The sequence below is a fragment of the Dendrobates tinctorius genome, unplaced genomic scaffold (assembly GCF_039654945.1).
Source record: "Dendrobates tinctorius isolate UK_male_01 unplaced genomic scaffold, ASM3965494v1 ptg000159l, whole genome shotgun sequence".
Classification (NCBI taxonomy): Eukaryota; Metazoa; Chordata; class Amphibia; order Anura; family Dendrobatidae; genus Dendrobates; species Dendrobates tinctorius.
The window spans coordinates 11672549-11744637 of NW_027361826.1; the positions used below are offsets into that span (position 1 = coordinate 11672549).

The 72089-nt window shown below is 45.6% G+C and overlaps 1 long non-coding RNA gene across 1 annotated transcript; it reads right to left on the reverse strand.

The window, feature by feature from the left end:
- Positions 1–3826: 3826 nt before the first annotated feature.
- LOC141052245 (uncharacterized) lies at positions 3827–29954 on the reverse strand. The gene is made up of 2 exons (XR_012220764.1): positions 29725–29954; positions 3827–5403 (listed from the first exon to the last, which is right to left on the reverse strand). It is a non-coding gene; the product is annotated as an uncharacterized lncRNA (long non-coding RNA).
- Positions 29955–72089: the final 42135 nt, after the last annotated feature.

Sequence of the window (72089 nt, forward strand, 5' to 3'; positions counted from 1 at the left end):
CATGTAAAAGTCTGGGCACCCCTCATCAAAATTACTGTTATTGTGAACAGTTAAGTAAGTTGAAGATGAAATGATCTCTAAAAGGCCTAAAGTTAAAGCTGACACGTTTCCTTTGTATTTTAGGCCAAAAATATACAGGGTGTACAGGGGGGTCCATTTATATGGATACACCTAAATAAAATGGGAATGGTTGGTGATATCAACTTCCTGTTTGTGGCACATTAGTATATGGGAGGGGGGAAACTTTTCAAGATGGGTGATGTTCATGGTGGCCATTATGAAGTCGGCCATTTTGGATATCAGTGTGTCAAGAGTGGGAGAAGAGGGTTGCATTGACAATCCAATACAATGGGCAGTACTTTGAACACATTTTATAAGTGGTCATAAACTTGTAAATAACTCATGAAAGAATAAAGTTACAGTAAAACCAAGCACACCATTGTTTTTGTTGTGAAATTCTCAATAAGTTTGATGTGTCGCATGACCCTCTTCCCATTGAAAAAAATAAAGTTGGATCCAAATGGCCAACTTCAAAATGTTCACCATGGTCACCACCCATATTGAAAAGTTTCCCCCCTCCCATATACTAATTTTCCACAAACAGGAAGTTGATCTTACCAACCATTCCCATTTTATTTAGGTGTATCCAATATATATATATATATATATATATATATATATATATATATATATATATATATATATATACACACTGTATATATATATACAGTGCTCCTACTTGGAGCAGTGACCCCTAAGTTGGAAGAATGGCTATACAACAGATCCCAGAAGCAACATCTGAGCTCTCTGTCCAGAAAAGCCCAATACTGGGAACAATTAAGATCCTGCGCAGAACCCTCAAATTCCCAGGCCTCTGGTAGAGGACCTGAGAATGAGAAAGGACAACAAAGACCACCCCCATTGAGGGGTGAGAAGGAAGTTTTTTGTTTTGATTTTTTCTTTATATTGTCCTTTTATTTATTTTCAAAGTTGCAAAAAGGAAAATGATCCGATGCAACTGTTTGGGAACCCTTGGAGATTTGTGTGCTCCGATAACTTTGACCAAGGTTTCAGACCTTAACTAGCCTGTTAGGGTTATGGATTGTTCACCATCATTGTTAGGAAAGGCCAGGTGATGCAGATTTCCCAGTTTTATAAAAACTCAGTCTCTTCTAACCTTGTGCCAAAAAACAGCAGCCATGGGTTCTACTAAGCAGCTACTTAGCACTCTGAAAATGAAAATGGTGGAGCCCCAAAAAGTAGAAGGCTATCAGAACATAGCAAAGCGTTTTCGAGTTGCCCTTTCCTCAGTTTGAAATGTAATTAAGAAATGGCAGTTAACAGGAACAGTGGAGGTCAAGATAAGGTCTGGAAGATCAAGCAAAATTTCAGTGAGAGCTGCTCGTAAGATTGCTAGAGAGGCAAATCAGAACCCCCGCTTGATTGAAAAAGACCTTTAGAAAGATTTGGAAGATTCTAGAGTTGTGGTACATTGTTCTGTTGTTCAGGGACACCTGCACATATATGGCCTTCATGGAAGAGTCATCAGAAGAAAACCTCTCCTGAGTCCTTGACATATAATTCAGCATCAGAAGTATGCAGAAGAACATCTAATCAAGCCGGATGCATTTTGAAAACAATTACTCTGGGCCGATGAGGTTAAAATAGAACTTTTGGCCACAATGATCAAATGTATGTGTGGAGAAAAAGGGCACAAAATTTCAGGAAACGAACATCTCGCCATCTATGGGGGGGGTAGATCAATACTGCTGTGGGGTTGTGTTGGCACGGGGAGTTATAGCTCTCATATACTTCCTGGCCAGTCTGTGCATTGCAGTCTGTGCTCGAACCATGCTGCATAGACGTCTGCACGAGCCCTTACAATTACAAGTGGCCCTTTGTGAACCATAATGCTGGTGTGGCACTCGGTGAAAATGCTATACATGAAGTATACAGGAAAGATGAACTCTATTATCTATAGCCAAGCCATCAGATACAATCGTATATGTTCCAACCCCATGGATAGAGACAAACACCTTGGTCGCCTCAAAAAGACCTTTTTGAATCAGGGCTACCATCCAAGAACAATTGAAAACCAAATTACAAGAGCCAACAGAATGTCAAGGAATCACCTGGTACATTACAAAGCTAAAGAAGAAAATAACCGGGTGCCTCTAGTAGTCACCTACAACCCAAATCTGGAAGTGCTAAGGGGAGCTGCACGGAAATTACAACCTTTACTACAAAAAGATGACCGATTACAATCCATTTTTCCAGACCCCCCACTGCTGTGTTTTAGGCAGCCCCCAAATTTAAGAAGCATCATTGTCAGAAGCTCCCTGTCCTCTCCAACAGCTGCAGGAACCTTTCCTTGAAACCAGAAAAAATGTAAAACCTGTCCATCTATAATGACCATGGACAAGATAAAGATCCCCAATTCACATCAGGACTACAAGATCCCAGGTACTTTCAGTTGCATTACATCTAACGTGGTGTACCTAATTATTTGTACTAAATGTCCAACTTGGGGTCTGTATGTGGGGGAGACAGGGCAAAAGCTTAGAACAAGGATGAATGCTCATCGTCACACAATAAGAGAAAAAAGAATGGATCTACCTGTGGCAAAAAAAAAATTTTTGTATCCCTGATCACAGCAACATGGATATGAAATTACTGGTATTGAAAGTGGTTTTACATCAATTAAGGAATTTGCTCCTAAGACCTTGTGGGGGCTTCATAACACATTAGGAGACCCCAATCAGAGGACTATAAAACATCCGGACTCCTTATCTATGAACTGGTCCAATATCTATGTTTCTCCCTCTCCCATAATCATAATTCTGCTTCACGTCACTTGTCTCATCTATTGCATTTTTTCTGTGCTGTATTGTGCATAAATATGTGACTCTTCAGATTTTGTATTAGTCTATGCCTGATGAAGAGATCTGAGTAGTCTCGAAAGCTTGCAATGTGTTACCATATTTTCAGTTAGCCATTAAAAGGTATCAAGCACTGAGGACTCTCAAATCTGAATATTTTGGTATTGAAAGGTAACTTCAAGTCTCAGAGAGAGAGAAGAGTTTGGGAGTATACATTTATGACGACCTTTGACACTCTCAGTGCTGGAATGAATGTGTCGCATGGATTATGTATTTTTACATCAATTAAGGAATTTGCTCCTAAGACCTTGTGGAGGCATCACAACACATTAGGAGACCCCAATCAGAGGTCTATAAAACATCCGGACTCCTTATCTATGTACTGGTCCAATATTTATGTTTCTCCCTCTCCCATAATCATAATTCTGCTTCACGTCACTTGTCTTATCGATTGCATTTTTGCTGTGCTGTATTGTGCATACATATGTGACTCTTCAGATGTTGTATTAGTCTAGCCTGATGAAGAGACCTGAGTAGTCTCGAAAGCTTGCAATGTGTTACCATCTTTTCAGTTAGCCATTAAAAGGTATCAACCACTGAGGACTCTCAATTCTGAATATTTTTTTATACATGAAGTAATGATTCAGTACATCAAGCTGCTAGAAGCCTGCAATTACTTTACTATTTTGAATAAAAGGCTTGAAAGCCAACTGCACATTCAAGTAACTTTTTAGATTAAGCTGTCCTATAGAAGTACATAAGGAAAAACACTATTTAACTTGTATGCTACATTTTCACCAATTTTCCCCTCTGCAGGCTCTATAGGAGAAGACTAGCTACTATGATTTCTCCATATAAAACACACAAATATATAAATTGATGCTCTTCATGCCTTAGTGTGTAAGCAGGTTGTGGGGTGCAGTGACAGACAGAAGGCAGAGAAAGGGTTAACAAATTTAACAGTTTTAATTCAACAGGGGGTTAACTCCTCGCAAGGAGATAAATGGCTAAATGAGGGTTAAACCGTTCAATGGCAAGCAATAGGCAAAGTTAATGAGCAATAAACAAGAGAACTACAGTTCTTTAAATCACTTATTGTGTCAGAGGCTTCCCAGTCCACAACTGAAGCTTTGAAGGCAGTGGCACCAACAATGGCTGGTGCAGCGCTGTTCCAGTGGGGTCCTGCAAACAACGGTCCGTATTCTGGCGGCAGCGGTCGGTCTCCGCCATGCTCCGCTGAGCCCCAAACAGGGTCGCAGCACAGACAGAGTCCAACGTGGACTGGCAAGTGTCAACTCGTAAGGTAGGTCGCAAATGTCTGTCCAGTACTCGGCTTACTCTATGTGGCACCTGCGCTGTACTCACAGTCATGGAGTGCATGTGTCTCTCTCTGAGCAGCTGCCATCACCTAATTGGCTGCTCTGCACGGCTCTACTCGGTTTGCGCTGCTCTGCTTGTCCACCGATACCAGTAAATCTCTCACGCAGTAAGTCTCTCACACAGCTGTCCCAGATCTGTGCTCTGCTGCCGGGAGCTTTTCCCAACCAACTCTCGCTCAGAGTATTCTGACCAACACGGGTGCTGCTGCGCGTCTATTAGTCTTGGGGAAGACACCTCAGGATCCTGCACCCGGCCTCCGCTCGAGCGCCGCGCTCTGCACAGCCGGGCACACAGCGCTCTGCACACACACTTTCTCACCGGAGCGCCCGCTGAAGTTCTGCTGGAGCACGGCTTCGTGCTGCCTCTCTCGCTGTGGAGCGCACAGCACACCTGCCTCCACTCTCACTGCAGGCGGGAACTGACTCTTTCTTTGCATGCTTTCTCCTCACTGTCTGGCTTAGGCTACTTTCACACTTGCGTTTCTTTGCGCTGCGCACCGTGCGCAGTGCAAACGCACATAAAAAACGCATCATGCGTTTTTTTGTGGTTTTGTGCGCGTTTTTAAAAAACACATGCTTTTTTTGCGCTGACGTGCGCATTACCATGCGCACGTCAGCGCACCCATAGACTTTAATGGGTGGTTGGGTGGAAAAAAAAACGCATTGCATGCGCATGCGTTTTTTGGGGGCAAGTCGGACTCTCAAAAAATGCAACAGAGTGCATTTTGTGCGCCCGAGCGCACACTACAAAAAAACGCATGTGTATGCACACCCATGTAAAGAATAGGAAAAAAACGCATGCAGAAAAACAGCGCAAAAAAAGGCAAGTGTGAAACCAGCCTTAGCCACACCCCTCTTCCTAGATCATGTGGCCTGTCTTGTCCCCTATTGTTTCCCCAAGGCAACATGGGACGCAGCCTCAGCAATTCCGGACCCAGCATGATGCAGGCACCTGCAGCCTGGTCTTCCTCCTTACAAGTGCACAGAGTGAAACAGCTGCAGCATAGAGGAAATTATTCAGTAGTCCTCAGCTGTGTAGATGAGAATCCATCTCAGAAAGGAGTTAAAGGATTTTTAGGAAGTTCAGGCCGATCTTTCTGTGTCTCCCTGTGCCCATATCCTCACACTGCTTCTCACTTCTCCTCCTAGAAAAGAAGCAGAATTCTCTCATAAGATATTACAACATTTCTTATATTTGCATGTACTATTGATTTATACAACTTTTGTTGAAAGTACAATTACTTTTTAAGTTAATCATCTGCTATGATCATGAATCTTGAGCATCAGATGAGTGACATATGCCAAGTTAGAAATCTCACTCCAGTAAAAGACTAGAGTGAGGCTTCTGTTGTTGGAAACACCACAGCTCATCTTGAATTAGACGAGCAGTGGCGTAACACCCCTGCCGCACCCAGGTCCCCACCCAGTTCTATCCATTTTTGCGGAGCTGGGAGTATCTGGGATTAAAATGCCAAAAGTTGCAACCTTTTTGCACAACTCTGTCTGAGATGCGCCAAAATTTTCCTACTTTTGAAAGCTATGTCAGAATTCTGACGAAATTGCTTTGATGAATCGGGCCAAGGTACTGGTAGTTCAGGCAGCATGAATCAGATTACAGGGCATTGTAAAAAAAAAACAAAGCATTTTCTAGTTAGATCTCTTTAATATATATTTTATCAATAATAATATTATTCCCAATGATTTACTATGATATCCCACTAAAACATTTCTTTCTTTGGTGTGGTGTTACATAGTTTTTGGGATTTTGATTTATGAGTATAAACCGGATAGCCAGCCTAAAATTGGCATTAATTGTATTTTCCATGATTGTAATTTAGTTGTGGTCATTAATCTGAAATTGACCATCTGTTTTTTTATATAATTTTTTATTCTCACACTAAGCCTGCATTGTATACCATAAATCCAGTTTCTCTAATCTTGAGAGGTATTTGTTGACTCTAAGATAAGTTTATTTTATGGCAGCAAATTGTTGCATGTTCAAAATCTGGACCCAGGCAAGCAGCAATGTTTACTTCCTTTATAACGGAGATATACTAATTAAGATGCCAGATACTGAGAAAGAGCGTGTCAAAAATGATTGATTCACGTAACAGACAAGGTAGTGGCCAAAAGATGTGAGCGCACAATGTCTACCATACAGAGCAAGGAACCAAAAGACAGAAATAAATTAATATAGAAAGTAAATTTCATTTTAACCTTTTGTTTTAAGCTTTTTACAAGGGAATTCCTTAATTTGATGTTCGCTAATAGGAATTATTGTCATAAATCCATTTTTTGGCTGTAGGAGAGATTCCATTTAGGGCAATATTTCTGAAACCAGGGATTATTGGTATTCAGTCAGGGTTCCTTACCATAAAGATTCACTCTGTGGTGGGTTTTGGACAGTTCTTTGCCTAATGTTGATGCCCTAATCGAACACCCAGCAGATTTCACACTTACAACTACTGTATGCTCCATCATATTGACATTTTTAACAACCGGATCCCTTCTTGGACTACAAAGATATATGTGAGAGATCACAAGATAAATTCAGTACCACAAAGCAGGAGAAGACTATAAGGAGATAAAACACAAAAGAATTGAGCTTGGGTTTAAGTTGCTATACTTGCAGTACATAAACGCATGTTCACTAGTGTTGAGCTTTCCGATACCGCAAGTATCGGGTATCGGCCGATATTTGCCGTATCGGAATTCCGATACCGAGTACCGATACTTTTTTCGTATCGGATACCGGAATCGGAAGTCCAAAATGCAATGAGCCACTTTTGTGGCTCTGATTGGCTGCCGAAATGACGTCATCATGATGCGCTGTCTGTGCGCATCATGATGCGCCGTCAGTTCGGGCCTTCGGGGGGGCTGTGCCGACTGTCCGGGGGTCTGTGCCGGCCTGCCGGTGGTCTGTGCAGGCTCCGGGGGTCTGTGCCGGCCTGCCGGGGGGCTGTGCCGGCCTGCCGGTGGTCTGTGCAGGCTCCAGGGGTCTGTGCCGGCCTGCCGGGGGGGCTGTGCCAGCCTGCTGGTGGTCTGTGCAGGCTCCGGGGGGCTGTGCCGGCCTGCCGGGGGGCTGTGCCGGCCTGCCGGGGGGCTGTGCAGGCTCCGGTGGTCTGTGCCGGCCTGCCGGGGGGCTGTGCCAGGCTGCCGGTGGTCTATGCAGGCTCCGGGGGTCTGTGCCGGCCTGCCGGTGGTCTGTGCAGGCATCGTCCGATGGGACTACAAGTCCCATCGGGCGATGCCTGCTACCATGACAGTGATTGACACATTAGCCAATGATGGGACAGTAGTAGTCCCATCATCCGGCTAATGTGTTGAATGTAAAAAAAAAAAAAAAATTACATGCTACATACATGCTACATACATACAGTCATGGCCAAAAGTATTGACACCCCTGCAATTCTGTCAGATAATACTCAGTTTCTTCCTGAAAATGATTGCAAACACAAATTCTTTGGTATTATTATCTTCATTTAATTTGTCTTAAATGAAAAAACACAAAAAGAATTGTCCTAAAGCCAAATTGGATATAATTCCACACCAAACATAAAAAAGAGGGTGGACAAAAGTATTGGCACTGTGCGAAAAATCATGTGATGCTTCTCATAATTTGTGTAATTAACAGCACCTGTAACTTACCTGTGGCACCTAACAGGTGTTGGCCATAACTAAATCACACTTGCAGCCAGTTGACATGGATTAAAGTTGACTCAACCTCTGTCCTGTGTCCTTGTGTGTATCACATTGAGCATGGAGAAAAGAAAGAAGACCAAAGAACTGTCTGAGGACTTGAAAAACCAAATTGCGAGGAAGCATGAGCAATCTCAAGACTACAAGTCCATCTCCAAAGACCTGAATGTTCCTGTGTCTACCGTGCGCAGTGTCATCAAGAAGTTTAAAGCCCATGGCACTGTGGCTAACCTCCCTAGATGTGGCCGGAAAAGAAAAATTGACAAGAGATTTCAACGCAAGATTGTGCGGATGTTGGACAAAGAACCTCCACTAACATCCAAACAAGTTCAAGCTGCCCTGCAGTCCGAGGGTACAACGGTGTCAACCCATACTATCCGTCGGCATCTGAATGAAAAGGGACTGTATGGTAGGAGACCCAGGAAGACTCCACTTCTTACCCCGAGACATAAAAAAGCCAGGCTGGAGTTTGCCAAAACTTACCTGAAAAAGCCTAAAACATTTTGGAAGAATGTTCTTTGGTCAGATGAGACAAAAGTAGAGCTTTTAGGGCAAAAGCATCAACATAGAGTTTACAGGAGAAAAAAGAGGCATTCAAAGAAAAGTACACGGTCCCTACAGTCAAACATGGCGGAGGTTCCCTGATGTTTTGGGGTTGCTTTGCTGCCTCTGGCACTGGACTGCTTGACCGTGTGCATGGCATAATGAAGTCAGAAGACTACCAACAAATTTTGCAGCATAATTTAGGGCCCAGTGTGAGAAAGCTGGGTCTACCTCAGAGGTCATGGGTCTTCCAGCAGGACAATAACCCAAAACACACTTCAAAAAGCACTAGAAAATGGTTTGAGAGAAAGCACTGGAGACTTCTAAGGTGGCCAGCAATGAGTCCAGACCTGAATCCCATAGAACACCTGTGGAGAGATCTAAAAATGGCAGTTTGGAGAAGGCACCCTTCAAATATCAGGGACCTGGAGTAGTTTGCCAAAGAAGAATGGTCTAAAATTCCAGCAGAGCATTGTAAGAAACTCATTGATGGTTACCGGAAGCGGTTGGTCGCAGTTATTTTGGCTAAAGGTTGTGCAACCAAGTATTAGGCTGAGGGTGCCAATACTTTTGTCCGGCCCATTTTTGGAGTTTTGTGTGAAATAATCAATGTTTTGCTTTTTGCTTAATTCTCTTATGTGTTTTTTCATTTAAGACAAATTAAATGAAGATAATAATACCAAAGAATTTGTGTTTGCAATCATTTTCAGGAAGAAACTGAATATTATCTGACAGAATTGCAGGGGTGTCAATACTTTTGGCCATGACTGTACAACATGCATACTACATATATACTACATGTAACATACATACTACATGCAACATGCATACTACATACATGCTACATACTACATGCATGCTACATACATGCTACATACTACATGCATGCTACATACATGCTACATACATAATACACATATACTACATGCATGCAACATACATACTACATGCATGCAACATGCATACTACATATATACTATATATACTACATGTAACATACATACTACATATATACTACATGCTACATACATGCTACATACTACATACATATATACTACATGCATGCAACATACATACAACATATATACTACATGCATGCAACATGCATACTACATATATACTATATATACTACATGTAACATACATACTACATATATACTACATGCTACATACATGCTACATACACACTACATGCTACATACATGCAACATACATACTACATACATGCTACATACTACATACATGCTACGTACCAGGCAACTATAGGCCGGTGAGTCTGACTTCTATACCAGGAAAGATCTTTGAACAAATTATTAAACAACACGTATGTCAGTACCTGGATAAGAATGAAGTGATTAAACAGAGTCAGCATGGGTTTGTAACTAATAAGTCATGTCAGACTAACTTAATTTCCTTCTATGACGGAATCACTGATTGGGTGGATGAAGGAAATGCTGTAGATATAGTATATCTTGACTTCAGCAAAGCATTTGACAAAGTATCTCATACAATCCTTATTGAAAAAATGACTAAGTATGGAATGGACAAGGCAACTGTTAGATGGATTCATAACTGGCTTAGTGATCGGACCCAAAGAGTGGACGTAAATGTCTGCACATCCAGTTGGAAGAATGTCTCAAGTGGGGTACCACAGGGCTCTGTCCTGGGCCCTGTATTGTTCAACATCTTTATCAACGATTTAGATGAAGGAATTGAGGGTAAACTAATTAAATTTGCTGATGACACAAAGCTAGGAGGGATAGCTAATACTAGAGAAGAGAGAGAGAGGATTCAAAAAGATATAACTAAACTGGAGAAGTGGGCAGCAACTAATAGAATGGTTTTTAACAGGGAAAAATGCAAAGTACTACATCTGGGCAATAAAAATGAAAAAAGCATATACAGAATGGGAGGAATAGGCCTAAGCAACAGCACATGTGAAAAAGATTTGGGTATACTAATAGATCACAGACTGAATATGAGTCAACAGTGTGATGCAGCAGCAAAAAATTCAAATGCAATTCTAGGATGTATTAACAGAAGCATACAGTCTAGATCACGTGAAGTCATTATTTCCCTCTACTCCTCTTTGGTCAGACCTCATCTGGAATATTGTGTCCAGTTTTGGGCACCACATTTTAAAAAAGACATCAACAAACTGGAGCAAGTTCAGAAAAGAGCAACCAGAATGGTGACCGGTCTGCAAGCCCTGTCTTATGAGGAAAGGTTGCAGGATTTGGGATTGTTTAGTTTGCAAAAGCGAAGACTGAGAGGAGACTTAATAGCTGTCTACAAATATCTAAAAGGCTGTCACATTGTAGAAGGATCAACTTTATTCTCATTTGCACAAGGAAAGACTAGAAGCAATGGGATGAAACTGAATGGGAGGAGACACAGATTAGATGTTAGAAAAAACTTTTTGACAGTTAGAGTGATCAATGAGTGGAACAAGCTGCCACGAGAAGTGGTGAGTTCTCCTTCAATGGAAGTCTTCAAACAGAGGCTGGACAGACATCTGACTGGGATGATTTAGCGAATCCTGCTTTGAGCAGGGGGTTGGACCAGATGGCCCAGGAGGTCCCTTCCAACTCTACGATTCTATGATTCTCTGATTCTATGATTCTACATACTACATATATACCACATGCATGCAACATGCATACTACATATATACTGCATATATACTACATGCATGCAACATACATATATACTACATACAATACATACATATAGACATACAGTACATATAACATAGAGTACATACTCACCGTCACTTGTCACTTTGATCCCCGAAGCCATTGTCCCCTTGAGGAATAAATATCAAAATAAAAAAACACCAATATACTTACCCCGATCCGCAGAAGTCCACGAGGGTCCCACGTCCATCTTGCATGGAGAACAGCAGCATCAGCTGATGCTACCGTTCTCTACCAGCTCCAGCAATACAATGACGGAAGGTAGGTATCCTTCTGCACTGTATTCCTCCACCACTTTAAAAAAAAAAAAAAGTCCCTAGTCTCACTTTATGCCATTGCTGCGTGGGAAATTCCCACGCAGCAACGGCATAAAGTGAGACTAGGGACTTTTTTTTTTTAAAGTGGTGGAGGAATACAGTGCGGAAGGATACCTACCTTTCGTCATTGTATTCCTGGAGCTGGTAGAGAACGGTAGCATCAGCTGATGCTGCTGTTCTCCACGCAAGATGGACGTGGGACCCTTGTGGACTTCTGCGGATCGGGGTAAGTATATTGGTGTTTTTTTATTTTGATATTTTTTCCTCAAGGGGACAATGGCTTCGGAGATCAAAGTGACAAGTGACGGTGAGTATGTACTCTATGTTATATGTACTGTATGTCTATATGTATGTATTGTATGTAGTATATAAGTATGTTGCATGCATGTAGTATATATGCAGTATATATGTAGTATGCATGTTGCATGCATGTGGTATATATGTAGTATGTATGTAGCATGTATGTAGTATGTAGCATGTATGTAGTATGTATGTTGCATGTATGTAGCATGTAGTGTGTATGTTGCATGTATGTAGCATGTAGTATATATGTAGTATGTATGTTACATGTAGTATATATAGTATATATGTAGTATGCATGTTGCATGCATGTAGTATATATGTTGTATGTATGTTGCATGCATGTAGTATATATGTATGTAGTATGTAGCATGTATGTAGTATGTAGTATATATGTAGTATGTATGTTACATGTAGTATATATAGTATATATGTAGTATGCATGTTGCATGCATGTAGTATATATGTTGTATGTATGTTGTATGCATGTAGTATATATGTATTATGTATGTAGTATGTAGCATGTATGTAGTATGTAGCATGTATGTAGCATGTAGTATATATGTAGTATGTATGTTACATGTAGTATATATAGTATATATGTAGTATGCATGTTGCATGCATGTAGTATATATGTAGTATGTATGTTGCATGCATGTATTATGTATGTAGTATGTATGTAGTATGTAGCATGTATGTAGCATGCATGTAGTATGTAGCATGTATGTACCATGCATGTAGTATGTAGCATGTATGTAGTATGCATGTTGCATGTAGTATATATGTAGTATGTATGTTACATGTAGTATATATGTAGTATGCATGTTGTATGTATGTAGCATGTAAATTTTTTTATTTTTTTTTTTACATTCAACACATTAGCCGGATGATGGGACTACTACTGTCCCATCATTGGCTAATGCGTCAATCACTGTCATGGTAGCAGGCATCGCCCGATGGGACTTGTAGTCCGATCGGACAATGCCTGCACAGACCCCCGGAGCCTGCACAGCCCACCGGCAGGCCGGCACAGCCCCCCGGCAGGCCGGCACAGACCACCGGAGCCTGCACAGCTCCCCGGCAGTCCGGCACAGCTCCCCGGCAGGCCTGCACAGACCCCGGAGCCTGCACAAACCACCGGCAGGCCGGCACAGCCCCCCTGCAGGCCGGCACAGACCACCGGAGCCTGCACAGACCACCGGCAGGCCGGCACAGCTCCCCGGCAGGCCGGCACAGACCACCGGAGCCTGCACAGACCCCCCGGCAGGCCGGCACAGCCCCCCGAAAGCCCGTACAGACCCCAGAGAGGCTGTACAAGGCAAAAATAGGGTTTTTCTTATTCCGATACCGGAAGTCCCATAGACTTGAATGGGACTTCCGGTATCGGAATCGGCGATACCCGATATTTTTTTTAGATCGGCCGATACCATCCGATCCGATACTTTTAAGTATCGGACGGTATCACTCAACACTAATGTTCACCATTAAACAGACAAAACCTATGAGACACAAAATGATCATATACCCTGCTGTAACTAAACAAGTAGAAAAGAAAAAGTAAATTTAAATAATATAGGGCTCTTAGTAAACACTGTTTTTGATAAATGAAAAAGCATAAAAGCTATCCCACCATTGGCAAGGTGACCCTGTTCGGGATGGTCCTATACTAATATTAAAATCCTTACCATGTGTCAGAGTTGATCTCAATGTGCATAAGGGCAGACAAAGGACCAGGTCCCGAATTGTGGACACCAGCCATGGGAAGATATTTAAATATAATATCCAGCTCAAGTAAGGGAGGCCACACCAAGGCTCATACAAAGTGCAAAAATACAAAGAAAAAAAAACAAAATATTGAGCTTGGGTCTATGTTGGTATTAGTGTTGAGCGATACCACCCGATATTGAAAAATATCGGATCGGATTGGATCGGCCGATCTAAAAAAAATATCGGGTATCGCTGATTCCGATCCCGGAAGTCCCATTCAAGTCAATGGAACAGAAATATCGGAATTGAAAAAAACCCTTTCTTTCCTTGTAGGTTAATTCTACATGAAGAAAAACAACTAAGAATAATGTAGAATGTATTGGGGGAGGTGGAGGAGACATTAAAGCCATAGAGGTTTAGCCCAATCAAATGGAATAGCAGGAATAATTTTTTTATTTTAAAGACGTTTGGAGTTACAAAGATATTGATTATGTTAACCTCTTTTATATTTTGTCAGATATGTATGTTTCACTACTTCCATGCTCTTCACCTTATTTTTTACTTCTCCCACACTTTCTCCTTCATCACCCTCAGCAGCATCTTTTTCATCAACTTCTTCTTCACCTTATTCATCTTCTTCTTCACTTTCTTCCTATTATTCTTTTTTTGTACATTATTCATATTCTTCTTATTCAACGATTATTCTTCTTCATATTCTACTTCTTCATCTTCTTCCTATTCTTCTTCTTCATCATATTCTTATTTGTGACAGGCATTCCTGTAGTTGTTATCTATAAAAGTTTGAAGATTACACCTTCTGGTCTGCCTGTCACAAAAGATTTACAACAGGATTTGTCCGTGTTCAGTTTGGCCTGCAGCAGCAGGCATTTTCCAGGGGCACCACGAGGAGGAACGGACTCACCCCCATACACTGCTTAGTCTTCTTCTGCTTATAATTTAGATAATATCATTTGCTCTTATTTTTAGTCTTATGCTTAATGTTCTTCTGCTTTTGGTTTTTCTGCTTCTTGGTCTTCTGCCTCTTGTTGTTCTGCATCTTGGTGGTTGTCTTCATGTTCTTTGTCCTATTGGTCAACTTCTTGAGGGTCATCTTTTTGGTCTTCTTCGGTGTGGTCTTCAGGGTCGTCGTCTTCAGGGTCATCGTCAGGGAGATCCAGAGTGAGAATAAAAAAACAATTCCACAAGCTTGAACTTGGAAAAGTAGCAGAAGGTACAAGAAGGCTGAGGAACTGCCAGGAACCAGCTGACGGTACTGGAACCCGGATGGGTAGCAGAAGGAACAAGAGCCAATGGCACAACTGTGGAACAGCTGACGGTGCTGGAACACGGTTTCTAAGCAGGAGGTACCTGTGCTCCAAAGCACTACCAAGGACCAGCAGACGTTGCTGGAACTCGGATACCAAGAAGGAGGCACCTAGGCCAAAGGCACTGCCGAGAACCAGCTGACGGTGCTAGAACCCGGATGGGTAGCAGAAGCTGCAAGAGCAAATGAAACTAGCGAGGACCAGCTGATGGTGCTTGAACCCGGAGGGGTAGCAGAAGGAACAAGAGCCAATGGCACAACCGTGGACCAGCTGACGGTGCTGGAACACGGTTACTAAGCAGGAGGTACCTGTGCTACAAAGCACTACCAAGGACAAGCAGACGTTGCTGGAACTCGGATACCGAGAAGGAGGCACCTAGGGCAAAGGCTCTGCCGAGCACTAGCTGATGGTGCTGGAACCCATATGGGTAGCACAAGGTACCCATAATCAACAAAGTTGCAAGGCCACGAGCAGGACGCAGTTACCGAAACCCACAGTCCAACAGGGGGTGCTTGTCCTATTGGCACTACAGAACCAGCCTTTAGTACCAGAACCCGCAGCCCACATAGGAAGCACCGAAACTGCAGGAACCATAGACTCGGCTAACCCGACCGCAACACGACAGGACAACGTATTGGTGGCAAAGTGACGTTGACACTACCCGGAAACAGCAGGCGTGCTGGAACCAGGCTGGGCAGGAGGAAGTGCCCATGCCAAAGACACTTCCGAGAACCAGCTGACGGTGCTGGAACCCGGATGGGTAGCAGAAGCTACAAGAGTCAATGGAACTACCGAGAACCAGCTGACGGTGCTGGAACCCAGAGTGGCAGTAGAAGGAACAAGAGCCAATGGCACAACCGTGGACCAGCTGACGGTGCTGGAACACGGTTACTAAGCAGGAGATACCTGTTCTCCAAAGAACTACCAAGGACCAGCAGACGTTGCAGGAACTCGGATACCAAGAAGGAGGCACCTAGGCCAAAGGCACTGCCGAGAACCAGCTGACGGTGCTGGAACCCGGATGGGTAGCAGAAGCTGCAAGAGCAAATGAAACTAGCGAGGACCAGCTGATGGTGCTGGAACCCGGAGGGGCAGCAGAAGGAACAAGAGCCAATGGCACAACCGTGGACCAGCTAACAGTGCTGGAACCCATATGGGTAGCACAAGGTACCCATGAAAAAGACAAAGTTGCAAGGCCGTGAGCCGGCCGCAGTTACCGAAACCCACAGTCCTACAGGGGGTGCTTGTCCTATTGGCACTACGGAACCAGCCTTTATTACCAGAACCCGCAGCCCACATAGGAAGCACCTAAACTGCAGGCACCATAGGCTCGGCTAATCCGATGGCAACACGACAGGACAACGTATTGGTGGCAAAGTGATGTTGACACTACCCAGAAAAAGCAGGCGCGCTGGAACCAGGCTGGGCAGGAGGGAGTACCCGTGCCAAAGACATTTCTGAGCAGCAACTGGCGATGTTGGAGCCCAGGATCAATCACGGAGCAGGCTGAGGCCTACTTGGAGCTAGTTTTAGATCGGTTGTACACTACTACTGATTGTAACCGTGCTCCACTTAGGCCTCTGTCTCTACTGTCTCTAGTATTTCCCCTGGCCTCCAACCCCACCAGTTGCTGATCTGAAGTGGCGTCTGCACAATCCACACTTGTTCCTGGGTTCCAGGGGCTCTGTCACGTCAGTGGATCCCCTGATGTGTGTCCGGCAAGGTCTCCTGCTCTGTCCACATTCCCACTACTAGTAATGGGAATGTGGACAGAGCAGGAGACATTGCCGGACACACATCAGGGGATCCACTGACGTGACAGAGCCCCTGTAACCCAGGAACAAGTGTGGATTGTGCAGACGCCACTTCAGAATAGCAACTGGCGGGGTTGGAGGCCAGGGGAAATACTAGAGAAAGTGGAGCCAGAGGCATAAGTGGAGCATGGTTAAAAATCAGTAGTAGTGTGACTGTGTAGGCAGCAGGAGAATTTGCCATCCACACAGCAGGGGAGCAGCTGGCGTTACTGAACCCCACTGACACAGGTGCGAGTGTTTCTATCTGTGCGGACGGCACTTCCAAGCAACAACTGGCTGTGTTGAAGCCCAGGATCAATCACGGAGCTGGCTGAGGTCAACCATGGTGCAGCATGATGTTACACTGGAATTTTCCCATTGTGGATATATTACTCTTATAATATACATACAGGGACTTTAATTTGATATGGACACACTTATCTTGATTGTATCTCAATTTTTTCTGTTCAATGCAGACACTCTGATAATATTATACCATACTGTTCTACTATATTGTTTTTTGTAGCTCCCATTTATGTACATTTACCGTTACTACATCTCATGATTATTCAATGGTGCAGTTTGATATTATAGTGGGGCCCTTTTGGACCTGTTGCTAACACCATTTATACATATAGTAGAATTTGACTATTATCGGGTGTCCATGGGCTTTTTCAATCCAAAATACTGCTTTATGTAGCTCCTATTTACATGTACTTACCGTTACCGTATCTTATGATTATTTAATGGTGTAGTATGATATTACAGCAGGGCCTTGGTGGGGCTTTTTGGACCTGTTGCTAACATCATATATGCATATAGTAATATTTTGATTATCATCAGGTGTCCATGGGCATTCTTTATCTTGATTGTGTTGCAATTTGAACTATCTATTGTGGATATACTCATAACATCATATACAGATGGACACAGTTTTCATCTGGGTCAGTGGAGGGAACCTTTCTGGGTGTATATTCATCTGTTTTATATTGACACTTCGTCATGACTCTGTGCACTTTTTTGTAAATTATTTAATACATTTTTGATAATTTTGCAATCATCGTTTCGCTCCTTTCCTTCTCTGTTGGTCTATTGTTTTGGGAGGTAGCAGGAGACTTTGCCATCCACACAGCAGGGGAACAGCAGACATTACTGAACCCCACTAACACAGGAGCTAGTGTGTTTTTCTCTGTGAAGACGGCACTTCTGAACACCAACTGGCGTTGTTGGAGCCCAGGACGAAGCATGGAGCAGGCTGAGGCCTGATGTTTTTGGCATGTGGAGGCAGCAGGAGACATTGCCGTCTACACAGCAGGGGAACAGCAGACATTACTGAACCCCACTAACACAGGAGCTAGTGTGGTTTTTTCTGTGAAGACGGCACTTCTGAACACCAACTGGCGTTGTTGGAGCCCAGGACGAAGCGTGGAGCAGGCTGAGGCCTGATGTTTTTGGCATGTGGAGGCAGCAGGAGACATTGCCGTCTACACAGCAGGGGAACAGCAGACATTACTGAACCCCACTAACACAGGAGCTGGCCATGTATCCAGCTTAGAGACCCAAAACTTGAAGGGGGAAGAGCCATCTGGGAATACACTGACAGGGCAAGACATGCAGTCTGTCACCATCTGACGGAAACGTTGCCTCCTGCTGACTGGAGTGGTCTGTGATGGTGTAGACAATTGTGGCGGACACACAAAACTTTGCTACATTTGGGCCATAGTGGTCTTGCCTTGTGCTGAGGCGCTGCCTCTGCTCCCTCTTTGTGCCGAGTTTCCTCCACTGCCTCGATGCACAGAGCTGCTTTGTAAAGCACTAGCACCACTGCTGTCGGGTGGAATGGAAAACATGTTGGACTGCACCAGTGTGTCTTGGTACTCCCGCAGTTTATGCTCCGGGTCAACGGTGGTATGAGGCTTTGTAAGTTGTCCCGGTAGCGAGGATCTAGGAGGGTGTACATCCAATAATCAGTCGTGTTGAGAATGTGGGCGATGTGGCGGTCGTTTCTCAGGCACTGCAGCATGAAATCAACCATGTGCTGCAGACTCCCAACTGCCAAAGAAACGCTGTCCCCTGCTTGATGCGTCATCTCTGCCTGCTCTGCATCAGTCCACCCTCGCTGTAATACTGACTAGAGGATTGTGTACCTCCCTCCTCTGGAGAGATGTCTTCCTCCTCCATCGACTCCTCATCCTCCTCACAAAGTGTCCCCTGCCTAGGCCTTTGTGAGGAACCACGTAGCGCAGACTGTCCAGAAGCAGATGGCATTTGGGACTCCTCATCCTCCACCTCTTTCAAAACCTCCCTTAGTGCTTGCAGTGTTTTTTGAAGCAGGCAGAGAAGGGGGACAGTCATGCTGACTAGTGCATCATCTGCACTTGCCATCTGCGTGGAATCATCGAAGCCACTCAAAACGAGGCAGATGTCCTTCGTAGAGGCCCACTCAGTGGTGCTGAAGTGTGACCGGCGCACAGTGCGACTTGTTTGCGCCTGATGCAGCTGGTACTCCATGACTGCTGCCTGCTGCTCACACAACCACTCCAACATATGTAACGTTGAATTCCACCTGGTGGGTAGGTCACATATGATGCGATGTTCTGGAAGGCGTAATCGGCGCTGCAGAGCAGCAAGGTGCGATCTTGCCGTGCTGGAACGCCGCAAGTGAGCGCACTCTATGCGGACCTTGTGCAGCAGTGCATCAAGATCCGGATAGTCCCTCAGAAAGCTCTGCACGACCAAGTTCAGCACATGTGCCAGACATGGGATGTGAGTGAGGTTGCCTAGGCCAAGAGCTGCCACCAGATTTCGGCCATTGTCACACACTACCAAGCCCGACTGGAGATTCGCTGGCAGAAACCACACGTCGCTCTCCTGCTTGATGGCATTCCAGAGCTCCTGCGCTGTGTGGCTTCGATTCCCCAAAGAAATTAATTTGAGTACGGCCTGTTAACGTTCGGCCACGGCTGTGCTCCTATCGGTCGTAACAGGCTCCTGCTGCGCTGTTTCTGAGGAACTTGAGTAGGAGGAGGAGTCAATGTGTACAGACTGAATTTCTGCAATCCGTGGAGTTGGCAGAACACATACAGCGCCACTCTCCAGATCTGTACCCGGCTCCACAACATTGACCCAATGGGCAGTGAGGGAAAGGTATCGTCCCTGTCCATGGTTACTGGTCCACGCATCGGTGGTCAGGTGGACCTTGCTACTGACGGCATTTAGTAGCGCATGTTGTATTTTTCCCTCCACATGTTTTTGCAGGGCAGGGACAGCTCGCCTGCTGAAATAAAAGCGGCTGGGCACGGTGTATTGTGGGACTGCCAGTGCCATCAAGTCCCGGAAGGTGTCAGTCTCCACCAGCCTGAATGAGAGCATTTCAAGTGCCAGTAGTTTGGCAATGCCAGCATTCAGAGCCAGTGCTCGGGGATGGTTTACCGAGTATGGCCACCTTTTATCCCATGCCTGTGCTACCGATGGCTGTAGAGTGGCCTGGGAGTGTGTGGAGGACTGGGAACGTGGTGCTGTGGGTGGAAGTTCACTGGGTCTCCGGACAACAGTGCCAGAGGTTCTTCCTTGGCGATCCTGTGAGGAAGACGAACCAGCTGTGTGTGAGCTGGAGGAAGAGGCCCCAACACGAGCTGAAGAGGTGGTGCTGTACGTTGGCCTACGTCTTCAGTGTGTCTGTGTATCTCCACCTCGTGGTTGGTCCGCACATGTTTCCACATATTTGTGGTATTGAGGTTGCTGACATTTTTCCCTCTTTTGACTTTCTGATGACACAGCTTGCATTTGACAAAGCAAATGTCATCTGCAACTGTGTCAAAAAAGGACCACGCACTGCAAGTCTTGGGAGCGCCCGTTTTGCCTTTTGAAAGAGGAATGCTCCTACCGGGTGCCGAAGTGGAGGCTACAGGCAACCAAGTCTGCCCCCTCCCTCTCCCTCCTGTTTTGGCCGTTTGGGGGATCTCTTCCTCAGAGCTGCTCCCACCACCTTCCTGTTCCTCACGCCATGATGGGTCAAGGACCTCATCATCTACACTCCCCTCTTCAAACACCTGCATCTCCTGGGTTGTCTCGTCAGCACCGTACGCACCAGAAAGTGGTAACTGAGTCTCTTCATCATCTGATGCGTACTGAGATGTGCTGACCATAGGCACTAGCCCACCTGCCTCTTTAGATTCCGAGGGACAAAGAAGTTGCGCATCACTGCATACTCCCTCTTCTTCACATTCTTGAGTGCTGCTTGGCTGGCCCCCTCTTTCCAAGCCAACAGATTCAGAGAACAGAAGTAGAGACTGCGATGGCTCCTGTCCAGGGCTCTCTGACTGCCTAGGCACTTTGGCAGGTGGTGAAGAGACAGATGGTTGCTCTTCGGTGCTCTGGCCCTGAGAGGACGTGGAAGTCATTGAAGTCGATGCGTTAGCTGCCATCCATCCGACAACGGCTTCAATTTGTTCCTCCCGCAGCAGTGGGGTACGGCGAGGTCCTTCAAAGCTGCGCATAAAGGACTGTTGCCTGCTAAAACTGGGGGATGCTGACTCACTGGTGCCCGCAGCAGGCACAGAATCCCCATGTCCTCTCCCTGCAGAATCCCCACGTCCTCTCCCTGCTGAAACTCCATGCCTACGCCCACGTGCCTTGCTCCCTGCCTTCTTTATCTTGCTAGACTGATAAAGATAGGCAGAAAAGTACAAAGGGGAGGCTTAGTGTGCTTATTCCTGAACAGCTGGTAACAGGTATAAGAAACACTAATTTTATGAAGTGTGTGTGTGGACTACACTTTAATAGGAGCTAATGTGGCCTACACAACTGTCAAATGTAGTGTTTGGTGAACTTTATTTTGTTTTTGTTTTTTTTTAAAAAACTAAAAGGATGTGATCAAAGATTTGAAAGTGATAGTATCACAAACTTTTTGGAGCTATTACAATGCAAGCAGGTAACCTACAATGCAAAAGATGAGGCTCCAAAAAAATTGGGTAATACTAATCTGGCTGCAGCTGAAGGGCACAAGCCAGAAAAAAGGCTCCTCTATCTACTCCTATATAGTGTTTGCAACCAACCAATGTAGATGGATACGGATGGATGCACACTAATAGGAGAATAAAAAATGAGCTGCTATAAAAGAAAAATATGTGTGAGGCAGTGACGGACGCTGAGTGGCCTACAACTAGACGTAGCTGCAGGACACACTACTCAGCGTGAGCTGCACTCACACACAGTCAGAGACCTCTCAGACAGCTGTGAACAGTGCAGAGAAGTGGGCACTAGCACTGAAAGGCTGCAGAAAGGCTCCGCTGTCTACTACTAGTGTTTGCAACCAACATATATGGATACGGATGGAAGCACACTAGATAGAATTTATGAAAAATAAGCAGCTAGAAAAGAAAAATATGTATGAGGCAGCAGTGACGCACGCTGGGCGGCCTATAACCAGACGTGGCTGAAGGACCCACTACACAGCGTGAGCTGCACTCACACAGCCCTTGCAGACAGCTGTGACCACTGCTGCTAGGCAAAAGAAAGCTACAGTGGTGGTTTATGTAGCCTGGGTAAAGCACAATATGTTTTGGAGAATTGCTATTTCTAACTGTCCCTCACAGTCTTCAACAGCAGCCTGTCCCTAACTGAATTCACAGCAGAGTGAACAGAAATGGCGGTGGCGGCGGCTTTTATAGTGCATCATGACATCATTTCAGCAGCCAATCACAGCCATGCCAATAGTTAACATGCCTACATGCCTAACAGGATGTGCCCACACTTCTGAGGATTCCCATTGGCTGAATCAAATCGAGCGGGCTCATAGCATTATGGGAACTTCCGATTCCGGTATTCGATATGAAAAAAGTATCGGAACTAAGTATCGGAATTCCGATACAGCGAATATCGGCCGATACCCTATACTTGCGGTATCGGAATGCTCAACACTAGTTAGTATACATGTAGAACACATGTTCACATTGGCCATTCAACAGACAAAACTTATACATTATTCCTACTTCTATACTCAAATAAAACAAATACAATATTCTAAATACACCATATATAATAATGTAGACTCTAAATATTATTGTATGCAACAGTAATTTTCTATTAATTATGCACATTTTGTGTTCCTCCTCCCATCACATGCCACACTCAGCCTTTACTTTTAGAGAGATATAAGCTCATTCAAAATGTTGTAGAAAGACTATTTCTGTAATCTGCCTCTCTGTGAGCACCATACCTCTGTACTGCACCGAAGTTGTAACAATAAAACCTGAGTGCCTTACGACCTTGCGGGGTTGACTTCTCGCACCTCTGACCTTGACCAGCAATAAAGTTAGTCCATGGAAGACACAGTGAGATTACTGAATTTGGTCCTCAGAACCTGAATTGGTAAAGTTGTTCCATTTTTTTGTGCAAAGGAAACGGAAAAGAGAGTGTCATACACGGAGGATGATTTTGGCAATGTTCAACTTTTAGCTCTGGAAATCGTTTCATAAGAACGTGACTGATGATCATAAAAGACAAGTGTGAGTCCTCATACCCATTATAAAATATACGACTGTTCTTTTTTTTACGATTGTCTGAAAAATAAAAAGAATGATGTCTGATTTTTATCTAATTTGTGGATCAAACTTGAACTTCAAGCTAACGGGTCCATGAAAAAAATGGATAGCACTCAGATGCATCCATGTGGCATCTAGGAGCTGTCCATTTCTCATTGTTTAATGGGTAGGGGATGCGTGAACATTTTTTTCATATGGGAAAAAAGGATGCCACGCTGTAAAAAATGAACCAAAAGGGGATGAAAATTATAAATAGCTAGCAAATGGATTAAAAAAGGATTCTTATTTCCTCATATGCAAAATAAACAGATGTTTGAATGAGGCCAAAGACCCAATCAATCAGCAAGTTGGGCACATTAATAGTCCGAAATTGACTAATCTATATGGGCCTTCATTCTATGGAAAGACACTGTTGACTGATTCCAGAGGCAACCAGCAGAACTGAGAGTGCAGCTCTTGACTATAAATTATTGTATATAATATATTATGGCGTTAATATGATCACTTGCATTTTCTAACTATAATAGGTAAAGACTGCTGGGGAAAGACTGAAAACAAATGTTAAAAAGGAAAAGGAACATTAATTCTAGAATTGTATTTTAGAAAATCACCAGAATATGCATTTAGCCTCTTAAGTATCAAGTAATTTTTCATTTTAGTCGTTTTAGCATTTTCTTCTTTTGCTCACCTTATTCCAAGACCCATAACTTTTTTATTTTTCCATAGACATAGCTGTACGAGGATGTTTTTTTTTTGTGAGAGAAGATGTAGTATGGAATGACGCCATTAATTTTATTGTACACTATGCTGGAAAACAAGAGAAAAATTCTAAGTATGGCAAAATTGAGGAAAAAAAACAATTCTGCCATTGTTTTAGGAAAAACTCATTCATTTTGGGGGAAAAATTACCTGGAAGCATGATTCTATAGACATTAAGTTTAAGGGGATACCAAACTTGTGCACATTTTTTCATAATTTTATTGGGGACTGAATACTGAAATTTGTTAAAAAAAAAAAACCCACAACATTTTTTGGTTGTGTCGCCATTTTCTGAGAGCTGTAATTTTTTTATTTTTTTGTCCCCAGAGCTGTATGATGACTTGTTTTTTGTACCCAAAGCTGACATTTTTATTGATACCATTTTGGGGTACATATGACATGTTTATTGTTTTTCACTGTATTTTTTAGTAGGTCAGGTGACTGAAAAATGCCAATTTTGGCATTTCAAAGTTTCTTTCTTTTCAGTGTTTAGCTTACGGCTGGTTTAAATAATTGCATATTTTTAAAAATCCTGGGAGATCCAATGGCGTTGGTCAGGGCTAGATGGGAGAGATACATGGGCAACATTTCCACTGAAGAGTAGGAGGACATGCTAGAATCGACAGGATTGGTCTCAATTAATACGGGGCAGAGGAGGTCTCAATAGTTTTTCATACTCAGAATCTACAGAACTCCAAAGTATTATGTAGAATGGGCCTTAGAGCTGATGACTGTTGTCCATGTTTTAGAGAGGAAGGTGCAGATTTAATACATATGTTTTGGTTATGTACTCGACTAGTAAGGCTTTGGCAAAGTATTGGCAGATTGATGATGGAGATTTATAAGATTAGAATTACTCTTAGCGTAAAATCCTGTGTGCTAGGTTTGGTGGAGGACATTGGTGGTTCTTCCCAAGTACAGTTGGTCATTGCCAAAAAATTCTATAAAACTAGGAAGTCTATTGCCAAACTTTCATTGGCAAATGGTCCTCCCTCTGTAGAGGAAGTGGTTCAGGGCTTGAACAATAACATTTTAATGGAAAAAAGGTCTATATTAAAAGGAGAACAAAATTGGGAAAGCAATGGGGTGACAGGAGCAGATGCCCAGCTGCAGTTTCTGGGGATCTGTCAAAAGATCTTGTTTTCAATCTGAAGTTTCTAATTCCTGTCACAGCTAGTGGTATGCAATAACCGATATTTTAACCTAAGGTAGTAGCCTTAAGGGCCTGTCACACTAAGCGATATCGCTAGCAATATCGCTGTAACGTCACTGGTTTTGTGACGTAGCAGCGATATTGCTAGCGATATCGCTATGTCTGATACTTACCTCCGACCGGCTACCCCGCTGATTATCGCTGATTGCGCGTCAGTGTCCTGGACCGTTTCTCATCGTCAGCTTCCTGCTGGGCTTCCTGTGGCGCCGACCAGCGACGCGTGGACGCGGGCGTGAGGACGTCAGGATCGTCTCGTCTGACAGGTAAGTATCGACCCCCGACCCCTGCTATGTCACTGGTGAGGTCTGCCTGTGTGGCAGCTCACTAGCGACCACTTAGCGATGCACCAGCGATCCTGACCCCATCATATCGCTGGTCGGGATCGCTGGTGCATTGCTAAGTGTGACAGTACCTTTACTTAATTTGCTTGGTTGTTTCTCAAGACACAAGGCTAAAGGGAAATAGGGCGAGTTGGCAGGGGGAAGGGTTGTTTTTTGGGGGGAGGGGAGAGTGGGGAGAGTGGCTTGCTACTCATGTACTTGGATTGTATAAGTCTCTGATCATTGCAAACTGTTCTGCTGTAAATTATGACATTGCTTTGACCTCTTCATTCAATCCTCTGAATGAATATTCTAACTCATTTAAAACTTTTGAAACTTTGATATCAGCGAATATAAAGAAATTAGCTAACAAAAATAATCGCAAAACGTGGTATATGACATATAACTTAACAGCTGGTGAGAGAGATTCAATCATTAAACTGCAGGCAAACAATAACTTGATTATCCGCCCTGCAGATAAAGGTGGGGGAATCGTAATTATGGATCATAGCATGTATCACAACGAATCCATGAGGTTATTAGGTGATCATGTCACTTATAAGCAAATTCCCTCAGACCCAACTGTATATTTTCTTAACAAACTCAATACTTTAGCCCTTAAGGGCAAATCTTCAGGCATTCTAACAAAAAAGGAATATCAGTTTATTAATAATAAAATGACGTCAATAGCAGTGTTCTATCATATTCCTAAAATCCACAAAAATGCAGTAAATCCACCAGGCAGGCCCATTATATCCGGCATAAATTGCCTTACAGCTAACTTATCTAAATATGTGGATAACCACCTTCAAAAATGTATGACCCTGCTACCAGCGTACTTGAAAGACACAACTCACACTCTGCATGTCCTGGAACCGCTGGAGTGGAATAATAACTTCATCCTAGCAACTCTGCATATAAAATCGTTATATACTGTCATTGACCCTTCTAAAGGCCAGGCGGCGGCAAAATTCTTTCTTGACACTTTAAAAATTTACAAACCTTCACAGATCCAATTTATCAAGGATAGTATCGAATTCATTATGAAACACAACTATTTTACCCATGAAAACCAGTTCTATATTCAAACCCACGGCACCGCGATGGGCACGAGATTCGCGTCTAGTTTCGCAAACATCTATGTAGGCATGTGGGAACATGAACACATCTACAATAATGGCGCCATACACAAGAATATAAAATTATGGTGCCGTTTCATTGATGATATCTTGTTTATTTGGGATAGCCCACTATTTGACCTTAATTTATTCATTTCTGGTTTAAATTTCAATGATTTTGGACAGGAGTTTACACCTACTGTTAGCAGATCCAACGTAAATTTTCTTGATTTAAGCATTTGTATAGAACAAGGGAAATTAATCACAAAAAGCTATCACAAAGAGGTAGACTCTAATAGTTATATACATATCAGCAGCTGCCATCTGCCTATGTGGCTTATGAATACTCCAAAAAGTCAATATATACGAATCTGACGCAATTGAAGAAATATCACTGATTATCAAAAGGAAACACAATATTTAACTGATCAATTTGTAGCCAAAGGTTATGATACAGAGCTTCTCAATAAAACCAAGCATGAGGTGCAGTCCATGCCAAGATCCTCTTTGATCCACAAACCTCTCATAGTTAATAACCCATCTACTATCCAAGAACAAATTCAAAATTTACCTATCATCACTCAGTTTCATGCGGGCCATAAGGCATTCAACAAAATTATACGCAAACATTGGTCACACCTGCAAGGGGACAAATGCGTAGGTGATCTGCTCCCTAAAAGACCCCGGTTCGTGTACACTAAGGCCCAAAATTTAGGCCTATTACTGGCACCCACGACAAAAATGCGCAGTTCTACTAATTACGTCAGCCAATCAACCCGGTTAAAGTTCAAACCCACTGGGTTTTCAATCATGTGGGAGGTGTGCTTGTTGCATTAGAACAGCAACGTCTAGACAATTGCACAATCATGTCACGGACTCATCCAACAATAATACATTTTATATCAGGGATAGCATTTCGTGCCAGGTGTCATCTATATTTTGAAATGTCCCTGTGGCAAAATATATGTAGGGAGAACTAAGAAACCCCTGCACGTTAGGATTAAGGAGCATCTTGATAATATTAGAAAAGGCTACAAGGGACATCCATTATCCCATCATTTTCTGGATGCTCACAATCGATCATGCAAAGGGGTTTCCTTTTTGGGTATACAAACAGTCCGGCCAAATCCAAGACCGGGTAACTACTTAAAAGCAATGTCTCGGGTAGAATCTAGGTGGATTTATACTCTGGATAGTTTGGCCCCAAGGGGCCTTAATCGTGAAATCGAATTGTATGCATTCTAGCCCCTTTTCTCTCCCCTCCTTTTTCCCTCCTCAATTTTCATTCCCCCCCTTTTTACATATATCATCACTTTGGGCATGATCTTAAACATAACCCCTTCAGACTACATAGGGGTCTTTTTGATTCTTTTTGATTCTTTTTTGATCCTTTTTTCTTTTTCTTTTCCTTTTTCATTATTCATGAGCAGACTCTTATTCATGTATAATTCCCTGTCACCTTTTTTATATATATATTTTTTATATATTTTTAAATACATTTTATAATGTATTATATGAAAACCTCGACTATAAATTTTTCCAAAAATATATGTATAAATGGACGAGTGGGCCAACTCAGGGCCCATGTATTTTTGAGAGAGGTATGCAATTCACCAAGGAAGTTGGTAACGGCATCAAACAACTAATATGAACCAATTACTAAACAATAACAAATAATAAATAATAAAAAATAGAAAACATGAAAAATCATTTCTATGAAGCTAGTAGTGCATATATAATTCAATAAATATTTCATTTTTTATTTGTTTTTTACATTATACTTTTTATTTTAATAGCGGTTCTATATATGCAGATAACCCTTATGGATATCTTCTACTCTCTACTTTATAGGAACACATAACTAAATTTTATTCACATGAATAAATTTGGTAAGATGAAGTTTTTATGTGGTCTTAATCATGCTCTTATGCTAAATGAAACTCCCGGATCATGCATCCATTTGGTTGCCATATAAGCTTATGAACCTTCTAAGTATAATTAAACTAACATCCAAAGAGGCATCTTATTTGCAAAGGTTGGGCTTTGGCATATTTTTATTGTCGTATTTTTTCACACATACATTTTTAATAATACTTTTTTTACATATCTATTTAAATAAAGGTTATGTTTTATTTATTTTTTATTGTCTTACACAAGGAACTTCTGGTTAGAATAGGGTTAAATTTCAATCCATTTCTGTGGAACAATGGTTAATTCCAGGGTCCCACAATCATTTAGCCACATGCAAGTACATCATGATAATGCAGTACATTCAATCAAGGCGCTCAAACAGGCATTTGGGTCAGGTGATCATTCAACTCAGGCTCAGTCTGCTATAAATGGACGGTCCGCACGTTAACAGGCACAACCCTGATGAAGAGGGAAGCTATCCCTTGAACCGCGTCGGTATTGTGCCGCTCTCGAGCCACCATATCATCCCAGTGTATCGTCACGCTAGCCTCGCCCCCCACCACACGCAGCCTCCCTCAGCGTTACCTTCGCCCGGAGCGCGCGAGGCATCGGCGGTCTCCACGTATATACGCTTCAGCAGCAGCAGCCCCCACGCTGAGCACCCAGCCTGCGTCACTGAGCACTGATCTTGCAAGTAAGTGCACCAGATCCAGCACCCCATTTCACTAGTGGGCACAAGCTGTCACTAAAGCTCATCTACCTTGCAGTGCCTGTGTTACCATTAATTCTGCATTGAAAAATCATTTTGACTGTGCCTGTTGAATTTAGCCTGCAGTAAGTTCAGCATCCGTCTGCCATCCTAGCATCTACATACTTCTTTTTTTCTACTTTATTTTATTTTTTTACTTTTATATTTCTTTATATTTTAACCACTATATTTTTGCATCAGAATTATCAAGTGCAAGTATACCAATTTTGCCGCCTCATCATATCAATCTTGTTGCCTAGCATCGGCTGTATGTACAACAAGGATATTATATTGTTTTGACATACTCAAGTGAATAATATCAGTTTAGTCTTTTTTTTTTTTTTAAATATAAACAGACTTATCTCTACTTAACCCTATATATTATCTACTCAGCAGCTTTTGCATCCAAATGGGATGCTATATACATCTGTGACAGTGTGAACAATCTCGGATACCGCCATACATCTCTTACCACAAGATCCTTCACACAACATCAAGTGAGTAACGGGTCACCCGACTTTTTATTTCCCAGTATAGCGCGGTGTATTTCCTTATTTATTAGCTCCAGCTTCTTTTAAACAGCCACCGGCACAGAGCCTGTTATCCACCAGCTGCATCTGTGAATATTAGACCTTCTTCCTCTTTTTAAGTGGATTGGCGCCAGTGTGTTAACCATATACCAAATTATGACATTGGTTTCAATAAAAGTCTCTATTAAAAAAGAAAAAAAAAATAAGATTTCTTTGGACACAACTCTATCAAACATGTTTATTTTGTTTTTATTTTTTTATTTCTTTATTTTTAATGAAGTTTGCTAGGTGTAACTACAACATCGCAACATAATACAAGGGAATGGAGTCACATTGTTGCTCTGAGATTACTGCGACAAGCAAACTGCAAACAATCCAAAATAATCGGACTTCTTGAGTCTTTGCTTTTCTTGCCCACAGTTCCTTTGGGGTCGTAATGCCACCCCATTCACTTGTATTGAGATGTAGCAGCGACACCTAGCGAACTTTGGTCATACAGGTGTGGTGGCCAAATCACTGTGGAGGCATAGCCAAAGACCGGGGTCACGTTAGTGTACAGTACCTTCTCTCATGAGAGAGAATCGGATCATGTATATGACACTCAGACCAAACTCTTATCAGAGTATGATCCGAGTGTCAGTTTAGTGTGAAAAGAATGAAAGAATCGTCGCACAGGTGAGAAGATGGAGAAAAAGATTTCTCCATCTTCTACATTGTTATCTGATGTCAACAAATTCCATGCACCCATGGAATTGAATGGGTAGGCGCAATCTGATTTGCGCAGCATTCTACTGCATGAGAAAAAAGTTGCAGATCTGCAATGCCCCAAAAAATAACATTTGTCTGAGCACTAATGGATAAAATATTGGATAGCAGTCATCCGATGAGTACGCTCATGTGAGTGAACACTTAGCGTGAAGCTTCACAGTGACTTTGGACATGACACATTTCCCCTTCAAAGATCTCAGGGTCTGGATGTTACAGCTCAATGAAAATCTCTAGAAGCACAAATCTGATGGGCTTCTTGCAATTTGCTTGTCCCGATTTCAGCAACCTGTGAGTCACAACATAACCACATTTACTTCAATTACGGTGCGTAGAAATGCCCACACATGCAAAATACCATATTATATTTTCAACAGTTAAAATAATTTATGATACATAATTTTTTTTTGGCATTGCCAGTGGTTGTGCTCCTTGAGGGCCTCTGGGCATGGTATTTCCATGTTATTCACCATACATTGAAAGCGCATAACAGAACAAGGCCAAACAGTGCGCTCAGCAAGCACAGACTGCTTCTAGCTTGCGTGCATCAGCTCAGTTATTTTTAATAATCCATATTTTAAGCTGTTAGCATTCAGTAAAGGGTATGGATGTTTTACATGGATTTATGACTGATTTGTTTACATTGCAATCTCATATTTAGTCATAGATATTATTTTTCCTTCTATGTAGCACTGGTAATTTATAAAGTCCATGCTCTAAAGCCAAGGCTTGGGCTCATGGTGACATATGTTAAGTGCAACATATTGATACTTACCACTGCGCCAGATGGGCTGCATTGCAGATTCATAACATCTTTGTCACATACTATAAGAAACCAAAAGGGTGTGCAGGTGCTAGACCCTCTAGGTAAAGGTACAATATAATGTATAGGATAGTCTACTGTATGTGCCAACCCTTGAGTTGATCACGTCATGTTGGGTTTATTTCATGTCATGTCTGACTCCAGTGTATTTACTCTAAATAATTTTAAAGGGATTGTCCAATCAGAATATATTGATGACCTATCCCGGATATAGGTAATCAATTTCATAATGGTGGGTCCGAAAACCTGAACCCCACCTATTAGTTGTTCCAGGCTTCGGTGGGGGTTGCTTGTAAATGCATTAAATGGAGCTGCGCTGTAAGCTTTATTTGAAGTGTAGTGGCCGTTGCTGGGTACTACAGAACAGATACTATTCAAAATAAGAGCTGTGCCTGACTTCGGACATGACACATTGAATGGAGGTTCACAATGCAGTTCCATTTAATGTATTTACATAGGGCCGCTGCCAGAGCTTATCAATGGGGGTGCCGCAAAATATATTCTAATTGGAAATCCTATTTAATATAAAAAAAATTTAACATAATAATATATTATAATATGTATGAAAATAAATTATTCACTAATTTAAAGATTAGTGATGAGCGAGTATACTCGTAGTTCCGGTTTTCCCGAGCATGCTCAGGTGTCCTCTGAGTATTTTGGCGTGCTCGGAGATTTAGTTTTCGTTGTTTCATCTGCATGATTTGCGACTGCTAGACGGCTTGAATACATGTGTGGAATGCCTGTTTGTTAGGGAATTCCCATATGTATTCAGCCTGTCTACAAGTCGCAAATCATGCAGCTGAGACGACGAAAACTAAATCTCCGAGCACACCAAAATACCCGGAGGACACCCGAGCATGCTCAGGAAAACCTGAGCAACGAGTTTACTCGCTCATCACTATTAAAGATCAGTTATCTTTGAGAATTATTCTGGAATGGACCTGCATGGACCTACGTTTTTCTCATTTTGAGTCAGAGTGCAACTTGCTTGGGAGAGGTCCCTATCACCCATGATACAAAACCATATGGCGTCAATGGGTTCAATATAAATAGTTGAAAGATGTTGTGTGTGGACATTTTTGGGCCATGGTAGACCCATAACAGTGTCAGTCTGTTCCCATGAGACTACGTTCTCATGATGAGCATTTGGTGAATTTTTGGTGTTGCAAATTTTCTACACCATTTCTGCAACTATTAAGTAATTTACAATATATCCAAAAAAAAGGGCCTGCCAGAAAATGGCACTTCAAAAGTATCAAAATAGACAAAGGAAGTTAAGCCATAAAATATACAACTTTATTGAAACAAGAATCTGCAAACAATAAAAACACAGTAAAAGGAGATGCTAATCCAATTACCCAACAAGGCAAGTATGTTAATACATATCCCATATGTAGGCATGTGCCCAAGGGGAGATCTAAAGGTATAATACCTGAATAAAGTCTACCAGTGACTACATAATCAACGCTCCCTACTGGGTACAATATATATCCTCATCACATGATAATAATGGAAAAAATAATGATGGTGAACATATATTGAGCACACTCCGCATCTAATAAATACCTGCTCAGTATGTTAAATCAATGACCAAGCCCTATAAAACTAATGGTTAGTAGTGCCCGAAGATATACCTATTCAGCACTATTGATCAATAACAGGAGCACGTATGCCATATAGTTGGTAATGTGCAAATATATGCAAGTTCATTAAAAGTATAGCTAATCACACAGCCACTGACCACAAGAGCATGGCCCCAAGAGCTAAAGTACACGTGTTTCACACAGTGGAGATCAGTATGTATACCCACTGCTAGTGCAGGCAAGACTAACCATTGTAATAATTAATAATGGCTATAATAGGAACATTACCAAACATTCACAATGAAATGTTTTTGAAATACACACTGCGGGTCAGATTATGCTGAGTAAAAAATAAATACAGTGTGCATGAGATTTCTATAAATCCCACCCACTTTGCTGGAACCGTAAGACACTGTTTCTCTAATAACCCCCCATGACAGCACACCTGGAGGGTGTTCCCCTTTCCTATTAGGGACAAGAAATGACAAAGAGGTTAAATACCCTTCCCACATCCTCCCCTTTCAGTGTTCTTTCCTGTCCCTTTCTTGGAAAGTATAATATTACAGGGTATATACACTAGTTTCCTTAATATTGCATTGATCCAGGGAGCTAGTCTGATTGCCATATGTGGAGTCGGGAAGGAATTTTTTTCCCCAATGTGAAGCTTACTGTTGCCACATGGGGTTTTTTTGCCTTCCTCTGGATCAACATGTTAGGGCAAGTTAGGATAGGATATGGGTTGAACTAGATGGACTTAAAGTCTCCCTTCAACCTTAATAACTATGTTACTATGTTACTAGGGATGAAGAGGTGATCCTCAGGTGTACTGTGCCGGCCGCGGTCACCAGGGGGAAAGCTGTTATGAATGGGTCACCGAGGAGAATAAAGCAAAACAAGCTGAGTCACAGAAAACCAGAGAGGTTGGTAACTATGCAGATTGCAGATCCCTGATCCTACCACACAACTAGCAGCAGCCGTGGAGCGTACCTACGATGTTCCTAGACGCTTTGTCACAGCTGGAGGACTAAATAAGCCTGAAGCATGAAAAGGGGAAAACTAACTGCCCCAGAGCAGACCCCACACATGTATTGACAGTGAAACAAGATGAAGGCACAAACACAGGCAGGAAAATAGGCTGAGCAAACGATGGGGCCCATACTAACTAGAGAGGAAAGGAAAGACACTGTATGCAACCTGCAAAAAACCCTACAAAAATAATGTCCAACACTTCTGATAGCAAAATTAACCCTGAAGTCACTAGACTTCTCCCACTATATCAGCACTCTGAAATATTCTGAGACAGAGCAAAAAGAGACCAAACTAGTAAGGGACAAAAAGCAAATTGGCAAACTACTGATAAATAAGAGTGGAAATTCAGCACAGCCCCCAGCCGGGGCTGGCTGACCACACCAAAAAACTGAATAGACCAACAAAATCAAGAGTGAACATTAGCAGAAAAACTTAACTTTAGATGACTGGAACAGAGCTGGAAACCAAGAGCTGACAAGCCAAAAGGAATCACCAGCAACTGAATAGGGCGTCAGCTGTCTTAAATCCAATCTAAGACTCCTGAGATCCAATTGTCATCCTCATTCTCAGGTGGCAGATCTCCACCGATCAAATCAGCCTCACTAACTCCTGTTACCACCAGAGGGAGTCTGGAAGGAGAACTCACAACTGGTGAACCAGAGAATGAACTCACAACAGAAAGCATTGTTTGCCGGGCAGCAGACTTACCTTTCCTCCCCGAGCGCTGCTCCCGTCTCCAATGGACTTGGGATCCCCCCTCCATTCCAACCTTCGGGCAAGGTCTGGTGGGTTTCTTCAGCTGGAGGCCTCTCTGAGCTCTCCAGCCCCTCTCCTCCTCCCGTGTGGTGCAGCCGCGACAGGTCTCAGGGCGCACATGAGAGACGACTTACGGGTCTGAAGCCGGCGGCAGGATGTGACGTCATTCACTGGCCAGATTCAGCATAGGAGATCTTTTTGCATTCCACGCTGGAATGCATGGCGGTTTACAGCACAGAGATGGTGTTGGCGGGCCTCCCTTCCCCCACACCTGGACATCAGAAGGAGGAAGTCCTCTAATTAGAGGACAGGTGCTGGGTCTGGTCGCCCATATAAGAGCCTTGGCCAAGGAAGACATCTAAGGTAGGACCACTGTGTGGTGAAAACAGATGGAGATGTCAGGTTCCTCTCGCTCTGCATCTGCAGATCCCAGCACCATCCCGGTCCCAGTAAGTACTTGGCACCGGGTGTCCATTCCCTTTGTGCAGGTTTAAAATTTTATTATTCCTTCTCCCCTTTTTTTCAGGGGGCAAGGAACCTGCACAAGGGAACAAGTCTAAGACTACACGGATATGTGCAGTCTGTATGAAAAAATTGCCCTCTTCACATAAATAAACATTATGCATGGAGTGCACAGAAAAAGTCATCAGGGAAGAACAGCCATCCTTGATGGAAGAACTTAGGGGCCTAATCCAACAGGAGATTAAAACCTCCTTGGCCGCCTTTTCCCAACCCACACCCTCTCCCAGTGCCCCTCCAGAAACTAAAAAGAGGAAACTTAATGTAGAGGAAGAAGGGGATGATGACTTGCAGGATGAAGCATCAATTCCAGACGAGCCTCTGGAAGAAGGTGAATTAATTCTAGACTCAGAGGTCTCCCAACAGGGGATGTAGAGGGACTCCTCACTGCAGTAAGGAGAACCATGGAGATTGAGGAGAAGATGGCCCAAACGGTACAGGATGAAATGTTCAAGGGAATTCGTTCTAAGAAGAAACAAGTATTCCCCATTCATAAAAATATCCAGGATCTAGTCCTAGAAGAGTGGGAATCCCCTGAAAAGAGGCTGACCATTCCAGCAGAAATAAAGAACAGGTTCCCTGTTGACGACGAGATGGCATCATGCTGGTCGGAAATACCAAAAGTCATTGTCCAGATTGCTAGGGTAGGTAAGAAGACCACACTACCATTTGAAGATGCCTCACAGTTAAATGACCCTCTGTAATGCAAGATGGATTGACTACTGAGGAAATCATGGGAAACCTCAGCATCTTTATTGAATATCAATGCCATATCTACCTGTGTGGCCCAATTGATGTACCGTTGGCTGGGGCAGCTGGAGGAACACCTGTCCACAGGTACTCCCAGAGAAGACATCATAGTCTCTCTACCTCTCCTCCAAAAGGTAACCGGTTTTCTAGCAGACGCTTCTGTGGAATCCGTGATCTTAAGGATTGTCAAACGATGTGAGACGAGCACTCTGGCTGAGGTCTTGGAGCAGGGACATGACTTCAAAAATCAAGCTGTGTTCCATCCCCTTTAAACGGAAATACATGTTTGGTCCTGCCCTTGACGAGCTATTGAAAAAATGCTTCAGATAAAAGGAAGACCTTACCAGAACCTAGGAATCCTAGGAAAAGACCCTTCCGCCCACAACAAGAGCATACTCCTCAGTATAAAGGGAAGGGCAAGTCTGGGCGCTGGAGCTACCCACTTGCCCTTCCCCACTCTCAAAGACAGAAGAAGCAATGCCACCATCACGGTGGCAGGCCGCATTTCAAACTTCCTTCCGCAGTGGCATAAGATCTGTTCAGATAAATGGACAATAAGAGCAGTCGGGGAAGGAATAAAAATAGAATTTGTGTCGTATCCTCAGTCCTCCCTGATAGCGGGAGTCGAAGACCTTTTAGCTACAGGAGTAATCTCCATGGTCCCGGAAAAAGAAAGGAACAAGGGACATTACTCGAACCTGTTCCTTATAAAAAAAAAAGCCAAACGGTTCTTACCGGATAATGGTCAATCTAAAACCACTGAATCGATATGTAACATACAGAAGATTCAAGATGGAACCCATCAGATCCACAGAACCTCTCATTGGGCAGGACTTCGTCATGGCGACGGTAGACCTACATGATGCATACTATCACATCCCGATCCATTCAACTTATCGGAGATTTCTGAGGTTCGCAATAGCAAAAGGGGAACACACAGTCCATTATCAATTCAATGTCCTCCCGTTTGGACTATCCTCTGCCCCAAGGATCTTCATGAAAATCATGTCCGAGGTCATGGCTTACATCAGAGACCAGCACATATGCATAGTCCCATACCTAGATGACCTCTTGGTGGCTCCTTCGGTACCCATACTACAAGAACATCTACACATGACAACCCAAATCTTATTGTCTCTAGGCTGGATAGTGAACCTCAAAAAATCAGACATGGTTCCTGCAGTAACGAAGACATTCTTAGGAGTCCTACTAGACTCACACAACCAGATGTCTTACCTGCCCAAACAGAAACAGATCTTAAAAAAAGCAAGAATATAGATTCTACACAGCAAGGATGTGGTATCATTAAGATGGGCCATGTCAGTTCTCGGATCTATGACGTCCTGTATCGAGATGGTAGCATGAGCACAAGCACACACCAGGACACTTCAGACCCATATCCTGGCAAACTGGGATGAATCCCCAGAATCCTTGGACAGGAAGATCCGGATACCTCCTTGTGTAAAATCCTCACTGACCTAGTGGCTAAAGAAAGAAAACTTAAACAGAGGGGTTCCCTGGATACAAGATCCGGCATTCACTATAAAGTAGATGCCAGCGAGAAAGGATGGGGAGCCATGGTATCCCAACACATAGTACAAGGGTCCTGGTCAGACGAGATAAGCAAAAGGTCCTCAAACTTCAGAGAACAAGGCTGTAGAGGAAGTCCTCAAGACAGCAGTAACCCTAGTCCAGGGTACACACGTGAAAATATATTCAGACAACATGACAACAGTTGCCCACCTTTTTCATCAGGGAAGTACAAGGCACGAGGATCTGAAGGCAATATCAGCCAGAATATTTTCATGAGCAGAAGAGCATCTTCTCTCCCTGTCCGCTCTGCACATAAAGGGTGCGGTAAACGTACAAGCCGACTTTCTGAGCAGGATAAGGATCCATCCTGGGCAATGGAGTCTAGACACCGAGGTCTTTCAGATACTGACCAGAAAGTGGAGCCATCCAGAGGTGGACTTATTTGCAAACTCTCAGAACACAAAAGTGGATCGATATTATTCACTAAACCCAGCTGATCCCTGCCTAGAAGTAGATGTGTTAGCCCACCCATGGACATTCAGACTGGCTTATGCCTTCCCCCCACTACCAATCCTTCCAAGAGTTTTTCAAACAATAAGGAGGGAAAGGGTCAAGGTAATCTTGGCGGCTCCATTCTGGTCCAAAAGATGCTGGCTCGGAACCCTTGCCACCTAAAGGTAGATGGACCGATACAACTACCCCCGGTCAAGAACCTTCTCTACCAGGGACCCATATTTCATCCAGATCCCAAGAGGTTGCACCTGAAGGCCTGGCTTCTGAATTTTCAATCCTGAAGACCAGAGGATTGTCAAAGAGAGTCATTAAGACACTACAGAAAAGCCGAAAGGCAGTAACCAATGCCATTTACCAAAAAATATGGAAAACATTTATCGCATGGAGTGCACCAGAACAACCTAACCCGCAGCAACCGAACTTAGCCAGGATCCTGGATTTTCTGCAAGAAGTACTAGAGAAAGGTCTAAGACCTAGCACCTCAAGGTCTAGGTGGTGGCCTTAAGCTCATACTTTGATCAATCATAAGCCGACCACTGATGGATTAGAAGGTTTATGACGGCAGCATCTCTCATGTGTCCAAAGGCTATGAACTTAGTTCCATCCTGGGACCTCAATGTGGTCTTGAAGGGACTCACCCTACCACCCTTTGAACCCTTGTCATTAATAGATGTAAACAGACTTTCCTGGAAAACAACTACAGGCAGGAGAGTGGGCAAAATACAGTCACTCGCTAACAGTGAACCCTACATGAAGATCTTGCAGGACTGACTCATTCTGCGATTGGATCCGTCATTTCTTCCCAAGGTCATCTCAGAGTTCCACAGGATTCAAGAGATTTTTCTTCCCTCTTTCTTTCAAGAACGGAGAAATGAAGAAGAACAATACCACACCTTGGATATTCGAAGAACAGTACTCCATTATCCCCAGGTGACGGAGAAAATTAGGAAGGACCATAACCTGTTTGTTCACCTTCAAGGTCCAAATAAAGGGAAGAAGACTTCCAGATCCACAATCGACAACTGGATCAAGAGAGCAATCTTGGAGGCATATCAGGCACAGGGCCTTCCACCGCCAAAGAAATTTACAGCTCACTCTACCAGAGCAGCATCTGTCTCCTGGGCTGAGAAAGCCAGTGCTTCCATCGAGCAGATATGCAGAGACGCTACCTGGTCCTCGGTCCATACATTTACTAAACATTACAGGCTAGACCTGATGTCAAAGGAGGACTTGGCTTTCGGGAGAAAAGTCCTTCGAGCTATAATCCCTCCCTAAACATTACTCTTGGGTACTGCTCCAGGTGTGCTGTCGTAGGGGATTACTAGAGAAAATAGAATTAGACTTGCCGGTAATTTGGTTTCTAGTAATCCACCATGACAGCAGGAGTAATCCCTCTCTTTGCTTAATTTACGTTCTTAGAGAGAATAAAAATAATTTGAAGCATTCCTTCTCCTGTGGCCCTTTATAATAACACTGAAGGGAGAGGATATGGGAGGGGTATTTAACCTCTTTGTCATTTCCTGTCCCTATTAGGAAAGTGGGACATCCTCCAGGTGTGCTGTCGTGGTGGGTTACTAGAGACCGAATTACCGGTAAGTCTAATTCTATTTTTTGAAACAGCAAAAATATTCAGCCAAAAAAACTCACCAAAAAGTCATCCTGAGCACACAGCCAAAAACTTTTAGCCACAGTGAACATGTAGGAGAACGGAGCATAGGAGATAAAACACTGAAATGGCTTGTGGCTTCCAGGACTGGATAAATCCCTGCGGAACTGATCCGAAGGAATATAATTACAGGAGGGACAGAATAAGACAGTACTCCAGGTCAGGTGACGGTAACGACATCAACCATCAGTATAAAGGCGAAAACGGGAGCGGAATTGGCGCCAGGGGAAATTGCAGCAACTCTTGCTGTAGTTCCAATGGCAGCCGCAGGTACCTGCAAAGCCAGACTCAGATGAAGACAGTCAAGCACTGAAGACCAGAGCTATGCCAGTATAGGTCAAGATTGCACCAGTTGACGGTCAAGCACAGAAGACCCAAACAACGCTGCTCAAGGTTCCTGACTCAGACGACACCGGTCAACAGTCAAGGAACAGCCCCCATCGATACGGACCAAAGAGACACTCGTCGGTGGTCAAATGCCACGGAGGTCCTGAGGGTAGTCAGCCGGTGCATGGAGCCTAGACCAGTGATCAGGGAAGAGATGTGAGACGGGCTGTCCCTTCCAGCACAGACGTATGGTGCCATGTGTGGGCAGGAGATAGGCCACAAGCCAGATGGGGTCTGGCTTAAGCTAAAGTGGGTCAGAGAGTGCTGATAGATTTGATTAGGAAAATGTGTGGCTAATGAGACAGAATAGTGGCCTTTGACAGGGATCAGAAAGCCGCGGACGTTCCTAGTACCATTCCCGCCAAACACGGTGTTTGCCTCCCTCCCAATTAGGACCATGTTGGACTGTAAATCCTGAGATTCTTTATTGCATAATAACCAGCATATTCCCATCTGTATAATTGTTTTTTTCAGTAATTCTGTGAATATATTTCCTGTGTGATTTGCCTTTAATAACCACCTTTTCCCCATATAATCAAGTTAAGTGAATATATTATTACTTTTGCCTGGCGTCTCCACTGTTGCATCCACTCCACCTGCTTACACACACTCTACACAAACACTTAAAATTAAACTTTTGCCTACACTTATGAAGCACTTCTAGTCTTAGTCCTCATATGAGGTTTATGCAATTGATAGTAGTAGTAATTCTTGTGTGACCTCCAAGAAGGCCCATAACAGTGCTGCCTTTCAGTTTGACCTAGTAGAGGACAGGAGGATCCTACCATGGCATGGCAGTTAGTTACCTCTTTGGCGTCCACAAAGGAAATACAAGTTTTTGTTGCATGATCCAATGGAAAACTGATGACTGAACAGTATTGTTATAGGGCATCAATCATTTTTATAGGGAAGACTCCAAATAGTGTAAACTACAGCTAATGTGGCTATAATACTCTGTTCACATTTGTGTTAGTTCTTCTCTTTCAGGTTTCTGTTGCCATTGATGATCAGACTAATGTAACATTCTTCCATATCGTATGCAGTAGAATAAAGGATACAAAATGGGTAATGGATGCAAAAAATAGGCTACGATGGATCATCAGACAGATCGTGATGAATCTGGAAATATCTTCTATATCTGTTTGGGGTCCTGTAAAATGGATGTCCTGATGCAAGTTTGGACAGAGACTTATACAGTTAGGTCCATATATATTTGGACAGAGACAACATTTTTCTAATTTTTGTTCTAGACATTACCACAATGAATTTTAAACAAAACAATTCAGATGCAGTTGAAGTTCAGACTTTCAGCTTTCATTTGAGGGTATCCACATTAAAATTAGATGAAGGGTTTAGGAGTTTCGGCTCCTTAACATGTGCCACCCTGTTTTTAAAGGGACCAAAAGTAATTGGACAGATTAAATAATTGTAAATAAAATGTTCATTTCTAGTACTTGGTTGAAAACCCTTTGTTGGCAATGACTTCCTGAAGTCTTGAACTCATGGACATCACCAGACGCTGTGTTTCCTCCTTTTTGATGCTCTGCTAAGCCTTCACTGCGGTGGTTTTCAGTTGCTGTTTGTTTGTGGGCCTTTCTGTCTGAAGTTTAGTCTTTAAGAAGTGAAATGCATGCTCAATTGGGTTGAGATCAGGTGACTGACTTGGCCATTCATGAATATTCCACTTCTTTGCTTTAATAAACTCCTGGGTTGCTTTGGCTTTATGTTTTGGGTCATTGTCCATCTGTAGTATGAAACGACGACCAATCAGTTTGGCTGCATTTGGCTGGATCTGAGCACACAGTATGGCTCTAAATACCTCAGAATTCATTTGGCTGCTTCTGTCCTGTGTCACATCATCAATAAACACTAGTGACCCAGTGCCACTGGCAGCCATGCATGCCCAAGCCATCACACTGCTTCCCCCGTGTTTTACAGATGATGTGCTATGCTTTGGATCATGAGCTGTACCACACCTTTGCCATACTTTTCTCTTTCCATCATTCTGGTAGAGGTTGATCTTGGTTTCATCTGTCCAAAGAATGTTCTTCCAGAAATGTACAAAAACCTACAAAAGACAAAATGAAAAAAACCCTGCTATAATTAAATAAGTAAAAAGCAAAAGTGCATTTAAATCATACAGAGTTCTTAGTAATACTGTATTTGATCAAACATAGCATAAAAGCCGTCCCACCATCGACAAGTGTAGACAGTGTAGGACCGCCCCGACCACAGAGTCACCTTGTCGATGGTGGGACAGCTTTTATGCTATGTTTGATCAAATACAGTATTACTAAGAACTCTGTATGATTTAAATGCACTTTTGCTTTTTACTTATTTAATTATAGCAGGGGTTTTTTTCATTCTGTCTTTTGTAGGTTTTTGCATGCTTTTTGGCCATGTGAACATGCATTTATATGCTGCATGTGTACCAACTCAAACCAAGCTCAATTTTTGTGTTTTTTATTTGTATTTTTGCATTCTGTGCAAGCTGGGGTGTGGCCTCCCTCTCCTGAGCTGGAAATTGTATTTAAAGGCTTCCCCTGACTGGTGTCCTAGTGGTTGGGACCCGGTCCGTGTCTGCCCTTATTCACACAGATGTCAACTTTGACACATGATAAGGTTATTAATATTAGACAGTGTAGGACCGCCCTGACCGTAGAGTCACCTTGTCGATGGTGGGACGGCTTTTATGCTATGTTTGATCAAATACAGTATTACTAAGAACTCTGTATGATTTAAATGCACTTTTGCTTTTTACTTATTTAATTATAGCAGGGTTTTTTTCATTTTGTCTTTTTAAGGTTTTTGTATGCTTTTTGGCCATGTGAACATGCATTTATATGCTGCATGTGTACCAACTCAAACCAATTTCAATTTTTGTGTTTTTTCTTCCAGAACTATGCTGGCTTTTTAGATATTTTTTAGCAAAGTCCAGTCTAGCCTTTTGATTCTTGATGCTTATGAGTGGCTTGTACCGTGCAGTGAACCCTCTGTATTTACTTTCATGCAGTCTTCTCTTTATGGTAGATTTGGATATTGATACGTCTACCTCCTGGAGAGTGTTGTTCACTTGGTTGGCTGTTGTGAAGGGGTTTCTCTTCACCATGGAGATTATTCTGCGATCATCCACCACTGTTGTCTTCCATGGGCACCCATGTCTTTTTGCATTGATGAGTCCACCAGTGCTTTCCTTCTTTCTCAGGATGTACCAAACTGTAGATTTTGCCACTCCTAATGTTGTAGCAATTTCTCAGATGGGTTTTTTCTGTTGTTGCAGCTTAAGGATGGCTTGTTTCACCTGCATGAAGAGCTCCTTTGACTGCATGTTTCCTTCACAGCAAAACCTTCCAAATGCAAGCACCACACCTCAAATCAACTTCAGGCCTTTATCTGCTTAATTGAGAACGACATAACAAAGGGTTTGCCCACACCTGTCCATGAAATAGCCTTGGAGTCAATTGTCCAATTACTTTTGGTCCCTTTAAAAACAGGGTGGCACATGTTAAGGAGCTGAAACTCCTAAACCCTTCATCCAATTTTAATGTGGATACCCTCAAATGAAAGCTGAAAGTCTGAACTTCAACTGCATCTAAATTGTTTGGTTTAAAATTCATTGTGGTAATGTCTAGAACCAGAATTAGAAAAACGTTGTCTCTGTTCAAATATATATGGACCTAACTGTATGTAAACACTCGAACATCATAATTATAGGAGGTCATAAGTAGCCGGGGAGAACGGGACATCAGAGCTTAAAGAAGGATGTAAATGCTTAAAATATAGAAAGTTTTATTATTGTTTTTAGAATACAGAAAAGTGATTTTGCAATGAGAACATATGCTGCCTACTTTACAAATTGCATCTATAAATGATTTTAGTACATAGTAAAATTATTTTTGTATATGGACAGAAGCGGTGAAAAAAATCAGACAGCTTTTATCAATGATATTATTGAGATTTTGCAAAATCATTTACACAGTAAGAAGAGTGCAGGGCATAGAAAATGCAAACTTCAATGATATTGACAGCCATTCGGAGTAGATACAATGGGTCCTTGGAAGCCAGAGAAGACTCATACAACCCCTTCAACATTAAATAAAGGGGCTTTAATATACTTCAAATCACTGTATGTACAGAAATGTAAAAATTATTGCTGTCATGGTTAAAATTTTGCCTGCAATGAAGGGGTTACAGTACTTCATTATCTATAATCATGAGTTCTGAGGTTTGAATAAAGGTAGACGAGAATTCCCGAAAATCTTGAAACATTGCCATACTCATACGCAAAGACCTGTTCACCTTGCTGAAGATAATGACATTTTTTATTCCATGTAAATTATGCTAAGACGTGCTCTTAACTATGCAGGAGTCTCCAGACCATTATACATTTAGCAAAGCATGGCTTATTGTACATTTTGTTATATACACTGTATTCGGGGCTGTACTTATAGCACATGCTGCCCTAAAAACAGACACCAAATAAAGAAAAATTACTAGTGCAGTTACACTAGCTTTTATAATGTAATATAAGTAGATTTGTCACTTTTGTTGGCATTTGCAAATTTTATTTTGAATATTGGAATGTGTCTGGAAAAACTGGAATTACCTTTCTGTTGCATTTAGATCTACTAAACTTTCTACCCACTTTTTATCCTAGAAAAAAAGCCAGTGAACAAGGTCATGTGAGTCTTATGTTGAGTGGGTCAGTATTCCTCAAAAGTTGTGTTCTGCATTGTCAAATCCATCCATAAAATGTCTTTCCTTAATCTGCTTTAACACCAAATATACAGTTTGCCATAAACACTAATATACATATAATAGTACAAATATCAATAAAAATACACTGACCAAAAAATCAAGAAGACACTTAATTCATATCTCAGATCTCAATAAACAAAAAATTAAAGTTGAAAATCTTTACAGGTATAAATAGAGTAATTCATTGAGAACGAATTATGAATCAATTGTCAATGGAAACCAAAATCCAAATTACCTCAAAAATAAAAATAAAAACTTGGTCTCACAGGTGAATCTAGTTTGCCTGAATTTTATCTCAACAACTCGATGTACAATAAAAAATAATATTGTGGTACTGTGTTATGCAGAAAAATAGATGTAAATACTTATGTCCCCAACAAAATTGAGAAAAGTATTCAAGGAGTGAAACCTTTATTGGCTAACCAGAGAAATTATATTCGGAAGCTTTCAAGGCTCAGAAGGCCCCTTCATCAGGCCTAGGAAGCGGCCTACTGAGCCTTGAAAGCTTGCAAATATAATTTCTCTGGTTAGCCAATAAAGGTATCGCTCCTAGAATACTTTTCTTAATTTTTTGGGACATACAGTTGTGGCCAAAAGTATTGACACCCCTGCAATTCTGTCAGATAATGCTCAGTTTCTTCCTGAAAATGATTGCAAACACAAATTCTTTGGTATTATTATCTTCATTTAATTTGTCTTAAATGAAAAAACACAAAAGAGAATGAAGCAAAAAGCAAAACATTGATCATTTCACACAAAACTCCAAAAATGGGCCAGACAAAAGTATTGGCACCCTCAGCCTAATACTTGGTTGCACAACCTTTAGCCAAAATAACTGCTACCAACCGCTTCCGGTAACCATCAATGAGTTTCTTACAATGCTCTGCTGCAATTTTAGACCATTCTTCTTTGGCAAACTGCTCCAGGTCCCTGATATTTGAAGGGTGCCTTCTCCAAACTGCCATTTTTAGATCTCTCCACAGGTGTTCTATGGGATTCAGGTCTGGACTCATTGCTGGCCACCTTAGAAGTCTCCAGTGCTTTCTCTCAAACCATTTTCTAGTGCTTTCTGAAGTGTGTTCTGGGTCATTGTCCTGCTGGAAGACCCATGACCTCTGAGGGAGACCCAGCTTTCTCACACTGGGCCCTACATTATGCTGCAAAATTTGTTGGTAGTCTTCAGACTTCATAATGCCATGCACACGGTCAAGCAGTCCAGTGCCAGAGGCAGCAAAGCAACCGCAAAACATCAGGGAATCTCCACCATGTTTGACTGTAAGGACCGTGTTCTTTTCTTTGAATGCCTCTTTTTTTCTCCTGTAAACTCTATGTTGATGCCTTTGCCCAAAAAGCTCTACTGACCAGAGAACATTCTTCCAAAACGTTTTAGGCTTTTTCAGGTAAGTTTTGGCAAACTCCAGCCTGGCTTTTTTATGTCTCGGGGTAACAAGTGGGGTCTTCCTGGGTCTCCTACCATACAGTCCCTTTTCATTCAGACGCCGATGGATAGCATGGGTTGACACTGTTGTGCCCTCGGACTGCAGGGCAGCTTGAACTTGTTTGGATGTTAGTCGAGGTTCTTTATCCAACATCCGCACAATCTTGCGTTCAAATCTCTTGTCAATTTTTCTTTTCCGTCCAAATCTAGGGAGGTTAGCCACAGTGCCATGGGCTTTAAACTTCTTGATGACACTGCGCACGGTAGACACAGGAACATTCAGTCCTTTTAGATGGACTTGTAGCCTTGAGATTGTTCATGCTTCCTCCCAATTTGGTTTCTCAAGTCCTCAGACAGTTCTTTGGTCTTCTTTCTTTTCTCCATGCTCAATGTGGTACACACAAGGACACAGGACAGAGGATGAGTCAACTTTAATCCATGTCAACTGGCTGCAAGTGTGATTTAGTTATTGCCAACACCTGTTAGGTGCCAGAGGTAAGTTACAGGTGCTGTTAATTACACAAATTAGAGAAGCATCACATGATTTTTCGAACAGTGCCAATACTTTTGTCCACCATCTTTTTTATGTTTGGTGTGGAATTATATCCAATTTGGCTTTAGGACAATTCTTTTTGTGTTTTTTCATTTAAGACAAATTAAATGAAGATAATAATACCAAAGAATTTGTGTAAATGTGTAAATGATAGCCCTGCAAGCTCTGGGGTTCTTTGGCAAATGAAAATTGAGTTGCATAGTCCCCAGGCTGGGAGCCTCAAAGGAAGGTAAATAGCACAACTGGACTTTTTGATCGCAAAAATGGCTGGAATTGAGAGTGGACGCAATGTTGTGCTTGTAGAGCCTCTGATGTGCCTAAACAGTGAAAACAGCCAAAACGTGAATCCTATTTTGGAAACTAGACGCCTCAAGGAATGTATCTAGATGTGTGGTGAGCTCAGTGAACCCCAACGTGCTTCATAGAAGCTGTGAAAACAAAACATCAAATTTTTCATGCAAAATCGTTTCTTAGATCCAAATTTTTTATTTTCACAATGTTAACATAAGAAAATGGATCCCAAAATTTGTTGTGTAATTTCTCGTGTGTGCACTGATACCCTATATGTGGGGGAAAACGACTGTTTGGGTGCATGGCCATGCTTGGTAGGGAAGCAGCACCATTTCACATTTTGAATGCAAAAATGGCTGAAATCGAGAGCAGATGTCATGTCGAGTTTGGAGAGCCCCTGATGTGACTAAATAGTGGAAATCCCCTACAAGTGACCCCATTTTGGAAACTAAACCCCTCAAGGAATTTATCTAGATGTATGGTGAACCCTTATGTGCTTAACATAACTTTATAAAAGAAAAGGGGGAGACAGGGCGCTTCCAATGCGTAGGTCTGTATGGAAAGAAGATGAGTGCACAGCAAGTGTTAGGCTCACCTGATAGGGTTGTGAGAGTCACAACACCTATAATCTCATAAAACAGCTGCAGCAGTCTGCACGAGGTCCAAGGACTTGGTACAAAGAGAAGGCTGGTAGTGCAATAAGAGACTGCGCTGCTGTGGTAGAATTCAATGTATCTTTATTGCCATCGCGTTTCCTGAGCCAGTCCCAGCTCACTTCATCAGGGCATGTTACAGAAGATCATTGCAGGGGTATATATACACATAAAAAAAAAAAGGGGGAGGCGCCAAGAATAGTGGGGTGACACGTCAGCATGGATACATATACATGAATCATACAAAACAATAAAACTTTATTACAACCATATTAAAAACGATGTTTAAAATGTCATAACTATTAGAATCCACCTCTTTAAAAAACGTTTTACTGCAAATCTTGGAATCCCTGATGAAAAATGTGATGCCTGTAGTGATGGTTGTTCCGGTGCTGTATTCATGTATGAAATATTAATTCCAGCTCACCCAGTTGCTCTATGTTCATCCACCTCGGGCTCAGACACCAGCCTCGCCCTGGCCTCACATCAAGGGTAATAGAAAAATTGGAGTCCGGCTCAACAGGACTGGATTTTCCTTTTCTTTCCATTTTTCAAAAGAAATTACAGTGCATTGTGAGAATCATGTGGGAATAATGGATGAGGGCAGGTATATCTCGCCCAGATTCCTTTCCTATGTGGCCTAGTCTGGTCAGTATCGCACCTGCTTACTAATGGATAATGGGAGGTGGATATAAAAGGATGCAAGGTGGTTGTGTGAGTGTCTCAGCCTGGGAACACAGAGAGCCTGTCTGTGTGAGAGACACACACGTGAGTGGAAGCAGTGCCCACTGCAACTGTGGTTTGGCTGGACGGGAGAAGCCCGCCAGTTGGTAGTTAGGTTGTCCATTGTTTAGTTAGTGCCGGACAGGCAAGGATTTGTTTTATGTTTTATTTCCTTTTGCATTGTTTTCACCGTTAATAAACCTGACCCACGGTCAGTTATACACGAATCCCAGCTCTGCGCCTGAGTTTCATGCTGACTGCACGTGACCTTTGACCCCAGCAAAGGCGATCCCGGAGTGTTTTATCACATTGTGGTGGAGAATGCGGGCATCACGTTGCAAGCATGAGCATGGAGGACGTGGTGAAAGCGCTGGTACAGTCCACCGCCGTCCAGCAAGAAGCTAATCGGGTGATGATGGCCCAGCTGAAGGAGTTGGTGGACATGACAGTTACCGATCGTTCACTTCTCCAGCAGGTGGCGCAGCGCTTGGCAAGCTTACCTGAGCTTAACCTGGAAGCCGAGTCGAGAGTGATTCACGTGAGTCGGTACTGGCAGAAAATGACGACCGAAGATGACGTCGAGGCATAACTGACCACGTTTGAACGGACGGCGGTGAGAGAAAAATGGCCGAAGGCACGATGGGCCGGCCTGATTGCCCCGTTTCTTTACGGTGAGGCCCAAAAGGCTTATTATGACTTAGAGCCTGAAGCCGCGCAGGACTTTGACAAACTGAAAGCCGAGATCTTGGCCCGGCTGGGAGTGACGACCGCTGTCCGTGCACAGAGAGTGCATCAATGGACTTATCAGCCGGATAAACCACCGCGGTCACAGATGTTCGACCTGATCCACGTGACGAAGAAGTGGCTACAACCCGAGGTGCTGACAGCGCCAGAGATAATCCAGAGAGTCGTCATGGACAAGTACCTGAGAGCTCTACCGCCAGCCCTGAGGAAGTGGGTAAGCCATGGAAATCCTCCGACGGCAGATCAACTGGTGGATCTGGTTGAACGTTACTCCGTGGCGGAAGGACTCCGAGACGACGCTACCCCACCTCGTTCTTCATCATCTCCACGTGGAACCGGTAAGACTGTTCCAGGGAGTAGGGGAGATGGAAAAATCCCTAAGACAGTGGGGGAGGAAAACGGGACTGCCCGCACTGCGAGGCCGAGAGTAACGAACTATGGTCTAAGCAAGGGGCCCGTTAGGTGTTTCCGCTGCCAAGAGATGGGACATATTGCTGCGAACTGTCCGGTCACTACTGAACCCATGCAGTGCGACGTCACAGACTCTAAAAACCGCATGTCTATGGTTGCACGGGTAGTGAGTGTGAATGCCGGTCAAAAGGATGCGGAAAAACACTTGTGTGATTTAACTGTTGATGGCAAAAATGTGGTGGCATTGTTAGACTCGGGAAGTGTGGTGACTCTGGTGAAGGCCAGTCTGGTGTCAGCCCCGACTGGACCATCAGACAAATTTTCTGTAACGTGTGTGCATGGAGACACCTGTTCGTACCTCACCACGGTCATATGCATTACTACTTCCTATGGGTCTGTGCAACATAAAGTGGGACTCGTCCCGGCGTTACTGCATGATGTTATCCTGGGCCGGGATTTTCCCCACTTCTGGCAATTGTGGGAGAATCAGTTGATACCCCAGGGTAATAGTGTACATGATTCTTCTCCCAGGGCACGTGTGGGTCCCGAACCCCTGGAAGAGGTCTCCCCGGAAGACTCTGGGGAAGAGTCTGCGGGAAATGACCTACAGTTCCCATTTTCAGTCATGGCGGGTGATACGGAGGAGACCGGGGAAGAGGAGGAGGCTGACAGCCGTCCACCTCCCCGTTTGCCGGATTTAGAAGTTCAGAAAGATGACTTCCAAAGCGAGCAAATAAAGGATCCTACCCTTTCTCAGGCTAGGACAAATGTAAAAGTGATAAATGGGGTACCCGTAGAACCTGGCTCTAGGCTGGCATATCCTTACATGGTTCTGGAGAATGATTTACTCTATCAGATAGAGAAAAAGGGGGAAGATACGGTGCAACTGTTAGTCGTGCCAAAACCCTACCGGCGGCAGGTGCTGGACCTGGCCCACGGACATGTGATGGGAGGTCACCTGGGAGTCCAGAAAACCACCGAAAGGATATTACACTGTTTTGTTTGGCCAGGCATGCATCATGATATTCGTGTATATTGCGAGTCTTGTCCTGACTGCCAAGCCTCTGCACCTAAGCCCCGGTTCTGTAGCCCTCTGGTACCCCTACCTATTATTGAAGTCCCGTTTGAGAGGATTGGGATGGATTTAGTTGGGCCCCTTCCACGGTCTGCACGTGGACACCAACATATCCTGGTCATCTTGGATTATGCCACTCGTTACCCGGAGGCCATCCCTTTGCGTAACACGGCCACCAAGACGATTGCCAAGGAGCTGGTGCATGTGTTTAGTCGGGTCGGTATACCAAAACAGATACTCACCGACCAGGGACCCCCTTTATGTCCAGGATAATGAAGGAGCTCTGCCGATTGTTACAAATCGAACCGTTACGCACATCCGTGTATCACCCTCAAACAGACGGGTTGGTTGAACGGTTCAATAAAACTCTGAAGCAGATGCTGAGAAAGGTGATAGACAAGGATGGGAAGAACTGGGACTATTTACTTCCGTATTTGCTTTTTGCCATCAGGGAAGTACCCCAGTCTTCCACGGGATTCTCGCCTTTCGAGTTATTGTACGCCCGACGTCCTCGCGGACTGTTAGACGTTGCAAAAGAAACCTGGGAGGGTCAGGTCACTCCATTTAAAACAGTGATAGATCACGTCACACAAATGCAGGACCGTATTGCGGCTGTGATGCCTATCGTCAAAGAACACATGATACAGGCTCAAGGAGCCCAAAAAAGAATCTATGATAGGGGCGCCAAGATCCGTACGTTTGCACCCGGAGATAGGGTGTTGATCCTGGTCCCCACGGTGGACAGTAAGTTCCTGGCAAAGTGGCAGGGCCCCTTTGAGATCAAGGAAAGAGTTGGTGAAGTAAACTACAAAGTATACCAGGCAGGTAAACGGAAACCTGAACAGATTTATCATGTAAATCTGATAAAGCCCTGGAAGGATCGGTCTGCCTTGTCAGCGGAGCTGGCCCGTCCTGTCTGCTCGCATACCGTACCGGAGGTACGGGTTGCAGAGACTCTCTTGGAGCGGCAAAAGACGGAAGTCAGGCAGTTTCTACTTCACAACCAAAAGTTTTTCTCAGAAAAACCCGGGCAGACTATGCTAATGAAACATGACATCGTAACGGAACCTGGTGTCACAGTTCACGTAAAGCCCTACCGAATCCCGGTAGCGCGCCGTGAAGCCGTTTCCCGAGAAGTGAAGGCAATGTTAGAGTTAGGAGTCATTGAGGAATCGCACAGTGCGTGGTCCAGCCCGATTGTGCTAATTCCTAAACCGGACGGCACCATCCGGTTCTGCAATGACTTCAGGAAACTGAATGCGGTCTCAAAATTTGATGCCTACCCCATGCCCCGGGTCGACGAGTTAATAGATCGGTTAGGAAAAGCCCGGTATATTACAACCCTAGACCTAACAAAGGGGTATTGGCAGATCCCTCTGGTGGAGGCTGCCAGAGAAAAGACGGCATTTGCTACGTCGGAAGGTTTATTTCAGTATGTGTATATGCCGTTTGGACTGCACGGGGCACCGGCGACCTTCCAGAGACTGATGGATCGAGTCTTGAGGCCACATAGGCGGTACGCTTCGGCCTATTTGGATGACATTGTCATTTACAGCTTGGACTGGGAGACTCATCTCCAGAAAGTACAAGCTGTGATTGACGACCTGTGGGAGGCAGGTCTAACCGCGAACCCCAAGAAATGTCACATCGGGCTAGAAGAAGCCCGGTATTTGGGGTATGTAATTGGGAGGGGTGTTGTTAAACCCCAGGTTGATAAGATTCAGGCGGTTCAGGACTGGCCACAACCTGTCAACAAGAAGCAGGTGCAAGCCTTCCTGGGGATCGCCGGTTATTATCGCCGGTTCATACCCAATTTTGCAGCCATCGCTACCCCCCTGACGGATCTTACAAAAGGGAAAGACTCCGTCATGATTAAATGGAGCTTAGCGGCTGAAGAAGCCTTCCATAGCCTAAAACGGGCACTTTGCTCTCAGCCCGTACTGGTGACTCCGGACTTCCGCAGTGAGTTTGTGGTACAAACGGATGCCTCTGATACCGGTATCGGGGCTGTACTCTCACAAGTGAGGGACGGAGTGGAACACCCAGTCCTCTATCTCAGCAGGAAGCTGAATAAACACGAGCAAAGGTATGCAGTCGTAGAAAAAGAGTGCCTCGCCATTAAGTGGGCTCTAGAGTCCCTCAAATATTACCTGGTGGGCCGAAAGTTCAGGCTGATCACTGACCATGCCCCTCTCAAGTGGATGCACTTGAACAAGGAACGGAATAGCCGGGTGACCCGGTGGTTCCTTGCCCTGCAGGCCTACACTTTTACGGTGGAGCACCGCCCAGGGGTACAGATGGGAAATGCAGATGCCCTGTCCCGAGTGCACTGTTTGGCGGGTGTCATTGCTCGACCGGAGTGGTCTGAGCAGAAGGGGGGGATATGTGAGAATCATGTGGGAATAGTGGATGAGGGCAGGTATATCTCGCCCAGATTCCTTTCCTATGTGGCCTAGTCTGGTCAGTATCGCACCTGCTTACTAATGGATAATGGGAGGTGGATATAAAAGGATGCAAGGTGGGTGTGTGAGTGTCTCAGCCTGGGAACACAGAGAGCCTGTCTGTGTGAGAGACACACACGTGAGTGGAAGCAGTGCCCACTGCAACTGTGGTTTGGCTGGACGGGAGAAGCCCGCCAGTTGGTAGTTAGGTTGTCCATTGTTTAGTTAGTGCCGGACAGGCAAGGATTTGTTTTATGTTTTATTTCCTTTTGCATTGCTTTCACCGTTAATAAACCTGACCCACGGTCAGTTATACACGAATCCCAGCTCTGCGCCTGAGTTTCATGCTGACTGCACGTGACCTTTGACCCCAGCAAAGGCGATCCCGGAGTGTTTTATCACAGCATACAAAAAAAAAGTACATAGTCAACATGACCCAGTAGACGCTTTTCGACTGCAATAAGCAGTCTTACGTTTGACTGTAATTTCTTTTGAAAAAGAAAAGGAAAATCCAGTCCTGTTGAGCTGGACTCCAATTTTTTCTATTATCCTGGCTGTATTCATGTACTGATCATGTTTCAGGTGATATATTTATCACCAGAACCATCATAAGTACATAAATACAAAACCAAAATTATCATTAGAACATAATTTGAGCACCAGAGCCATCAATAGTACATGAATATACAGTGGGGGAAAAAAGTATTTAGTCAGCCACCAATTGTGCAATTTCTCCCACTTAAAAAGATGAGAGAGGCCTGTAATTGACTACAACTATGAGAGTCAAAAATGAGAAAACAAATCCAGAAAATCACCTTGTCTGATTTGGCAAGATTGATTTTTGCAAATTATGGTGGAAAATAAGTATTTGGTCACCTAAAAACATGCAAGATTTCTGGCTCTCACAGACCTGTAGCTTCTTCTTTAAGAGGCTCCTCTGTCCTACACTCATTACCTGTAGTAATGGCACCTGTTTGAACTTGTTATCAATATAAAAGACACCTGTCCACAACCTCAAACAGTCACACTCCAAACTCCACTATGGTGAATACCAAAGAGCTGTCGAAGGACACCAGAAGCAAAATTGTAGCCCTGCACCAGGCTAGGAAGACTGAATCTGCAATAGGCAAGCAGCTTGGTGTGATGAAATCAACAGACCCCCCATCAGTACTTGATGATGTCACCAGAACCACATCAGTAAATTAATACGTCACCAAAACCTCCATCGGTACATGAATACAGCACCAGAATCACCATAATTACATGAATAGATGACTAGAACCAAGAGTACTTGAATACAAAAACCAAGGTTAGAACAACAGTCAATTGCAATATCAAGTCATCCCCATAAATAATTGTATTGCGTGAACCTACAACCCTACAACTCCCAGTATGTCCTTAACAATGGTAAGTGAATACTGGTAGTTGCTATTAACAGCCATTATCAGACTGCGGACCATACAGGAACCACAGTACTGATGACAATTAGTATAACAAATAAATATTTACATCCAGGTACCTTATAGACTTCATCTTCTCTGGAGTCGTCTCTTTCTTTTATTTCCATCTTGTCTAGATAACATGATGATTTTTCACATCCATAGCTCGTCTCTGCAGAACTCCCTCTTCTCTGGTCTTTTACAGCACATCTCGACACAGTGCCATTAAAAATAAGCCTCCTATGGAATATGACCTTCACACTGTCTACAATTATCAGCTATAACCGCCACATCATCTGCCCTTATGAACCACGGCCTGTACCATGGCTGTGCCCTGTCTAATATCCATTACACTTACTAAATCTCCACACTGTCCCCCCGCCATGCTAACCCCTCTCCATATTGTGCATCCATTTCACGCTTTCCCCTCTCTATATCCTTTCTGTGCCTCCTTTTCACATTATGCCCTCATACTGCCCACCACGCTGCCTTCTTCAAACTGTAACCACTCCTCATACTGTCTCTCTACACAGTATGATGGTAACCACAGCCACCTATAAGGTATGCTCTCCATAACAAGCTGCCAATATATAGTATGGCTCATCACAGCCCCATATATACTTTGATGTCCACCACAGCCCCCAGGTATACTCTGATGGCCCCCACAGCATCCCATTTAGTATTATGGCCCACAAACAGTACAATATTTGCCACAGTTCCCTATCCAGTATGGTCACAGCCACAGCCTTCATTTTATCCCCCCCCCCATCTGTACAGCCCCCCAGTTTAATCAACCAGCTGCACAGCCTCTCAGTTTATTCCCCCTCATCTGCACAGCCCCTCATTTTATTCCATCCTCTACACAGCCCTTCATTTTATTCCCCCAACTGTGTAGGGGAATGGACTGATATGTGGACCTGTCTGATTGTAAAAAGGCAAATGTGTATGTGCTATGTAACATGTTTGACTGTAACTTGTATACATGTGTGGGGAAAGAAGATAGAATTAGCTAGAGACAGTGGAGTACAGAGTTTGACCACTAAGGGGAGACACAGGATGGTGAGAAAAGGACCTAAGAGCAGCTGAAGCTAGGAAACGCCAAGTCATGGTGGGCGGAGTAACTGGGACTGAGAAGGGGAGTTACGGAAAAGGGGAATAAAAGGAGGGAGAGTCCCAGGGTCAGTCAGTCGGGGGTGGCCCTGACAGGACAGCTGCAGACAGAGGACGCTTGGGATACCGGACGGCTGGACACCGAAGAGGCAGTAGGTGTCACAGCAGGCAGACGGGCTCGACCAGGGGAAGCGCTGTGGCCAGAGACTTAGGCGCAGTGAAAGAACCTAAAGGGCCGTCGCATCGGGAACAGGTAGTAGGAGAGGTGGTGACAAGTACCCAGGCCAGTGTGCAGGAGCTGTCGCTTGTTGAGGATGTTGGAGAAGACACCTAATAAAGAGGACCTGATTGAACTTCTACACCCTTCTGACTCCAGTCTTTTCGTGCATCATGAGCATGAAGTGTGTGCTGAAGGGACCACCCCCCAGTCGACACACGATCCTACATCTGCACAGCCCCTCAGTTGATTCCCAATCTGCACAGTACCTAATTTTATCCCCCTTCTGTACAGCCCCTCATTTTATTCCCCCATCTGAAAAACCCTTCATTTTATTCACCCATCTGCACAGCCTTTCAGTTTATTCCCCCATCTGCACTTCATTGCGCCATCGAATGTCCCCTACATGTGCGTTCTCCTGCAAGGCGCGAGCTGGAAGTGGCCTACGTCTTGCTGGAGAGGCTGACGGAGCATGGGAGATTACATCTCTTCTGCTCCTTTCACAGGCGGCGCACACTGTAATTATATTCACGTCTGACAGACTCGAATGCAATTGAGCGCAGGGAGGGAAGATCTCCAGGGCACAGGTAGGCATTCAACAGTTTTTTTTAAAGTGAGCCCCCCTTGGGTAGACAGGGGGTGGTGCCCTAGGCAGGTGCCTACCCCTTATTCTGTACCTGCCTACAATGCTGAGTTTTAATTCTGAATAAGACTTTAAGGGAAGCAGAGAATTAATTTATGAGCATATGTAATGTTCTACAAAGCACAGACAAATGCAGACCTCTCCCCCAAGAAGGAACTGAACTAAATGATCACAGCAGAGTGCAAGGCCAGTAGAGCAGGAAACAGCACTGTGCTGCACATTCTATCTTGACTTCTGCTGCGGACACAGCTAAAGTTCGGACATAGCTCTGGCCTCCCGGGACAGCAGGACATTTACCCCAATGTGGGACTGTCCCACTGGATCTAGCATGATTTGCAGATGTGGGTGTAACAACCCTGCCGGCATCACTGAATGGCCTCCCATCCCCCACCTACCTTACTCACTACTCCGGGCCATGCTGTGAGTTCTGTCTGCTGCCAGCTCTATGCTGTATGCCTCTTGCCTGCTCTCTGCATACTTCCTGGCTGTGTGCATAGGGGGGACGGCACTGGCACTCTCTGGTTCTTATGGAATCAGTGTGCACCTGTCAATGGTGTTCCCAGCCAATTACCATGAGGCCTCTAGTATTTAGGGCAGCTCTACCTGGTGGAAGCTGCCTGCGCAATGCCTTTACTCAGTCAGTGCCAGAGTTGCCAGGTCCTGTCCTGTCTCTGCCTGCTCTGGAGGGCTTCATTCCCAGATCTGTTTACGTGTGCTTTGAGTCTTGTTTTCTGCCCACCAGGAGGCTGTATATCCTGGTCTCTGTATCCCTATCTCTGTGCCCTGTGCATTTCTCGCTCCACCCACCAGGAGGCAGAATATCCTGATCTGTGTCCTTGTTCCTGTGCACTGACTCGTACCTTGCTTTGTCTGAACTCATTCCTATACCTGTGTCCGTCTTATCCCTGTCTCTGTGCCTTGCTGTTAGGCGTCGGGTTCCTGCCACTGCACACCAGGGATCCAGAGCCTTGCACTCGGCGGTCTCCCATTCTCCTCCGGCCACAGAGGAGCCTGCTCAGCAGACTCGTCGTTCCCAGCGCTCTGCTCAGACAAGCACTGTGGGCTTGCTGGCTGCTGCCACCTCTGGTCCACATATAGAAATGCAGGCTGGCCAGCAGCGACTTTCTCCAGGGGCTAAGTCCTCCTTTTGGTCCACTGAGCATGCCCGTGGAGTGGTCTCCCATTGGAGATCGAAGGTAACGTGCTCAGGTCCTTCTCCAGCTCGGATTGGTCCATCCAAAAGGCCAGGAACGTCCCAGAAGCACGCGGCTATAAAAGGTTCGCATGGCCGCTCGGCCATGAGCTAGTATAGACTGCATTATCAGACTATGAGGAGTGAGTGTTGTATGCATGTATGAATGTCTCTGGTGAATGACTCATTAAGAAACCCCTACCCTTGGTACGCATGTGTTGTGCAGCCCAGGCTTAGGTGAAGGTAGGACAGAGTCTGAGACAGGCATCAGTCTCCACCAGTGGCTCGGCACGCCTCAGTGCACGTGCTCTACACTCCGTAGTCAGCATCTATAGCAGCACCCGCAGTTGCGACGCTGCAAGCTCAGAAGGTCTAGAGGGACTCTGACCCCGTGTCCTTGGGGCAGAGTTCTGAGACCGCTTTCTGTGCGCTCCTTGGCCGAGCTCTGTGAGCTAAACAGGCTCCGGCATTTATGTTCAGCGGTAGTGCGGCTCTGTGAGTTAACAAAGTTCGCTTCTGTTCACACTGGGTGACGTTAACCCACGTGTGACCTTTCCACACCGCTTTATGCTCCCGACATTCCCTATTAGCAGTGTACCACCTCTGCACGGTGGACCCCGGGCTGTGAACGCACCTACTATTATTTTATAATTTGGTGCGTTCCACCAGCCCTAACACTTGCTCTGTACGCTGCCTAGTCTTAACTCTGTCCTATATCTCTGTTAGTCTCCTTGTCTGTGACTCCTTTCTCTGCTGTGTTATTCTTGAGTCCTCTCCGTCTGCCTGCTCTGGTACCTTGCTCTGCCTGTGCTCTGCACTCTACCGATTCTGTCTGTGCTCTGCACTCTTGTGGTTCTGGCTGTGCGCCGCTTCTGCTGCTGCAGAACCTTTTGCTGCAGCTCCTCTCCGCATACCTTGCTGTTGTGAATTCCCTTGCTTAAAGTTCTGATCCGAAGCTCCCTCTGCAGGTTACTGAGAGTAGAGGGAGCTGGCCGGAAGTTCCCCACCTAACGACAATAATTGGGAACCTGAGATTACTGGCTGGGAGCACATAATTGAGCTGGCTGCTCTTGGAGGTTGCTGGTGATTTCCTCCGTGTGAATTTGGGAGTTCTTTTGTCCCCTGCCTGATCTGCATGGTTCAGCTAAGTGATTCTTTTGCATCTCATCTGGTTGTGCTTTTTTTTGCTTTCTGTTTTGCTGCTAGGGTTCAGCGTGCTCCCTGCTTCATATGTTGCAGTTTGTTCAGTCACCTGTTATGTTAGTATCTTTTTGCTTTGCTGCCAGTTTATACCAGAGTGCTGAATCTAGCAGGGGTGAGGTCGCGTGACCTCAGGTTTTTCTGTATATCAGAAGTGTTGGACTTTTTCAGGGTTTTGTGCGTGATTGCAGATAATATCTTTTCTGTCCTGTCCGGTCTAGACAGCTTGGGCCCCACCGTTTGCTCATTCCGTTCTCTGCCTGTGTCTCATCTTGTCTCACCGACAATATATGTTTGGGGGCGGTTTATTCCTTTGGGGATCTGCTCCGGGCAGTTTAGATTTCATCTTTCTGTCTTTAGGCTTAGCTAGTCCTCTGGCTGTAATGAAGCATCTAGGGCATCGTAGGAACGCTCCACAGCTACTGCTAGTTGTGTGGATAGGATCAGGGGTCTGCTATCCGCTTAGTTACAAACCTCTCTGGTCTTCTGGTGGCTTAGCCTGTTCCTGCCATCCTCCTTGGTGACCCATTCATAACACCTTGCGGTTCCGCTTTGCTCCGCTCCTGCTGCAGAACCTCTTACTTCAGCTTGTTAGGCGTCGGGTTCCTGCCACTGCACAACAGGAATCCAGAGCCTTGCACCCAGCGGTCTCCCATTCTTCTTCGGCCGCAGTGGAGCCTGCTTAGCAGATTCGTCAGTCCCAGCGCTCTGCCCAGGCCAACTCCGTGGGTTTGCTTGCTGCTGCCACCTCTGGCACAGCTATGACAATGCAGGCTGCTCAGCAGCAAGATTCTCCAGGGACTAAGTCCTCATGTCGGGCCACTGAGCATGCCCGTGGAGTGATCTCCCATTGGAGATTGAGGGTCACGTGCTCAGGTCCTGCTCGTGTTCGGATTGGCCCATCCGAGAAGCCAGGAAGGTGCCGGACGCCCGTGGCTATAAAAGGTTCGCATGGCCGCTCGCCCATGCGCTAGAATAGACTGTATTTACAGACTATAGGGTGTGAGAGATGTATGCACGTAAGAATGTATCTTGTGACTGACTCATTATGAAACCCCTACCCTTGTTATGCATGTGTTGTGCAGCCTAGCCTGCTAGTGTGGTGCCCCTGAGGCTCAGTCGCCACAGAGGTACTGCACCTTCTCCTAAGGTGTAGTGCCCCACCGCCTAGGTAAGTTGGGAACTCCTTTCCACACTCCAACATCTGAATCCCACACACAGGATAGTTCAGTAGGTCCATCTAGCAGCTTCAGGCTGGGGGTAGAAGAGCACCCTTCGTGGAACCCTGCTTCGTAACACGAGATGTGCTGGGAGGTGGATGGAGTTAGTATAAAAGAGAGGGAAAGTTGAGAATTGTAGGTCAGTCTGGGGTGAGTCCCAGAGAAAGAGGAATTCAGTTCTGAAGTTAGTTTTGAGTTCAGTTTGAGTTCAGTTTAGAAAGAGTGCTGCAGCTGCCTCAGTGATCTGAGCCAGCTGGCACGGGAAAGAGAAGAGAAGGAGAAAGACGTAGACCTGCAACCTAAGCTTCCATAAGAGAGAGAAGGAACAGTGCGGAACGAAGGAGTAGGAGAACAGAGAGGAGTTGTGGGTTGGAAGAGGAACCCTGCCTATAGGTTCTCAGCGCAAGGCTGGGGCCCGGTCCCCGAGGTTGTATGGACACTTATGGTTCTGCAGCAGACACCGGTGGAGTAGTTGGCTGTAAATGCACTACTCCCATCAAAGACTTGGGACACAACAGAAACTGGATAGAGAGCCAGGACTTCTGAGAAGGGAGTCCCCGATAGAGGCTACAGCTGTCTGTCATACAAGTGAGGTTCTAGGAACATCTGACAGGAGGAATTTCAGAGTACCACGGTCCTGGAGCTCTTCACACTAAAGGCGCAATAGGCGAGTCGTTCAAGAAAGGTACATGTTGGCGGAGTGTTGGAGAGGAGAACCCTGACTTGCCCGGGAGGTTGATTGAGACTCTACCCCGGAGGACACAGCACGGAGGCAGGCTCCAGTGGGTACCACGAACTGTGATAAAGCTTTGAAACTGCAAGCCCTGGTGTCCTCCATTCATTCGCCGCTAACACCTTCAGCACTGCTACATCTGGGTACCAGCATCTATACCATTCTGCGCCTCTCCTCATCCATTGCACCCACACTGCCCTGGGTCTACAGCTCCACCTGTGGGGAGCTACACCATCTTTGCTGCACCACACCATCAGTCCCAGTGGATCTGCATGCAGCGTTTGCTCAGCATCTTACTTGCCAAACACCACGGGTGGCGTCACGAACTAACCATATAAACTGTACTATTAACATCACCGCCAATGATATTGGGCGCCCAGGGCCACGGACCGGGTCACTGCTGCTGTGACACATCCCCCTGACACCGGCCCGGTACCGGGTACCCCGCTGACCTGGGTGTGAGGGCGACTGACTCATTATGAAACCCCTACCCTTGGTACGCATGTGTTGTGCAGCCTAGCCTGCTAGCGCCTAGGCTTAGGTGTAGGTAGCTCATGGTTTGAGTCAGACATTGGTCCTCACCAGTGATCCAGCATGCCTCAGTGCACGTGCTCCACAATCCACTGCCAGCGTCTTTAGCGGCGCTCGTGGCAGCGACGCCGCGCGCTCAGTGGGCCTAGAGGGACTCTAACCCCGTGTCCTTGGGGTAGCGTTCTGTGGCCGTACTCTTTGCGCTCTTTTAGCCGAGCTCTGTGAGCACAAACAGGCTCCGGCGTTTATGTTCTGCGGTAGTGCAGCTCTGTGAAGCAACAGAGTCCACCCCCGTACACACCGGGTGACGATAACCCGCGTGTGTTTTTGTAGTATACCGCCATATAGCATTCGCCATTACTGAGCAGAAGGTTACCACCCCTGCACGGTGGACCCCGGGCTGCGAACGCACCTTATTACCATCTTTATTATTTGGTGCGTTCCGCCAGCCCTAACATTATCCTAGCGCCAGGGTCTGGCTAGTAATGGCGGATGAACAGCGACTGCTGCAGTACATCCGGCAGCTGCAGGGCAGGTTGGCGGCTCTCGAGCATTCAGCCTCAGCTGCGGATGTTACTGCGGTCGCTGTTCAGGCAGCCACAGAGGCTGTCTCCCGTGTGACCACAGCCATCCCTGCCCCGACTTTGTCCCGCCTCCCGCTGCCCGAGAAGTTTTCGGGTGATAGTGCTTCTTGTAGGGGTTTCATAAGCCAGTGCTCTATACAGCTGGAGCTGCTGGCCGCACGATTCCCCTCTGAGTGGGTTAAAGTGGGATTTATTATTTTCTTCTTGTCAGGCAGGGCTCTGGAGTGGGCCACACCGCTGTGGGAGCGTGGTGATCATGTGGTGCAGAGTGTCTCGCGGTTCTTGGACACTCTGAAGCAGGTCTTCCTGGGACCACGAGTCACCCATGACACTGCGCTCCGGCTGCTGGCATTGTCACAGGGCTTGTCCATGGTCAGCCACTTTGCCATCCAGTTCCGGACGCTGGCCTCAGAGTTAGAATGGCCAGATAAGGTCCTCATTCTGGCATTCTGGAGAGGTTTGGTTGGCCATGTGAAGGACGCTCTGGCCACCAGGGAGATTCCCGCTACACTGGAGGAGCTTATCACTATCTGCACCCGTATTGATCTTCGCTTCGCCGAGCGAAGGTTGGAGCGGGCCCAGTGTATGCAGAGATTTAGGTTGGCACCTAGTTTTGGTAAACCTCTGGAATCTTCCGATCGGGCGTCCGAGCGTCAGGGGGCTTCCCGTGAGGGATCCAGGCCCCAGTCCGCTCGAGCTCCTGTGAGCTGTCATGTTCGCCGGCAGTCCGGTCACCTTACCAACTGGTGCCCACAGCAGCTGGGAGAACACTCGCGCCTAGTGGCCGTAGGAGGCAGCGCACTAGAGTCAGCGGCGTTTTCCTCCAAGCTGTCCTTTAAGGGGACACTTGAGTTTGATTCTTCCACTCTGGGAGTGGAGGTTTGCGTGGATTCCGGGGCAGAGGGCAATTTTATGTCGTCAGCCTTCGCTCAACGGCATGCTATACCCCTGGTTATGATGTCTACACCAGTCACCGTCAGAGTGGTGAACGGCGCCACTCTACCCTCACAGATAACCCACCAGACCGCCCCCTTGTTACTCTCAGTGGCTCCATCTTATCAGGAGACGATATCCCTCCTCGTCATGCCCGAGGATATTGACCAGGTAATTCTAGGGGTCCCCTGGTTGCGGTACCACTCCCCCCATATAGAGTGGTCCTCAGGGATGATTATTGGGTGGAGTAAATCATGTGAGGGTAGATGTCTGAGGGAGTGCATTCAGGTTGCCTCCACCGAGGTTCCCGCAGATCTCTCCTCGCTCCCCAAACACTATCGACAGTATGCAGACGTGTTCTCCAAAAAGGCGGCGGAGACCCTTCCACCGCATCGCCCCTATGACTGTCCTATTGACCTCTTGCCTGGTGCTGAGCCTCCCCGGGGTCGAGTCTATCCCTATCTCTTCCGGAGACAGAGGCCATGTCTCAATACATCAGGGAGAATCTGGCAAGAGGATTCATTAGGAAGTCAGTGTCACCAGTGGGGGCGGGATTCTTCTTCGTCCAGAAGAAGAGTGGGGAACTATGTCCTTGCATTGATTACAGGGGTCTTAACATCATCACCGTTAAGAATAAGTATCCTCTGCCCCTGATATCAGAGCTGTTTGATAGGCTACGGGGAGCGAGGGTGCTTTCCAAACTTGATCTGCGGGGGGCTTACAACCTGATTTGCATCCGTGATGGGGACGAATGGAAGACGGCATTTAACACCAGGGATGGGCACTATGAATACCTGGTGATGCCCTTCGGCCTCTGTAATGCCCCGGCCGTCTTCCAAGACTTTGTGAACGATATCTTCCGGGATATGCTTACCACCTCAGTTGTAGTCTATCTGGATGATATTCTCATCTACTCTCCAGATATTGACTCCCACCGGAGAGATGTTCACAAAGTTTTCGATCGCCTGCGGGCAAACTCCCTCTATGCCAAGATGGAGAAGTGTGTGTTTGAGCAGGAGTCCTTGCCTTTCCTGGGCTATATCATCTCCGCCCGGGGATTGGCCATGGATCCTGCCAAGCTACAGGCGGTGATGGATTGGCAGGAACCTCATTCTCTCAAAGCGGTGCAGCGCTTTATGGGGTTCATAAATTACTATCGCCAATTCATCCCCCACTTCTCGACTTTGGTAGCACCCTTGGTAGTCCTCACCAAGAAGGGTGCAAATCCCAAGTTATGGTCGGAACCGGTCTCCAAGGCCTTCTCCTCCATTAAGTCCCATTTCGCTAGCGCTCCCATTCTGCATTGCCCCGATGTAGATAAGCCCTTCATTCTGGAAGTGTATGCCTCTTCCCTCGGTGCTGGAGCGGTCCTGTTTCAGAAGGACACGCAAGGTCGGAAGCACCCATGATTTTTCTCCAAGACCTTCACACCGGCGGAGAGGAATTATGCCATCGGGGACAGGGAGTTGCTAGCGATGAAGTTGGCCTTCTTGAAGTGGAGACACCTCCTGGAGGGGGCTCACCACCCTTTCCAGGTGGTCACCGACCACAAAAACTTGGTGTACTTGCAAACTGCCCAGCGGCTAAATTCTCGCCAGGCCAGATGGTCTTTGTTCTTTTCCCGGTTCCACTTCTCCCTCCATTTTCTCTCCGGGGAGAAGAACGTCCGGGCCGATGCTCTCTCCCGCTCCATGGTGTCATCGGAGGAAGAGGAGGAGGAGCCTCGGCTGATCATCCCATCCGAGAGCCTGAGGACTGTGGCTCCGGTTGCCCTTGAGTCAGTACCTCCGGGCAAGACATTTGTCCCTGCCCGTCTGCGACTGGAGGTCCTCTCTTGGGCTCATTGGTCCAGGGTGGGTGGACATTTCGGGACAAAACGGACCTCTGAGTTTCTGGCGAGGACGTACTGGTGGCCGCATATGGCCCATGACGTCAGGGACTATATTCAGGCGTGCGTCTCTTGCGCTCAGAATAGGTCCTCTCGGCAGCGGCCCGCTGGGCTTCTTTATCCTCTGCCGGTAGCGGACAGGCCCTGGGAGACGGTCGGTATGGACTTTGTGGTGGGGCTACCCAAGTCCAGTGGCAGCATGGTCATTTGGGTTGTCACCGACCATTTCTCTAAGATGGTGCACCTGGTACCTCTCTCCCGGTTACCTTCTGCGCGGGGCCTGGCAGTGTTGTTCATTAAGCACGTTTTCCGCCTGCATGGCATGCCGGACAAGATTGTCAGTGACCAGGGTCCTAAGTTTGCATCCCGGTTTTGGAGAGAGCTTTGTTCCCTGCTCTGCATTGAGCTGAATCTCTCCTCGGCCTATCATCCCGAGACGAACGAGTTGGTAGAGAGAGCCAACCAGACCCTGATCACATATCTTCGACATTTTGTCTCGGCCAGGCAGGACAACTGGGCATCCTTGCTGCCGTGGGCAGAGTTTGCTTTGAACAATGCTGTGGCCGACTCCACCGGTCAGACCCCATTCCTCCTAAATTACGGCCAGCATCCGTGCGTCCCTGTGCCCATGCCCGTGTCATCCACCGACTCCAGGGTGGCAGACAAAGCGGTGGAGGCACGTGACATTTGGGATCGCACCCAGGATGCTATCCGGGCTTCCAAGTAGAGAATGAGGACCTCCGCTGACGCACACCGGCGCCCTGCTCCGACTTTTGCCCCTGGCGACTTGGTGTGGCTCTCCGCCCGAAACATCAGGCTGCGGGTAGAGTCCGCTAAGTTCACACCGCGCTACATTGGCCCCTTCCAGGTCCTCGAGCAGATCAGCTCTGTGGTCTACCGTCTGGCCCTTCCACCACACTTGGCTATCTCTGATACATTCCACGTGTCCCTCCTTAAGCCTGTTCACTTGTCCCGGTTCTCCGAGTCATCTGCCGGGACATCAGACTTGTCTTCGGACGAGTTTGAGGTCAATGCCATCGTGGGATGCAAGGTGATGTGGGGCAAAAAGTTTTATTTGGTGAATTGGAAGGGTCATGGTCCAGGGGCTTGGACCTGGGAGCCAGTGGAGAACATCCACGCTCCACTCCTCATTGCGGTGTTTGAGCGTAGCGAGGCTCAGAGGGGAGGCGGCCCTAGGAGGGGGGGTAATGTTAGGCGTTAGGAATCCAGAGCCTTGCACCCAGCAGTCTCCCATTCTTCTTCGGCCACAGTGGAGCCTGCTCAGCAGATTCGACGGTCCCAGCGCTCTGCCCAGGCCAACTCCGTGGGTTTGCTTGCTACTGCCACCTCTAGCACAGCTATGACAATGCAGGCTGCTCAACAGCGAGATTCTCCAGGGAAAAAGTCCTCATGTCGGGCCACTGAGCATGCCCGTGGAGTGATCTCCCGCTCGCCCATGCGCTAGGATAGACTGTATTTACAGACTATAAGGTGTGAGAAATGTATGCACGTATGAATGTATCTGGTGACTGACTCATTATGAAACCCCTACCCTTGGTACGCATGTGTTGTGCAGCCTAGCCTGCTAGCGCCTAGGCTTAGGTGTAGATAGCTCAGGGTTTGAGTCAGACATTGGTCCTCACCAGTGATCCAGCACGCCTCAGTGCACGTGCTCCACACTCCACTGCCAGCGTCCTTAGCGGCGCTCGTGGCAGCGACGCCGCGCGCTCAGTGGGCCTAGAGGGACTCTAACCCCGTGTCCTTGGGGTAGCGTTCTGTGGCCGTACACTGTGCTCTCTTTTAGCCCAGCTCAGTGAGCACAAACAGGCTCCGGCGTTTATGTTCAGCGGTAGTGCGGCTCTGTGAAGCAACAGAGTCCGCCCCCGTACACACCGGGTGACGATAACCCGTGTGTATTTTTATAGTATACCGCCATATAGCATCCGCTATTACTGAGCAGCAGGTTACCACCCCTGCGTGGTGGACCCCGGGTTGCGAACGCACCTTATTACCATCTTTATTATTTGGTGTGTTCCGCCAGCCCTAACACAGCTTCTCTCCGCATACCTTGCAGTTCCGCCTTGCTTCGTTCTTGCTGCTGCAGAACACCTTGCTGCAGCTCCTCTCTGCATATCTGCGGTTCCGCTCTGCTCTCCTTCTCTGTGGCACCTGCTACTGCAGAACCCCTTGCTGCAAACTGCAGTTTCTCTGTGCATACCTGCAGCTCCGCTCTGCTCTCCTTTCCTGTGGCACCTGCTGCTGCAGAACCTCTTGCTGCAAACTGCAGTTTCTCTCTGCAGCCTTGCGGTTCTACCCTGCTCCGCCCCTTGCCGTTGTAATCTGCTCTCTATCTCTGCGGTTCTGCTCTGTTTCCTTTCCGTATCCTGTGGATCCTTGTCCTACCCATCTGTACTGGTTCCTGAACCAGTTTCTGCATCTTCTGTGTGAACAGCTCTCTACCTGTTCCCTCACACCGTTATATCATTCTATGTTTCGTCCTTCCCGAACCAGTTCCTGCACCTCCAGTGTGGACAGCCCTTACCTGTTCATATATCCTACTCGTCCCAGTCTGTGTCTCTGTCCTGTCACTACAGAGTCAATTCCTGCCTACCAGGGCCTCAGCCGTGCCCGCCTGCCTGCCAGTGCTTTAGACGTGCACTGCCAGAGTGCCAGCCGTGCCCGCCTGCCCTGCTAGAGTGCCAGCCATGCCAGCCGTGCCCGCTTGCCCTGCCAGAGTGCCAGCCGTGCCCGCCTGCCCTGCCAAAATGCCAGCTGTGCCCGTCAGAGTATCAGTCGTGGCTGTCAGCACCTGCTATCAGTGTCCAGACCCTCAGTGGGATCAGCAGCCACAGCCAGACACCACCCTGGAGTGGTACCTGGCAGCTACCTGCCGCATAAGCTTGACCTAACCATCAGAGGCTCCAGGGAACACCAAGGTAGCTGCTTCATGCCCCTCCCAGGGTAGTCTGGTTTGTGGCACAGTGGTGCCACTCCCCTTGGTCGCACCAACCAGCCAGGGCGCGAGCGTTACAATGGGTCAGGTACACTACTCATGCCACTTTCATGGAGATTGTTTTTGACAGCTTCATGAAAAACACTGGAGGTCACTTTGTAGAACTTTGATAGGGCTCCTCTAGTTGCTACTTTCACAAAAGAGCGGATTTTGGTTCTGCTTCTGGGTCGGTTCCCTTCTATAGTCCAGTCTGGCTCTTCTCATTTAACAATCGATGGCTTGATATCTGCTCTGTGCTCTTGAGTCTGAGCTCAGAGACACAGAAACTCGTCTTGCAATCACACATATGAATGAGCCATACTGGACAAGATGGACTACCTGTACAACCTTGTGATGAATCTCCAGAGTATCAATTGTCAATTTCATTTGCACTAGAAAAGGTGAAATTAATTCCCAACTGCTTCCTAACTGGATAGATTGATCCCCAAGTTTAAATGAATTGGATTACACTGTTCTCTCAAAATGTTCCCTTAATTATTTGAGCTCGTATACAGAGTAATTGAATAATACCACTACGCAACACTACAACTATTACATAGTAACTGGTTTATGCTACCAAATACTTACTGAATTATACCAATGAACACAAAAATAAATCAGTTCTATGTTATGACCAATAATACTAATGAATAATGGCTAAATAATAGTGCTAAACAGTGACTCGATAATACACTTTTCTGCTACACTTTTTCATGCAGCCATAGCTTCTCTCCTCTTGCACTTCAAATCATCCGTGAGCCTCCTGGCACAACGTTCTGCTTGCCATTGCTGTCTCCTTGCTGGCACCTTTGGTACAGTCTGTAACACACATGGATATTCATAGGCAAATGTGGCGCCCCTGAGGCTCAGTCGCCACAGAGGTACTGCACCTTCTCTTAAGGTGTAGTGCCCCACCGCCTAGGTAAGTTGGGAACTCCTTTCCACACTCCAACATCTGCATCCCACACACAGAATAGTTCAGTAGGTCAACCTAGCAGCTTCAGGCTGGGGGTAGCAGAGCACCCTTCGTGGAACCCTGCTTCGTAACACGAGATGTGCTGGGAGGTGGGTGGAGTTAGTATAAAAGAGAGGGAAAGTTTAGAATTGTAGGTCAGTCTGGGGTGAGTCCCAGAGAAGGTCAGTCTGACAGGAGGTCAGTCTGACAGGAGGCCAGGCGAGAAGGAGTTCAGTTCTGAAGTTAGTTTTGAGTTCAGTTTGAGTTCAGTTTAGAAAGAGTGCTGCAGCTGCCTCAGTGATCTGAGCCAGCTGGCACGGGAAAGAGAAGAGAAGGAGAAAGACATAGACCTGCAATCTAAGCTTCCATAAGAGAGAGAAGGAACAGCACGGAATGAAGGAGTAGGAGAACAGAGAGGAGTTGTGGGTTGGAAGAGGAACCCTGCCTATAGGTTCTCAGCGCAAGGCCGGGGCCCGGTCCCCAAGGTTGTATGGATGCTTATGGTTCTGCAGCAGACACCGGTGGAGTAGTTGGCTGAAAATGCACTGTTTTTTCATTTAAGACAAATTAAATGAAGATAATAATGCCAAAGAATTTGTGTTTGCAATCATTTTCAGGAAGAAACTGAGTATTATCTGACAGAATTGCAGGGGTGTCAATACTTTTGGCCACAACTGTATAAAGGAGTAGCAGGTGGTCTCACTCACTGTTGGTGATATTGCTCATTTCCAACCAAGTCTGGTGAAGGAAGGAACTACAGAGAGGAGTTCCTGGCAGCTCTGGTGTAATAGCTTCAGGCAGAAGCTGAATTCAGGTGTCGAGCTTCAGGGGTGAAGCTGAACTTTGGTGTCGTACTCTGTTGCTGGGAGCAATAGCAACAGAGCAAAGCTAAATGGTGTTTTTCCCTGTTTATTACTTTCCGTGTGTGTATTTGTGCAGTGGTGGGATTAGTTTCTGCACTGTCCAATTCATTAGAAAGGGATAGGTGCAGGGCGAGCTAGGGATTTGAAGTATTCAGCTCGTCGCCAAGTGCGAAACCTGCCTAGGGATCATCAGGAATGTAGGGACACTGACTCGGGTTAGTGCAGGAGTTCTCCACGATTCCGTTCCCTATTGCAGGGCCTTCCATTGTAACGGTTTCCCCAGTGTTTCCCTTAACTCTGTTTAAATTCGCCCTGCTGGAGGCAGTGTATCCAGTCACACGTGACATCACATTATCACCAACCCTAACATTTTTCTCTGGTGAGCCATGGGCCAAGTTCAAACCAGTGAGCAGTTGCTGCTGGTCCTCATTGAGATGAGTGAGGAGCTGAATGATGTGTTTAAGCAGCACCTGCAGTGGAATTATGGGTCTGAGGCCTACTCTCTGGCTCCACTAGAGGGTCCATTTGCAGCTTTGGCGAAGATGTGCCTTGGAGTCCCTGCTGGGGAGCAGGACTTGCTTATACAGGCGGACGTAACCAGGAAGGGAGAAGTTGTTGTCCCCATGGTGCTGCCTGGTGTTCCCCAAGGTGAAGGGGTACGTCCCTGTAGTGAGCAGACTAATGATTTAGTCCTTGGCACTGACGCTGAAATTTCTGTACTACCAGAGAATCCGTGCCCCCCTGGTCGTGTGGAGGAAGATGACCTGGGAGTGTATATTTCCTCCTCGCCCTCAGAAGGTACTATGTCAGCAGAAGTGATGGTTGGCGAGGTACCTGAGGGCATACCGGTGCTTGTTAACAGTGGAGCAGAAGTCAGTCCGGTGGATGCTCAGTTTGTCCAGACTCATGGTCTGAGGTGTGAGACGCCAGACAAACCCATAAGCATCCAGGCCATTAACTCTGTCCCACTGAGCCAGGGGGGTTAAACCAAGTCGTAGAAGACATTGTGCTGCATAGTGGACATCATGATGAGTCCCAGTCATAATACGTCTTGGAGGGAAATCCAGCACCTATCGTTTTGGACCCCCTTAGTCTAAAAAAAACAACCCGGTCTTAGATTGGCGGACGAGGGAAGTAGTCTGCTGGGAGCAGCCGGGTGAGGACTGCTGCCTAGGGGCTACTGTCTCTGCCGTCTCTCTACAATCGTCCCCTTCCTCTCCTGTGGGAGCAGCAGAGGTGCTGCAGGAGAGTAGGGGCAAGGCTCAACCCTCGCCATTAGCCAACCCTGAGAGGCGTAGACCTCGTAGTAGGAGGGGTTGAAGGGTGGTGTGAGTGTGGTGAAACAGGGGGACGCCTCTGTTGTCAGTTCCTGAAAGAGTTCACCGTATTGTGACAAACGAATGTGTGGCAATAAACGTTCAGGTCCGGACCTGTGTGTGAACGAGCATGTAGGGGTGGCCACCAAAAACATCCAGTGGAAGTGTGTTGCGGGGGTCTGGAATTCTCAGGTGATCGGGCCGTATCTGGTGTCAGCTATCCAGGGCCCGGAGACTTACCAGCTGGAGTTACCCACATACTTGCCCATACACCTCTCGTTCCCCAGATCGGCGCTTTGGAGATGGGTGGTGCCTCCGGAACAGGCATTGCCAATACCAGCGGTGCTCGTTTGTCATAAACCTGAAGTTCAGGTAGTTGTTGGGGTGAACTCTGGATCTGGGCATCCCCACTGTAGGTGGTTTTTTGGTGAAGAGCGGTCTTGAGGGTCCAGAGGCCCCTCATTGAGGGAGGGTACTGTCATGATCCAGGTTGGATTATGACAGATTTTGCACAAGTAACCTTTCTTTTAAGCTGTTTGCTTAAAGTTAGTTTTGCCCCCGGTGGCCATTAGGGTCATTACACTGTGGTTGTTTTAGTTCTAGTTTTGCCCCTGGTGGCCGTTAGGGTCATTGCACTCTGGTTACTTTAATTTAGTTGCCCCCGGTGGCCGCTAGTGTTATTGCACGTGATAATGACGCAGGTGTGATTCCTTGGCTGCTATAAAGGAGAAGCAGGTGGTCTCACTCACTGTTGGTGATATTGCTCATTTCCAACCAAGTCTGGTGAAGGAAGGAACTATAGAGAGGAGTTCCTGGCAGCTCAGGGGAGCTCTGGTGTAATAGCTTCAGGCGGAAGCTGAATTCAGGTGTCGTACTCTGTTGCTGGGAGCAATAGCAACAGATCAAAGCTAAGTGGTGTTTTTCCCTGTTTGTTACTTTCCTTGTGTGTATATTAGTGCAGTGGTGGGATTAGTTTCTGCACCGTCCAATTCACTAGAAAGGGATAGGTGCAGGGCGAGCTAGGGATTTGAGGTATCCAGCTCGTCGCCAGGTGCGGAACCTGCTCAGAGATCGTCA